We start from the raw sequence: 72,089 nt of genomic DNA on the forward strand, positions 1-72,089 counted from the left end.
TTCACTGTTCTTTTCAAGGGCTTATCAGAAAGAAGTGCTGGATCCGATGGGTTTGTCGTCTGTTCCTCTCCATCATGTACGGGATCTACAATGGCATCAACATGGACTACGGGTCAATCCTATGGCAACAACTTATCCAGAGTCTCTCTTCGACCTCCCGGCACTCAGAGATCTCATATGCCCGGTTCTGGACTATTGTCACGAAATGGGTGATGGACAAGTACAACGTCCCCATTGTCGCTGGTGCTCCAATGTCTTCAATTGGTACTTTCCATACCACGAAGATCATTGTGTCGGATGCTTCGAAATTTCCCTTCAACGGGTCTATCCCGGAAACGATGTATGGTGATGTTCCGGTTGACAGCAGGATTATCAGAACGTACAAGGAACTCAGACGTTCTGGTCCAAGGGATCTTACTCCAGAGATGCTGAAATCAATTCATGACGCCGAAAAGCCTGCTCCTAGAGGCAAGAAGGCTGATAAGGGAAAATAGGTGGCAAAGGGAGCAAAAGGCCCTTCTCCCAAGAAAAGGAAACCCACCAAGGTTGCTCAGTCTCCACCGCAAAAGAGGAGAAAAACCCAACTGAGACGAAAGTTGATTATCGCCTCATCCTCAAGCGAATCTGAGGACGAGGGTTCTGATTCGGATGGATCTCAACGTGGCAACACTCCACCACGTTCGCCTACCCCAGAAATACATCTTTCTACTTCTCCTATCTCTTCTCCTCCCGTTACAATTCCTATTTCTATTCCCCCATAACCTCCACCACTCAAATACCACCCACTTCCATCCCAATACCACCACCAATCTTTACCGAAGCAACAACCACCACCACTGCAGATGTTAGAACCAACGTATCTGATACGGGGGTTCATACTGACGCACCCAAATCCACCTCAGTACCCGAACCCACACCAACAACCGAACACACCACCCAACCCGAAACTACTACTACTACCGAGCCTACAGTTTCACCACCACCATCTTCTCTTGCTCATGCTTCAGAGGATGAAGAACCACTCCTTGGCAGGGAGAATATGACTTTTGATTCGGTCTACTATAGTCCGTTTCAAGTTCAAAGTGACGACGATGACGATGCTCCTGTCACAAAGAGGCATCTCAAGGAGCTACATGACAAAATCGATTCGCTCATCGCTTCGTCTTCCACATCTCAGTCCTCCATATCTGAAGCTGCAATTCAGAAAATTGTTGAGGCTTTTTCCAAAGCTCATCAAGTTTCCATTGATTCCGCCACTGTAGCCATAGATGCCTCAACCAAAGCTTGTGAGGCAGCGACCAAAAAAGTCGATAAGCTATTCACTGATGCTTCTTTCTTGTTGAAATCTTTACAGGAAAGTGCTGAAGCCACCAAGACTACGCTGGAACCCATTATCAACCAGCTGGCTACATCAGTTGCTTCTGAGCTGAAGTCGTTCGCTTCGCTTCGTCAAACCATCTCTGACGACAACTCAGCTTTCAGAACCACCATTGAGGAGCGTCTCTCAAAGTTTTAAGAAGACTTAGCTGCCGAGAACTCTCTCATGGATGCTCTTGCAAGGAAGACTACCGCTCTGAAGGTCAAGAGTACTCAACTCTCCAACTGTCAACAGGAGATTGATTCTCTTCGATCTGAAAGAGAGGTGGTTAAATCGTGTGTTTCGGATGTCCACTCTGCTATCTCAAACATCCTTGAAGCACATGACCCAATAATCAATTATTCAGTACGCCGTACCCTTGCAGAGAAGCTCGCTCCCGACCTTTCTCTACTCAGCAAAATCGAAGGGCTACTTGATTTCGTGTCCATTCCGAAACAAGGGGAGAAAAAAGAACAAGTGTCTCAACCACCTCCTACTTCAGCAACTTACACAACCGAACCTCCTCCAGTAGGCCAAGCCTCAGGTTCCGGTGTGAAAGACAAAGGCAAAAACATTGCTGAGGAGAGTGATGATGATGATAAAGAAACAATTGCCGACCTTCTGAAGCGTCAAGGTCGAGATAAAGAGGCTGACATCAGTGCTCGTGTGGCTAGAGAGGCTGAAGAAGCCGAAAGAAGACAGAAAGAAGCCCACGACCTTCTTGAGAGAAGGAAAACTCTTTTTCCTCCGTGGACTCTTGAGAGGCTGGTTAAAGAAGCCATTGACACACCGAGTATCTTGTGGCTAGAACCTGTGATCTCTTTAGATCGTTCTAACACTGTCGACTCATAGTTCGACATGCCACTGACCCGAAAGGCGTTTGTTTTTCATGCCTTTGACAACATTGCAGAGTTCCCTCATCCTCATCCACAGGTTGATCGGGACTTAATCGAATTTTATCTGAAGGCTGCTCAACCCCAATATCAGAGTTGGAGCGCTCAGAAAATTGTCAATGTTCGGGTTCTGAAGCCGTACAGGGAAGGCAACTTCACCAACGTTCGGTTCAAGGTACTAAGGGGATCTGCCAAAGCCGAACATGCCATCTCACTTGCAGATCTTCCCAACCTTAATCCCCATGATTGGATTATCTTGCACAACATCCTTCTTACAAACGAAGCTGAATATGGTCCGAGCATCGACCATTTTAAGAGGATGCTTGTATGCTATATCATGGAAGTTTCTTTGATGGATCAGGAGATTGCGAGCGTATTTAAGAAGAAACCTACCATATCTCCTGTTGGCTCTGCCAGTGACCTCAACATGATGCAGATGGGGAAGATTGACCCAAAGAGAAACTCTGTCATGTTTACCAGGAACGAAGGACAGAAATGCCTTTTTGCCTTGGCAGACAAACATCTCTACACCACTGCATGTTTGGAACACGTTTTGGGGATCATCCATCGATGCAAGCAGAACACAGCGGATGATATCAAGTACTTTGATGATATGATTCAATGGTACATTTGGTTCAGACAGACTATCCTTGCTCTTATCACACGTCTATTTGATACTGTAAAGAAGGCTCCCGCTGCTGGCCCAAGCAAGAAGAAGAAGTAGTCTCGCTCCAATTTGACGCAAAGGGGGAGATTGTTGAGTCGTATTATGTGTTGCGTCTATTGGGCTCGTTAGTTAGTCTAATATGTATCTCCGGTATGGGCCTGTCCATCCGTGAGTTTTGTAGGGTTTAGTATAAATAGATGCTTGCATGCATCCTAGAAGAAAAGAACGATCAGTAACGTTTAGAGGTTTATTTGTTCAGCAAAGTTATCGTTCTTGTTTTTGTAACCCTAAGTATCCTCTATAGTGGAAGTTTTTAGTCGAGCTCTGCTGAGGATTGAGTAATCTAATCATTCGACACATCTTGGGTTATTTACTGTTTTTGTATTCATCGCTTACCTGTTACATAGATCTAATCGATCATCAAGTTAATTAATAACTTATCAGTGTTATATATGGTATTTTGGGGAACTCACTAAGCTTCGTGCTTACAGTGTTTTGTGTTATTTGTTTCAGGTACTAGTGAGGATCGCGGGAAGGCGCCGGCCTGATCAGTACACACACGGGCTTTTTATGCTATGAGATCTTGGGATTGTTATATGCTATGAATTGAGTTTTAAACAACGATCTTTTAATGAGTAATAAATGAATTATGTTTTTATAAAATGCGAAAAATAGTTTTGAAATTTACGGTGTTACATCTTCACTTAGAGTCCAACGCAAAGTTCAATGCCAAAACCGATGATTGTTACTTCGTAGGGTATGCTGCTCGCACCGCCTATCGGGTCTTTAACAAGAAGACAAACCAAGTTGTAGAATCGTATGACGTGCGCTGGTTGGAAGAAAATGAGACGGATGCTTGAGTAGGTCCTGATTGGTTGTTTGATTACACATCTCTGTTCAAATCTATAAATGTGTCTTCAGGTAGCTCATTTGGATTTATCTCCGGTTCGAAGAATGTTTCTGAAGACGAAGACGAAGATGTTGTATACAGACCTCCAACGGTATCCTCTCAACAACCTGAGGAGGAGACTCCTACTTTGCCTGAGGGAGAGTCGTTCGCTTCACCTAAGGGGGAGTCATCTGTACATCTTGATAGTCCGAAATCTCCAGTTCAGAATACTTCTCCTGATGCTGAAACAACACCACTTACTCCTATAGAAAGAGAGTTCATGTCCAAAGACTCTTTCGCTGCTACTTCAACATTTATGGAGCTACTCTTTCCTGAAGACTTTTCAAATGAGTTTGTGGCAGAGTCATCTGGCGCGGCTCAATCAGCAAATGAGGGAGGTGTAAATATTCACAATCTTCGTGTCTCTCTTAATGACATCAGCCAGGAAATACCCTCAAGGATTCAACGTGATCATCCAATTGACAACATCATTGGTTAGCTGGGCGACAACGTTAAAACCAGAAGTCAGAGTGGAGATGTCAATACCTGTCTTTACTCTTGCTTTATCTTTCAAATAGAGCCCAATAATGTTGAAATGGCTCTGAATGAGCCCAGCTGGGTAGATGCAATGCATGAAGAGTTACATCAATTTGAAAAACTTGGGGTTTGGAAGCTAGTTGAGTTGCCAAAGGGCAAAAAGTCTCTTGACACATGATGGGTCTATCGAAACAAGCAGGATGATTCATGGGTTATAGTGCGAAACAAAGCTAGATTGGTGGTTCGCGGGTTTCGACAGGTCGAGGATCTTGATTACACTGAAGTTTATGCTCCAGTAGCTCGCTTGGAGGCTATTCGTGTCTTCCTAGCATATGCTTCCTACATGAACTTTACCGTTTACCAAATGGATCTCAAGACCGCCTTCTTGTATGGCAAGGTGAAGGAAGAAATTTACGTTGATCAACCTCCTGGGTTCATTGACTCAAAGTCTCCTAATCATGTCTACAAGTTGGACAAAGCATTGTATGGGTTACATCAAGCTCCTCGAGCATGGTATGCAACTCTGAAAAAGCATTTGCTCGAGCATGGTTACTCTCGTTGCACCAACGATCAGACTTTGTGTATCAAGCATGTCGGTAATGATTAGCTACTGGTGCAAATCTATGCTGACGACATTATCTTTGGTTCGACCAGTCCGCAGCTATGCAAAGAATTCGAAGGTGTTATGAAAAAGAGGTTTGAAATGAGTTCGTTGGGGGAAATGACAATGTTTTTGGCGCTTCAGGTAAAACAAAATTCAACCGGGATCCTGTTACATCAAGCCAAGTATGTGGAAGATATTCTTGAGAAGTTCGGGTTTCACGACGTCAAATATGCATCGACGCCAATGGCTGAAAGACCTATCCTAACTCCAGATCCTAATGGTGAATCCGTAGATCAGACGCTCTATAGATCGATGATCGGATCGCTGATGTATCTTACTGCAAGTCGTCCTGACATCATGTTTGCAGTTTGTCAATGCGCACGTTATCAAGCTAATCCTAAATTTTCACATCTTATTGTTCTCAAAAGAATTATTCGGTATATCAAAGGTAGCCCAAAATTGGGTCTTTGGTATCCTAAGAATTATGAATTTAACTTATATGCTTTTGCTGACAGTAATCATGGAGGCTGTGAACTTGACAGGAAATCTACTTCCGGAGGGTGTCAATACCTTGGTGACAGATTAGTATTGTGGCAGTGCAAGAAACAACACATTGTTTCAACCTCAACAGCGGAGGCGAAATATGTTGTTCCATCTGCTTGCTACTCTCAAGTTATCTAGATCCAACATCAGATGTTGGACTACGGTTTGAATTATTTAGAAACCCTCATTTACTGTGATAATGAGGCCGCAATCCAAATTGCCAAAAATCTAGTCCAACACTCTAAAACCAAGCACATCGATATTAAAATTCATTTTATCAGAGACTGTTATGAATGTTTTGCTAATCTGGCTCGAACAGGTTCCCACTTTAAATAATGTGGCGGATCTGTTCACTAAGCCCTTTAATAAAGCTCGCTTTTGATGTGCTTGTGGGATTTTTGAAAATGATTCATTTTGAGGATTAAGTTTTTTTTATTTTTCTATTTTTCTTTTCTTAATTCTTCTATTTTTTTTTAATTTTTTTTTATTTCTGTAGGTAGGTTAATTTAAATTTGCACATTTCATTTTATTTTTGTTTTCTCTCTTATGCACAAATTTAGGGGGAGAAAAATCCAAAAAATCCAAAAACAATAAAAAAATCCAATAAAATCCAAAAACAATAAAGAAAATTCAGACAATTAAAAATATTGTTGAAAGTCTTGTTTGTAGGTGTTGTACTGGGAAATGAAATTACCAAGTGATAACGGGCAATCTGAATCTGCATAACGTACCTAATTTGAATCGTCTACGCTCTGTGCTCGATGCACTAGTAGGCATGAAAGATTTTAAATGGACTTGACTAGGGAGAGTTGAACTTAATGAATTCAAGGAGTTGACAAACATTGACCTAGTTAGATCCGTTTAGCCTGAAAATACGACTCTCGGATAGGTTGATCAGGGAGATATACACGGGAATTTACTGGTCACATTAATGAACCCGTATCTAGAACTGTGGATTAACTTTTCCTCGATGTGCGGATTTTATCCTTAATTTCGGTTGGATGGGGTGACTGGGGAATTCAGATAAATTAGGTATGTAGAAGGTTATTTTCTTTCTTTCTGTCTGTTAGTCATATGTTGCCTCCTCTGCGTGATTAAGAGATCCGACTTAGACTGTAACATATGCAACTCTATCTCTCTGCATCGTCTATCTATGCAATTTTTTCTATCTGTTAGCCATATACTGTCTCATATGCGTGACTCAAAATCCAACCTGGTACACAGTATATGCACCATTATCTTCTCAATCCCTCTAAAAACTTCAGTTAGTCATACGTTTCATCCTTTGCGTGATTGGAAGAGATCCGACCTGGATGTACAGCATATGCATTCTAAATCTATCTTCTCTCTTAATAATTGTTTGCTCACCCGGTGTAAGGATTATTCTAGAAGTCCTTGATGGCTGGGGCATATCAGGAAGCGGGAAACACGTTCTAGTACAATTAAAATTGAACACATATAGATTGTCTGTAGATCTCGCTGCTCAATTTAGGTGGACAACAATATCCCTAGATGTCGTCAGCTAAATGGTCCCTAAGAAATTTACTTAAGAATAAGGGCTAAAAATGTCATATTATTGGTAAACTGTCCAAAACTATGTCACTAATGTTTCGTGTTTAAGTGGACCACAATATTGACAATCGATCAGACGAAGATGTGAAAATAAGCGTACCGACAAGTGGAATAAGGTTGTCCAACAACTTTGATCACAACGTCACAAACTCATTCTCAATAATTAAATTTTTAAGTTGTATATTTTAGTTGGAGTTAATTTAATTTTAGTTTTAATTTTAATTTTAATTTTATTTTTATTTTTTAATTTTTATTTTGTTAACTGCTAAAAACAAAAAAAATTGTTATTATTTTGTAATTTTGCAAAGTTAATTTTATTTTATTTTATTTTAGTTTATTTTTAATTTTAGTTTTAATATTAATTCTCAAAAGATTTGTTTTAAAATTTTTGAAAAATATATTGGACTGTGTTGGAGACTGCCTTATACTGTGTAGTTAGCAGGTAAATGAAAAGTGGGTATATAAGGAGGTTTACAACCATAATCTCCATCATTTTCTTGATTCCGGCCGCAAACTCTCTCATCCTCTCTCTCCTCCAAAAAAAAATTCATCAATTTTTGCGAAATTAATCTGATAGTCTTGAAAGTACTGCATTTTTGACCAGGAATATGCATCTCGTTGTGTGATTCACCGTGTTTTTGAGGCTGAAATCGACAAAAAAGGGTTTTCGGAGTTTATAGTCGAAGCTTACAGCCGTAAGGTGTTTGCGGCCGTAAACTCCCCAAATGGTCATTAACATACGGTCAAGGGTTTACGGCCGTCAAGCATCCTTGACCGCAAACCTTGATGTTGACCGCAAACTTTGACTTTGACCTAATTTTAATTAAAAATTATTATTAATTCATTTTGAGGTCAAAAAATAAATCATTTAAAATTTCATTGCACATTTTTCTTTTTTGTCTCACTTGGTATGGTTTAGTGCAGATAAAATGGCAACCTTGAAATTTGCAGATATGCACAACCTGGCGATGATTCTTGCTGACCCTCGGGTGGCACATCAGGATTTCAAGTCGATGATTCACGGACTTCGAGAATGTTGCTTGGCCTCTGCCATTACGATGAACAATGCGGTGTACCAGAAAATGATTCGTGAGTTCATGCAGACTGCCAAGATGACAAGGGACGACTATGGAGCTGTCACTGTAGATGCGATCGTTCAGGGATGCAAGATTGTCATTGATGAGACCTTTGTGAGAGAGACTCTGGTGATTAACGACCTTCCAACCTTTCCCACAGAAATTGCTATTAGTGATGCTCAAAAGATTCTAAGGAGGATGGGATACGAGGGTGATACTCCACCAACAATAAAGAAACTTCTGCCGCCTTAGTGGAGATTTCCCTGAGAAACACTGGCGCTATTGTTTCTCTCACGGAAGGGATCGGCTTCAACTTTTCTAGATTTATTCTAGACGAGTTTGTGGTCAACATTAATGCCACTACTCGGGATACTTTCTTAATGTACCCTCGATTTATTCAGCTCTTCATCAACAAGCAATTTCCTAATTTGGAGAAGGATGGAGACACATTGGATATGAAGTCTTTGGGTTCTCATACTATTGGGCTCATTAAGCAAAACCGAAAGGGAAAGGTGATCTTTCAAGGGTTGCATCCTCTGGTCAATTTTGGACGATTTGCCGAACCAAACGAAGCAACCGAGTCTCATGGATCGTCAGACAAAATTTCTTCAGAGCATACTTCATTGGAAAGGGTTATTTCAGAAGGAGATGTGGTCACAATATCTGATCAAGAGGGAGAAGAGGCTGAAGCTCATGATGTATCAGTTGCAGAGGAACATAATCTACAAAATGTTCAGATCAAAGGAGATTACAATGACGGGTCATCTTAGAACACAGCCCAGCCTAACCAATTTAAAGACCTTGATCTTACCGGATTTGATTAAGATGACATTCCTGAAACTTTTGGAAGAAATGATGACTTCCTAACAAGCGTAAATCTCAACTCTTTGCTAGATAATGTCAGTGATGTTACTATCCCAGTAACGGAGACAAGGGAGAAGGAAGACGTTTTTTATTCAACCCCCGTTTCTCAAGAGCAAGTGGTTGGTTCTTCAATTCCTACGGTGACAGTGTCAGGGATTCCTCCCCTTGACAATGCTTTGCCCATATTTGAGCCACTTCAAGATGATCAACAATAAGACCAGACAGTGCATCCTCCATAAAAAAGGAGAAGAAGAGATCCTAGGTTCGGGGTTTTGGACTCTGGCCTTTCTCAAGGCGTGCCTACTACTCCAATTACTTCTCCAGCTATCGTAACTGCAGAACCATTCAGTGAAGGACCTAGTACCTTTTTTGAAACCGGTGGTCCCTCTATACCACCAGGGTTCTCTCCTCCAGGGGCAGATCATGAAGAAGCTTATATTCGTTTGGCTCAGTTTTTGGCTCAATAGTAAACTGGTGCAACTGCTTTTAAGGCAAAATGGATCATTTTTAATGAAGGCCAATCTAGAGATGAAGATTCTATGATCAATGAACTTCAAAAAAGAGTAAGTGTGCTTGATCAGAAGAACATTAAGCTTAGCATCCAAGTTGAAAATCTTCTAAGTGAAAATATAAATTTAAAGATTCAATTCTCTGATCTCAAAGAAGATAGGGCAACAAATACCAAACAGATTTCTGAGCTCCAAGCTCTTTTTAATCTCTTGACCTCCAGCTACTTTGATCTAAAGAAGAAGCTTGAAGAAGATTTGGGTGTTAGGTACAAGACTACTGTTGATGACTATAGAATTAATCTTCACTCTCAGGCTCATCCCATTACTGTTCCAACTACTAATACCTCACGGGTCATGAATCGCTTCGAAGAAGAGCCCATCCATGCTCCTCATATTTCAGAGATCATTCGGGATAAACAAGAGAAGGCTGCCAAGAAGGGACAAATCTTATTCAAGTGGAGTTCTGATAAGAATGCACCAGGAAATCAGTCCAAAAACACTGTTACGGATCTCGAAACCATAAGGTTTAGAGACACGTATGGTGATAGGTCAGGTATCATCTCTTGGGGTTTTCATGATCCACTGAAAATGTGGATTGTTTTCCGAAAGAGCAGCAATACAGAGCTCTACAAGGACTGTCACGATTTTAATTCATGGACCAGAGTGGATCTTTCGGAGCGATCTCAATCTCCGTTCTCAAACCTGACTGATAACCAGCAAGCAACAAGCTTCAAGCACTTTCTGGAAGACCAAGTTAAGAAGGGGTTTCCAGCTATGAAGATTGTTGAGTTTGTGATAATTGATCATCCTGATGTTATTGATCCCAAGACTGGCAATCCGCTTCAGGTGGTGATGTGGTCTGCTACAAATCAAGTCAACCAAATTCCAGTGCTTCAAGATTACTCGGATGGATCTCTAAGCACTATACTTTATTGGGTGTTTGATGAAACCACAACATCTGTTGTCATCAAACTGAAGGAGGGGTGCATTCGTTTATATGACAGAAGGGATTTGTACCAGTTTGGAAAATGGGACATTCACCATTTGAGTCATTTCCAGATTCAAGTTGCTAAGGAGATTTTTGAGACTGCTGCGAAAGAATATACCACAATGGTTGCTGAAATTATCAACAAGCAGATGTGGAATGGAGCGATGGGGCTGGATGATGTAATGATCATAGACAAAGATTGATTTAAAGCTAGCACCAAACCAAGGGGGAGATTGAAGGGTCCAATTAGTGGTTTGGTCTAGGCTTTCCATGTAATAGGTTATTTTGGTCATTTGATAGATTATAGTATCGTGCTTGGAGTTTACGACCACTGTAATGAATTTACGGCCGTAAACCCAAGGCCGGCCCATGATATTATATATAGAGGTATGTTAGGTCTTTTTTGGTTGTTGATGCCTCGGTATTCTCAGCTCTTGTAAACTGCAAGTTGTACCAGACATGATTCTAATAGAAAAGCGTGTGCAAGCTTATTTGATTCTTTATTCTACTCGTTCTTATTTTTTTATTTGATTGTTATTGCTACTTGATCGCTGGTAAGATCCTTTTAGGACCTTACACCGAATTCACTACAAACATATGGTACTCAAACATTTTTTTCGTTGGAAACATTACAAAAGTCCTAATAGGCTTCCGCTGGTTCAGTTGTCACACTCCTCCTGCTCCTCTGTCATTCTTCTCGGTTGGAGAGTCTCTCTTGAAGTGTCCCATTTCACCAAATAGGGAGCATACTGGACTTACACCAGTTATGGTGGTTAAAGCGTTGCACTGGGTCGGGGTCCTACAGAAGCGGGCGGTATGCCCTTTCTTTTTGCAGTTGATACAACGTGGAATCCGAAAAGCTCCTGTGTGTTGGTAGTTACACTTGTTACACTTTGGAAGTGTTCCCATATATTGCATGTCTGATGCTTGAGCGATAGATGTTGTGGCTAATGTCGAGGCATGTGTTGTGACTGTTGTCGTAATTGTAGGGGGTGGTCATGGGTTGTTGTCTTTTAGCAAGTCTTTAAGATTGGTTGCGCTCCTTTTTGTTCCAAAAATTTTGCTTCTTGTTCGTAGGTTTGTGGCATGAGGCATTTTCATTGGTAGACGCCCGCTGGTGTTCTTGATTGTTAATGCGGTTAGTATTTCTAACACCATCTTCGTGCCTGCTGGCGTGGTTAGCATTGAGCTGCGCCATGACGGTTATCGTGACTGCAGCTTGAAAAGTAGCAGAGTCTATCTGCAGGGTTGGCGCCTTGCTAGTTGGTTGGTTGCCTCTTGGTGAAAACATAGCTCTATTTCACGATGAAAAACGACTTCGTGAGTAGGGATAATTATCTCAAGTGCATTCTTATGATTTATATTCACATATATAAATTTTTGCACATTGATGTACTATTCTTAGTGTTTCTGCTAACGTTCCTAAGACGGAGTTATGGTAGTGGGTAAAAGTAGGTTTCGTACAGGCTTTAAGTTTTACTCATCTTAGGATCATGTTTGTCCAAACACACTTAGCTGAGGAGTTTTGATGGGATCCGTGTATTAGTGCTCATATGATAGCACCCTATAGGTCTATGAAGAAGGCACCTTTCCACCAAAATGTTTAAAATTGAGACGATAATGAGTTTTTAGAATGGCTATACGTCGCGAGTTTTCTAACTAAGTTTATCTTAGTTCAATTTGTAACGTATTTCGATTGTTTATGGTGTTCTCAAAACAGTTCATATCGAGAGTCTATATATGATAAACTCATGTATTTTAGTAGTTCTGTATCCAAGTGAAACCTTATAATTTGATCCAAGCTAGGTCCTTTTTATGACTAAATGATGTATGCTTAGTTATATAATTAAGACTAAATAGACCTTCGAGTCTGTTAGGTATGTCCTAAGCCCATCTTGTTAATGTGATTCTAATACTTATGGTTTCTGAGAAATTTTTTGACCTCGATGCAGGTCTAATCCACATCTATGTAAGGAAAAGTTTTGATAGCAAATAGATCTCCTGATTAGTACTATCACCGCTTAAATCGCAGTGTCGTGGTTACACCTAGAATAGAGTAGCACCAACACATACTTATGAACCTAATTTACAAGGCCTTGTGAGCGGTATGAACTCTACTCACGACGATCCGTCCCTTGCGATGCCTGAGGCAAATTCGATGCACATTGCAGCTCTTCCAATCGATGCTTGGCTACAATCATCCTCTCTTTGAATGCCGTGTGCCTACCTTGCTACTCTTTTGCCTCTGTCCGAGCGGCGATAAGGTCTTAAAAAGAAAGTTGGTCTCTGAAATAGTAGTCTCTTTCTAAGTCTCGGGTACGTGAGACGGTAGGGTCTGTAGTAGCGTGCAGTTTTCGAACTCGGTTTGCAGTCTCCCTGTTTTAATCCCCGATGTTCGCGATCTGCCGGGTTTTTGCCGGGAGGGATCTGTCAGTCGGTCCCCCGTGGTTGAGGTCATAGCACTCTCGTTGGTTTCCACATGGTGATTGTTGTCATTGCCGTCGACTCCAACCCTCGATCACGGTTGCCCAACGGAGCACAAGTCTGATGTAGTCAAAATGGTTCGTGGGAACCCTGGCTATGCATGGACGGTTGATTACCTTCGGTTCCACTTTTGATTCTTCTCATAACCATCCACCATTTCCCTAGTTGGGAAAGTAGGGGTCGCCTGGTAAGTAGGATCTTGTTATGTTATACGTGCGAGAATAGGAGTGGAAGAGATAATTAATAGGCGTCTAACTCCATAATTAATTACTTATAGGGGTGATCCATATCAGTTACGTCTATAATCACATAGTGCATACCAGTTATACATAGTCTGAGATAGAATAGACCTTCGAATAAATGACTCTACTCTAAGTCCACAACCAAACAAGGAACAGGAAGTAGAGCAATAGTCAATTAGTCATAGATTCTAAGTCTATAATATCTTTAATTATGTATAACTTTGGCGTATGCACTTAGTCGTTAAAGACCTACTAATAGGGGTCTTTAGTTTTCACATAAGCTGGTTATAGTATTACAAAATACTCCTATAGTATTTTAATGTTTGACTTATGCTTTTCAATGTTTGTTTGTAGATAGAACTGGTAAGTTTTAGACTTGTTGCAATGCCATAACCATTCCCGGGCATATGCTAATCACCTCTGGGTTAGACATAGTTGATCAGGCTATGTCCTTCCCAGACCTGACTATACATCCCCAAGCCTACTTGTGCCAGTCAACAATCATTACTTTTGTTTTGTTCTAGAATGATGTTGACCTTAGTATGTATGCATGCATGTATACTTTTAATAAGAACTATTTATTTCTAAAAGTATAGTTGTTTGGAAATGTTTAATCAGAGACTTTAGTCCCAATGTATTTATAGTTTGTATATCTTATATGGTTCGATATACTTAGTTCACTATAAACAATGCTCTGATACCAATCTGTCACACCCCCAAACCAAGGATGGCGGAAACGTCTGGGGGTGGAGGACTTCATGTATAGTATCACAACAACGAGTATAATAGTGCTCAAAGTAAATACAACTATCATAAATATAATTGAAAAAGTTACACTAGAGTATATGTTTACATGATTCAAATCAATTACATTATGACGACAAAATGTATTGTTTGACGATTTATCGTCCCATCCTCAAAATGCTGTTGGTTTTCCTGTTTCACTGAATTCCTGATAATACAAGTAGTTTTGAAAAATTGTCAACAATTAAGTTGGTGAGTTCATAAGAGTTTTGGTTGAGGAAGAAACCGTTTTCCTTGTAAAAGCGATAGAGTAAGATTTCCAGAAAATCCAATATTTTCTTAGTTAAGTGTGGATTGAATGCTCCTATATTATACGATAATGTACTCTAGAAGGACCCATAGATTCCTTCTATGACCACTCAACGTATATAAGTTATATATAATTTGAGTTAAATAAACCGTTGAAATCTAACAATTCCAGATGTGATGTAGTGTTAAAAGAAATATGTTTCCAAAGAAAATCCAATATTTTCCTTATAAAAGTTTTGTAGTCCTAAATCCCAGGACCGAGAGTGAACAAGTATTTTTTCCATACTTAAAGTAATTCAGGCAAGTTTAAATCGACATAAACTCGTTTAGTTTAAAAGTAAAACCCCTTTTCAAAGAAGAATTTTCCATGTAAACTTGAAGGATTGTTAACTACCTATGTGAGTCGCTATAACCATACTATGACGAGAAATAACCTGCACAACATTTTTCAGACGTTTAGATACTATGACTCTTGTCACCCGTAGACCTGCAGGTCCCACTGTAGCTAGCAGCAAGGTTTGGGGTGTCAAACCCAATATAGATAGATCTATACACAATTATCACACTCTCCCTACAAGAGACTTTGGTTATAACTTATAGGAATTGGGATCCCGTACTCGAACGTACGGGGAGAGAATTGCCTCACAACCTAAGTTAACTAGTTTACACATAGTTTGATATTAAAACCTCTTCCGTGAAGGAAGTAAAGTCACATTTTCTGAATAAATTAGTGATATGAAATCCTCAAACTATTACTATTATAGTTTATCACGTAGGATACGAAAAACCCATTTGTTTTTAGAGTAAAATCCTTTTTCATGTAGTAAAAATCCATAAACTATGCTCATTGAAGTTTATTATATGTGTTCGAAATGAATGAGTAAACCTTATAATGAATGTCTAAATTTCATTTTATAATGATAAAATAACAATAAGATACATTCAATATTTAGAAATTATGGTTTTACACTTTGCTCAACATACTACAAAGTGTTATGGAAGTTATAAGTTGTTAACTAGTTTTTAACCGTTCTGCACTATTTTATTAAAATCATAGAAAAATCATACGAAGTCGAAAACTGAATTCGTAAATTTCGAGAGTTCATAAAATGTGTCTAGTATGATCATAATTTTTATTATGATTTTTGGAAGTCTTTAACTTGTGTTAAAATGTTCGTATTCATAGATTGGTCCGGATTTGTTCTTGAAATGATAGGCTGTATTGTAAAAATCACCAGAAATTGTAGAAAAATCGTATGGAGATGTGCAAGTATTCATTTTAAACGTATGAACCTAAACTATTTGCATCTAATACAGTTTTCAAAACTAAAATGTTTAGGTTGACCAAATCAGTCTATGAATGGAGTTAAACTTTCTTGATGAAAGCTGTTGGAAAAGTTTAGTTGTGTTCTTGGTGTTTTAACTTGTATTCCCCCCCCCCCCCCCCCCCTCTTAAAACTTAAGAAAACCTGAAGAGATAAGGGTATGAACTCACCTTGAGTGATTTCAATAGATGGATGATGGAGAAAAGAAGTGTTTAGACTCTATATGGGATGTTCTTTCTATAGAGTGATAAACGGAGGGATCTTTCCTCCACCGAGAAAGGCTCATTCCGAGTCACAAGAACAATCTCTCATCTACGTATTATTGTAACATCTGCTAATCTACTTCATAGTTGGGCTGTACCTTCCCCAGGTGTAAAATGTTTAAGGAAAGAAGTTCGTTCAGGATGTTAAACTTTTTTCAATCGGGCCTAATTCATGAATCAAATGGTTTTATTTTAAAGAGTCACGCTCTTTCACTTTAAAGGCCCTAAGCGTTCAACTCAAGAACACTTGGGAGGTGCTTGAAGATTTGAAGGTCTAACACAATTATGACGATATTTGTGTAAGCAATCTATGATTTGGATGAAAGATAGTAGAATATCTAAGTGTAGGAGGAAGATACTTACCAAATGTAGAAGGAAAGCTTGGAAACAAGCCTTGAATCTCGAAATCTAGAGAGAGGAAGTGAGAGAGAATGAAGTTGTCACTTGGTGGAAAAATGGAGTAATGTGAGGAGAGAGGAGAGTTTTCCAGCTCTTGACCAAGTGTGTGGCTGCAAAATGGTGGGAAAAGTACTATGGAATGACTAGATATAGTCTAATAGTGACTGGGGGTTGTACTATGAAGGTATGGGGAGGTTGCTTGTGTCCTTGTCCAAAGGATAAGTCAACACTCCACCTAAATATCTCACAAATTAGATTTTATTCTTAGGCAAGGATTTTCCCCAAAATATAGTTAAAATATGAATATTTAGGGTTTATTATGTTAAAATACGAGTTTGGGCGAAAATCCCGCGTTAAAATAATTAAAAACGGGCTAAAAATGGAGTCGTGGTTGAAAACCGGGCAAAAATGTGAAATTCCGAAATTCAGGCCGGAGGTGCGAAGGTTCGGCTCCTTAGGAGCATAGGACCGAAGGTGAGGCTTGATTGTGCATGGGAACCGAGAGTAGAAGAGGAACCGAGAGTAGACGGGTTCGGCTGCGTAGGCTCGCTCCTCGGACAGAAGGTGGAGTCCTTTGGGACCGAAGGTAGGAAGGGATGAGCCGAAAGTCAGGTCTCGGTTCAGCATGATTAGATGACCGAAATAGACCGAGTGCTCGGTCCATTTCGGTTGAGAGGGTTTCGGTTCTCAGGAGGTTCGCCTCTAAGAGGTTCGGTTCCTAAGAGGAGTTTCGGCTCCTTAAGGCAGTTTTTCGCGTAGACTTCCGTTTTCGAGCTTTTTTTTCGTCAAATTCGAGGGTCGGGATGCCCCGAGTGATTTTAAGAAGTTGAGAGAGATTTTGAGAGAGATTTGGGAGAGATTTGACATACTTGGAGAGATTTGGGAGAGATTTCACATACTTGGAGAGATTTCTCATTCAGAGAGATGTTTGGGAGGGATTTCACATACTTGGAGAGATTTGGGAGAGATTTGACATTCTTGGAGAGATTTCTCATACAGAGAGATATTTAGGAGAGATTTCACATACTTGGAGAGATTTGGGAGAGATTTTACATACTTGGAGAGATTTCTCATAAAGAGAGAGATTTGGGAGAGATTTTACATACTTACAGAGATTTGGGAGAGATTTGACATTCTTGGAGAGATTTCTCATACAGAGAGAGATTTGGGAGAGATTTGACATTCTTGGAGAGATTTCTCATACAGAGAGAGATTTGGGAGAGATTTCACATTCTTGGAGAGATTTCTCATACAGAGAGAGATTTGGGAGAGCTAGAGTGAAAGAGATTGGGTGAGACTTCTTTTGTGACCTATTTGAGTGTTTGGTTTCACAACGCAAGGTTCGTAATCCCCGTTAAGCCATGTTTAAGGATCTTACACACACCCGATGAGTATGCAACATTGTTTTATCGGTTTGGTTCATTACTTACCACAGTTTTAGGTTAAGGAAATCTAGATATACAAACTTTTCAATTAATGATTTCTCATTAGAATAGCGAGTTGCATAGTAATTACCTAACGTAAGCCCTAGTACACAAGGGTTAATTGAGTCGACCGGTTCGACTTGTTGACTTTAGTTGACTTTGAATTGATTGGAAATAGATGGTTGTCACCGATGCTACCATGGGCTAGTTTGTTGGTACATATGCTGCCATGTACCATGATATGGAGTCAGAAGAAACCCTTCATAGAACTGAGGTCGCTGCATAGGAATCGAAATAGGAAAAGGAATCAATCCTCCCCACCCGCTGGAAATAACACCACCAATGGAGTACCTACATGCAATCACCAGCATAGATCGAGGAAGACCACGACCACCATAATTGTTGTTGTCACGTCTATTGTTGTTGCTGCGTTAGTGGTGGCGACTGCCACCTCTGTTACCATTTCTCATCCCTATATTGTTTTGAGACCCAAGATGAGAATTGCGAGATCTAACGCCCGCGAATTCGGGCTAGACTGTTTAGGGATTTAGTTATGATTATTCATTTTATTGCATAACTAAAATCCTCTAATAGTAAAATTGTAAATAAATGAGATCTTTCGTACGTAATACGGTTTATATACGTTCTAACTATATTTATTTATTGCGTACATATTTTATGTACAAATATTATTGACTTATAATATTTGTATAAAACTTATTATAAACTTAACGAATTACGTTAAATAAACATTTATAACTAAAATATTATTTAGGCAAAATAATCTTGACAAAAAGTTATAGTAGTTGTGATTACGAACCCATGAGTATAAAGAATGCCAAAATCTAAATTAGTGTGAAGAAGTTATGATTTTTCGAAATTTCGCGTTCGACGCAACTGGTTTTTAATTGATCAAGTATGTCATTAATAACTTAATGTCATTCATAACTTTGATATCTTTTGATTTGAATTATTATTATTTTGTAGGCGGCTTATACAAAAAAAACGGGAAGAGTTAGAAGCTGAAGGTGCTGAATTTGAGGATGACAAAATTTTAACATCCTGACTCCCAGGTATAATATTTATAATATCTAATTATGAGTTAACTTAGCAACTCGACGATTGGGTGCCCCAACTCGTCGAATAGAGATGATTTGACGACGTGGGTTTTTCAACCAACTCGGCGAGTTGGCACTGTGAGTGCAAACCCTAATCTTTCGGGTTTATGTCCTATTTAAAGGGCCTTAAGCCCTCATTTCCGCCTCAGCAGCCATCCAACTCCCCTGTGTGAAACCTTAATCGATCAGATTGATTTGGGGGAGAGAGAGAGAGAGAGAGAGAGAGAGAGAGACTAAATTGAGTGGTTTTGTGCATCCTTGGAAGGAGATTTGGAGAGCTTGGCGTGTTTGATCAATGAAGGTATGTAGATCCAGAGTTCTTCAGTGATTTACTTTAGTGCAAAGGTAAAAAGCTCCTATCTTGACCTTTCCTTTGTGAGATCGTAGTTTTGGTAGGTTTTTAGGGTTTTCACCCATCCATATTTTGACAATGAGTTATTTGAGCATATCATGAGGTTGAAACCTCAGATCTGGACTGTAGGAGGACTTGAGAGCCCAAATATACGAGCTTTATTGAGCTAGAGTCTAGCTTTTTTGCATCTTTTTGGGTTTTGAGAATTCTAACACTCCTAAGGTGTGCACGCAACTCTAAATACCTTGGATCTATGTTTTCTCTATTATACATGCAATCTTGAACTTTCCAAGGTATTACCCTAAACTAGTATACAAAAGTTTATACATGGATAATAAAACAATTTAGATAAAATACTGTTTCTTGTAGTTTGAAGCCTTGGAGCTTTAAGAGCTTAGTGCCCCAAGTGTTGCACCTCAAATGGAATCACACAACACCACTATAAACTTGGAATAACTTGAGAGAAGATTATATTATAGCAAAATTGGCTAGCCCTCACTTGTGTATCCACTAGTGCCAATTTCATGAGCTATAAGGCTTCTTATATACTGTGCACATTAAGGTTACACCATGTAACTCATGACTCTCCACATTCCTCATGATCCATAGGTTTTAACCTCCATGGAGTATCCATGGGTCACCACATGGGTTTAGCCCAACATGAAGAACTGTGGATCATAATCCCACTTTATAAGAATGAATAATTTACCAAATCAATCCCCATTTATTTAATTAGTCTCTTTTCATCACAAAATTAATTCCAAACTAATTCTTGATCATTACTAATTAAATAATATGATTTCATATTAATATATTAGACATTATAATATATTAATAAATCATAAATATCCTCTTCTCACAAAAGCCTATCCAAATTGTTCCGATGCCTGTTGGAACCTAAAAGTGAACCTCTAAAAATCCTATCTACTCATTCTGAAGTGTGCATGTACCGAAGTAGGGAGTGGTCTGGAACCTGTCCGGACCAGGGAAGAAACGAAGTGAAGACTAAAGAGAATCCGGAATGACTCTCATGTCCGGAATCGATGCTGATCCGGAACAACCTAATTTTGTCTTAGTGCATTTATTGTATCTGTCATTATATTGATGTAACATTTCTTAGGACTTAGTCTTTTGTTTTATTTGGACAATCAGAATGTCAGAATCATTTCTTTTGTCCGGTCCTATGTAAATATTCTAGTTAATTCGATGTAACTCTCACTCCTATTTAAAGGAGCATTCAATACAAGTCAACTACGGATCTTTTACTCAACCTCTAGCTCTTTACTAAGTTATTTAAAACTTCCCTCCTTCAAACATTCTTCTTATTCTTCATTTATTAACTTTATCTTGATCATTTACTCTTATTCTTCATTTAATGACTTGATCATATGTTGAATATATTATCTAAGACTTCACTGGTCTTTCCAGGCTTGACTTGCACATTTATTAGTAAGCAAACATTGATCTTAAGCTTTCACTTAAGGTTTGAGTTTTTAAACCTTGTCCCTGCACATCATTATTGTTATCTTAATTGGTATCAGAGCTTAAGTGGTTGTCCTTTGATTCCATAAGATCAAATTGTAGTTGGTTTGAAATTACCTTCGTATTTCAACCATTTCTATGTTAAGGATAAAAGGTCTTCTATATACCACTTTAGCTTGAAGATATCTTAACTTCAATGGCTTCTTCTAATCCTCAACAAATGATTTCAACGCAAATTGCAAATAGTGTGGATGGCCCTACAGGTTCCCCATTACTAATTGTGGAAGAATATGATCACTGGAAAGTTAGAATGGAAAGGTTTTTACTGGCCAGAGATAAAGGTAAAGAAATCTGGAGATCCGTCACAAAAGGTCCATGTGTTCCTGTAAGAACTGTTGTAAGGGATGCAGCTGCTCAGCTCATGCGTGAAGATGAAACTCACCCAGCTCCTCTAACTACAGATGATATCGAGAAGCTTCATGTTGATCAATTTGATTTCTCTGAAATGGTGTTTGGGGTTCATCCTTGACTCTTTGAGCACATCAAGCTCTACAAATCAGCCAAAGAGATTTGGGACACTCTTCAGGACCAGATTGAAGGTTCAGAAAATATGAAATACAAGCGCCTCACCTCAGTTGTCAATGACTTTAACACCTTCAACACCACTCCTGGTGAATCATTGGCCTCAGCCTCCAACGTTATCGTATTGTGGTGAACAACATGACTGCTCATGGGATTGTCAGAACTCTTTTGGAGTACAATCTCAAATTCATAAACAGTCTCGGCAAAGGATAGGGAAATGTAAAATCTTGTCTTCAAAGCAATGGTTCTTTGAAAAAGTTGAAGCTTTATCAACTATTTGATGAACTTCAAGGACATGAGTCAAATGTTGCTCAAACCATAAGGGAACTCTCTGGAGGTCCTCTTGCCCTTGTCACTTCTTTTGAATCAACCATTCCAAACTCAACTACTTCGGATCCCTTCAAGCCCATTGTTCCATGTGTTCAAACATCCGCACCTACCTTATCTCCACAAACTTATCCCGTTGATGATTCCGAAGCCAGGCACTCTAAACTCTGTTTCCAGCAAGTGATTGCCTTACTATTAATGAAGTACAAACACCCTTTCAATTCCTCCTACAAACCATACCAAAACTGATTCCATGCTCCTCACCAGAACAATCCTCAACAATACTCAGCTCCGGAACCTAAACCCTCTTCAGAAAATCCTCTTGCATACAAATTGAACCTCTCTAAGCCAAACTCTACTTCGGAACCCTCTTAGAGTTCCAAATCAGACAAAAAAAATTATGTGTCATAAGTGTGGACATGCAAACCATTTTGCTAAATATTGCTTGGATGATGCTCCACAAAAACCAAAAATCAAGGATTCAGCCTACTACATCCAAAAGGCAGAAGAAATAGCTGAAAGCGAAAAAGCCTTTGTAATAACGGTTTCAAGAGATGTTGAAGGATAGTGGTCATCCGGGGATGATGATGCCATGGTAACAGGAAGAAATATGTGTCTGATGGCAAGAAAAACTATTGAATACGATGAAGGGTATTGGTCTTCAGGGTCAGAAGATGAAGATAATGTTGCTGAACCTCACTATTGCTACATGGCGACCAATGATCCACCAGGTCGAAGCATCGTTCAGCTGGTAAAATCTATGATCTCTGATAATAACTTTGACTTGTCTCTTTGTGAACCTTATCTAACCCAAATTCAAACAGATATGAACACCATCTATAAAGCCTATAAGTCTGCCATAGATGCGAGTGAGAAGAAGGAGTGTGAGTTAAATCGTCTTAGGTTACGTTTTGAGGATAAAAAGTTGAAAATCGAGTCTTTAGAACATAAACTTGTAATGTTAAGGGATGAATGTCTCATTTTGAAAGATAAATGTGAAATCACCTATTCCGAACGAAATGTTTTGATCTCTGATAATAGACGTCTTAATGCCAAGATAGATGTTTTGCGTAATTCTTTAGACATGCTTGAAGCTAATCTTCGGATGAAGCATAATTTTCGTCATCCATGGTCTAAAGCACCTGGTCTCGGAAGCGAGTTTCCGAAACCAATTTCTAGTCCCCTGAAGGAATTAAAAAATCTGACATTCATAGGAGAGGTTCCAAACATTAAACATTCGGACACCCCTGTTTCTCCTTTGTCACCTCTTCCTAAGACTACATACCACTTTGAGTCCTTAATTCTTGAGTTCAAACCAATTGTTGTCAGGTGTCCTGATTCCACGCTACCTTCGCCTCTGACAAACCTGGGCCTGAATCGGACAACATAATTTCATTATAATCTTCCAAATTGTGTAGATTATTTTCCTAGGAGTAATTCCACAAAGAAATGTGTAGTTGAAGAAATTCCTTCCCTGACAACTGAAACTAATACCTCTGAGTTTGTATGGGCATCCTTAAATGATAAAGTTGAAAAATCAAGTTGTGTCTCCTCTGATTCTTGCAAATTGGATTCCTTAGTTGTCTCAAAAACTAAATCGGTTACAATTACTCCTAAGTTTAGCAATCCATCCACAGGACAAACCTCAAATTCCTTACCTCAAACTAAAAGAAACCTAATGTTGAATAGGAAGGATATTGTAGATCCCACAGAAGATGCTCGAAATGCATATAAGAAGGAAGTTAAGACTAGACTAAACTCCAGATTCATTGAGAACTCCAAACCAAATGTATCCAGGAGTTCTCGTGCATCAACTCATAGTTAAAACTCCTTTGCTCACTCTATGATCCTCAAAAGACCTTCCAAATCTCCTAGTGGTGTAGAACCCAAGAAAGTAGATAATTCTACTCGGCCTAAATCTCATGTGAATGTCACAACAGTCCAAAACACCTCTCCTCGAACTGTTTCATTTGTTTTTATTGCAAAATCTGATGGCACAATTTTTAAACAAAATCCTTCGATAACCAATGTGTCATCAAGCAAATTCACAAATTTAGGGAAAACATCTTTTTTCAAAATCCCCAAAGAAAAATCTTGTGTGGAAAGTCAAAACTCCTATTGATGAAAAACCAATTTCGGAGGTTACAAATGTTACCAATCCTCCGGAAGCCAATGGTCCAAAGAATACTGTTCGGAACCCTCAAGTCATTGAATATGTCACATCCGGAAAACCAAAGGCGGAAACATTTTCGGGGTTGACTCCATGTTGAGTATCAAATCCAATGCACATAGTAAAGCAGTAATCACAAAACATTACATTACATAATATTGTTTACATCTGTTTAAAAGAAAAGTTGTACAAGTATTTTACATATGTAATATAGACAAAAGCAAAGACGAGACTTCGGGATGCTCCGTCTTCTCCAAAAGATATCGTCGGGTACCTGTCTATCGCTGACCTGAGAATACAAGCAGTTTGAAAATCAGCATAAAGTTGGTGAGTTCATAAGTGGTTTAGTTTTGAAAGACGAGTTCCTTTACGTTCGGGAAAAGTTGTTGATGAAGAAAATCCCATATTTTCTTATGAAAACAGTTTGGTTATCCTTTGTTACAATTTCGAAAACGGTTGGTTATGACATTCCTGGAAAATCCCATATTTTCCTTATAGTTTTAGTTATTCGTTTGTTTCTTTATTCGCTTATGTGTTGTTGTGTTACCCAGGAAAATCCCATATTTTCCTATGTGTTGAGTTTTCTATTAGTATCTAGGTTCGTTACTGATTTCTAATGTTATCCCAGGAAAATCCCATATTTTCCTATGTGTGGTGTTTTGTTCTTTAAGTTTGATTTCGAAATACTAGTAATTACCATGTGAATAGGATTAGTTATGTGTTCTACTTCATTAGTTATTCTACTATCGGATGACTATAATCTACTAACTTAGTTGTAATTTCGAATATTTGGAATCACACAGAAGCGTACTTTATAGTATTTTCGAAGTTCTGCTGAGTTCCAAAGGAGTATATTAGTTGTGTATTCGAAGCTCTGTCGACATTCTGAGGCGGATATATTCGAAACTCAGTAGAGGTCCAGAGGTGTATTTTCATAATAAATTCGAAACTCGGGTGACACTCAAGGAGTACACTAACTGTATATTCGAAGTCTTAGTGTCAACCAAAGGCGTTATTTCGTATTCGTAGTCGTATTTGTATTCGTAGACGTATTCGTATTCGTAGACGTATTCGTATTCGTAGACGTATTCGTATTCATAGACGTATTCGTATTCGTAGACTTATTCGTATTCGTATTCGTTCTAAATTACATTCGTATTCGTATTCCTAATTACATTCGTATTCGTATTCCTAATTACATTCGTATTCGTATTAGTATTCGTATTCGTTATTCGTATTCGTACTTAGTTATATTCGTATTCGCATTCGTTCTATCCTATTAGTTATATTCGTTATAATTAGTATGATTTCTTTTACAAAAGACAATATAAAATTAAACACTTTTCAAAAGAAATCTATAATTAACCTGCGATTCGAAACATCAGTTATCATAATCTTTGGAAATCATGACATTTAGAAACTAAAATCATTAAGTTGTAAATCAGTTTAAGTACAAGATACACTTGTACTTTTGCTTGTATTCCCCCCCCCCCCCCCTGAAAACAGTTAAAAACAGTGAAAAAGGGTAGGGGTATGAACTCATCGGACAAGAAACGTGACGATTTCGGATGCTAAACGTTGGTCCGGGGCTTGCAAATGCACGAGGTTCCTAAGTATGATTTAAAGATACACATTTGTATCTAATTAGGACTTAGATTAATTATTTGTTAGCGACAAATACTTGTAGTCGCGGAAACACCCCATTATGAGTGTTTGGAGGGACCCGGGTGGCGTTTAAGGACGTGAAATGACACTAGGGACTTGGGACTTGAGTTTATTCCCCCATGAATAAACTTATACAAGGGTTTAAGGTCTAAAACACCCCTTCCCCATGAGTTTACGGCCGTAAACTCATGGTGGGGTAGTTTATGGTGCAAAATGACTTCAACCACTTAAGGGAATTTTTCTAGGCTTGGATCAAAGGCTTGGAATGGATTTTTAAACATCAAAATGACTTATTTATGGGAGTTTACGGCCTAGCATAGGCTCCTGGCCGTAAACTCCTAAATACCCAAGAAAAATGTGTTAAATGATGCCAAAACAAATCACATGTGATTGGTAAATTTATTCCTAAGCCTTACATGCATTTGCTTGAAGTTTTGAAGAGGTTTTTGGAGTTTACGGCCTATGAGACCCCTCTCATGGCCGTAAACTCTCTTAGAGGGTAAATCCATATGTTTTAAGGCTAAAAACTTGCATGTAAGGGCTTCTAAAATTCATTCCAAGGCTTTAGGGGTGTTATAGGGGCATTCTAACACCATGAATCAAGGAGTTTACGGCCCAAGCACAAGCCTTGGCCGTAAACTCATATAAATCCCTCAAATAATGTGTTTAAGGTCCTTAAACTATTTTTGGTTGGTCCTATGATTTATTCCAAGGCTTTTGGTGGTGTTGGATGGCTTTCTAACACCTTGAAATTGAATTTATACCATGTTTTAAGGAGTTTACGGCCCAAGCACATGCCTTGGCCATAAACTCACATAAGTCCCCCAAAAATTATGTTTAAAGTGTTTAAAGGCTAAAGCAATTATTCTAGAAGTCATATCTATGTCTTGTTGAGGTTTAGGAAGGGTTTAAGGGCTTAAAAACCCTATTATTATGAGTTTACGGCCTAAACACTATCCTTGGCCATAAACTCCTATTCAAGTCCCCAAATTATAGTTTAAGGCATTCTAAGTCCATTCCATAAAGCCTTCTAGCCATATCTAAGGTCCATTTGTGTTTTGGTAGGGTTTTATGGCGTAAAAACCCACTTATTATGAGTTTACGGCCTAAGCTCCTTCCATGGCTGTAAACTCACATTCAAGGTCTTAAATCATGATTAAATCCCTAATTTGGAAGCCAAATATGCTATACATTAAGGTTAGGAAGGTACCTTAGGGATTTGAGGCCTTAAAATTGAGTTTTGGACCCTTAAAGTTGGATTTTAGGAGAGAGGTTAGAGAGAGAGTAGAGAGAGAAGGAAAAAGGTTCAAATGAAAGGTTTAACACGTTTATATAGTTCCCAAAACTTGGACACGGTGGAATTCTACCCGATACCGGCCTTAAACGGGGCTTTAGGTCGCACCCGATTAAGTTTCCGTCACCTGGCGGGGACGTTTCTAACTTTTTGAAATAAACATTTTTGGGCTAGATTCATGAGTTCCTAAAGGGTTTGGACACTCATTGGATTATAATAAACGTATAAATATATTTACTTTAACCCAAAACGGAAACGAAACGAATTGATTAACGGCGAATTTTACGGGTAGAACGGGTTTTTCGACGATGGAAAACTTTGGGTTGTTACAGAATATGACTAGTAGATAGATGAAAAGTCATTAACCTTCTGTCTGTTTCCAAAAAATTCAAAGAATACCACCATAAAAAACAAAGTTGTTCCAAATTCACCATCAAAGACCAAAGCCCGTGCCTACGTCCTAAAGTCTAATTTAGAGCCTAAAAACTCCATTACTCACTAATTTTGTAGGCACTTTGTGCTTCGGAGTAGGATACAATATGCTACATTGATAGTTCTTGCTCTATGCACATGAAGGGATAGAAAGATTTTCTGCGAGACTTAAAGCTTTCTCCAAATGTTGGTTACGTGACATATGGAAACAACTCCAAGTCTCAAATTTGTGGTTATGGAATTCTCACCAATGAAAACTTCTCTATCTCAAATGTGGCTTATGTAGCTGATCTGAAACATAATTTGATAAGTGTTGCTCAGCTCACTGATTCAAATCGACGTGTGGAATTTTGCAAAAAGTACAAGTATGTAATGACCGAAGACCGGAAAGAGTGCTTAATCAAGTCGCTTCGCAACAATAATATTTACCCACTTGACATGAACATGATTATTGGCAAACCGCAACTCTGCCTTCTCACCAAAGTTGTTCCTGACATCAGTTGGTTATGGCACCAAAGGCTCGCTCATCTAAACTTTCGATACATAAATGATAAAGTCGCAGGCAAAATGGTGAGAGGTTTACCTCTCCTCAAAGTCGAAAATAATCATTTATGTGCTGCTTGTGAGTGTGGTAAGCACTCGAAAAAGGTCATCTTGTTATCATAAAAAAATCCATTTGGAACCTCTGGAGCTTCTACACATTGATCTTTGTGAACCATCCACTGTAGAAAGTGTTCATCATAAGAAATACATTCTTGTGATTGTTGATGATTTTACATGGTTCACTTGGGTCTTCTTGCTAAGGCTGAAATCCAAAACAGCTTCTGAACTCATCAATTTTATTAAAGGAATAGAAGTTCTTTTTAAACTCCCGGTTAGGAGAATACGAAGTGATAATGGATCAGAATTCACTAATTCCACCATTGATAAGTTTCTCACAGAAAAAGGAATTGACCACAACTTCTCAACTCCATATTCTCCACAACAAAACGGTGTAGTTGAAAGATGCAATAGAACTCTCATTGAAGCCGCTCAATCCATGCTAAACTTCGCAAATCTACAACTCTACTTTTGGGTTGAAGCCGTGTCTATTGTCTGCTTAAAATCAAAGTATCATCAATCTACGCCTCAACAAGACACCGTACAAAGCAATGAATGGTCGAAAGCCAACAATATCGTTTTTGCATGTTTTTGGATGCAGGTGCTTTTTATCAAGAAGAATCGTGATCAGCTTGCCAAGTTTCAACCTAAAGCTGATGAAGCCATCTTCCTTGGATACTCCTCAAAATTGAAAGCTTACAGAGTTCTTAACCAGAGAACTCGTGTTCTGGAAGAAAGCTTTGATGTTACTTTCGATGACAACTTCGTTCGGAATTCTGGCCCAACTCACATTACGACTCACATTATGGAGTCGGATGCTCCTCCGCCTGGATGTCCAAACCCCCAAACAATTCTTGAAGTTGTTTTTGAAAAACTCTTTGGCCCTTCCGAAACCGCTCTTGATTCGGAATCTCGATCTAGACCAGCTCTCATTCCAATCTCTACTTCGAAAGCTCCCGTCTCTCTTAATGTCTCCGGTCTGATCCCAAGCCTTCCTCCATTTGATTCTGAACCATTTCAACCTTCTCATGTTGAGGGGGAGAATGCTCATCCTTCTCTTGAATCAAATGTGGATGGTTTCCAAAATGCAGCTGCTGATTTCGATGATTCCAATCCTCTCAACAATGATGAAAATGAAAACATTTTTGAATTCCCTTCTGATGATGATGTCAATTTCTCTGGTTCAGAAGTTCATGGGGAGCATCATCCTCACATTCAAACTATTCAGGGGGAGTAAATCAATTCCACTATTGATATAGGATCAACGGCTGCACAAGAACTACCACGGTTACATGTTTGGACAAAGGATCATCCTCCGAACCAAGTAATCGGTAACCCCAATGCTGGTGTATAGACTCGTTCTGCTGCAAATATCCAAAATGAATGCCATTTTTCAACATTTATATCCATGGTTTAACCCAAATCCATCAATGAAGCATTGGTGCATGCTGACTAGATTACATCCATGCAAGAAGAACTGGCAGAATTTGACCGAAATGAAGTTTGGACCCTCGTGCCTCCTTCTCAGAATCATCCCATTGTCGATACAAGATGGGTATTTCGCAACAAGCTAGATGAAGCTGGAGTTATTATTCGAAATAAAGCAAGGTTGGTGACAAAAGGATTTACTCAGATCGAAGGGCTCGATTACGATAAGACCTTTGCTCCTGTTGCACGTCTTGAAGCCATCAGAATCATTCTTGCTTATGCTGCTCATAAAGGCTTCAAAGTTTACCAAATGGATGTTAAGAGTGCCTTTCTTAACGGTGAACTTGATACTGAAGTATATCTTCAACAGACCCCCGGTTTTGTTAATCTCTCTTTTTTTTCAAACCATTGTTAGAAACTCCGGAAGGCTGTCTACGGACTTAAGCAGGCTCCTCAGGCATGGTACGAGAGCCTCATTGATTTTCTCAAGCGCTCCGGTTTTCAAAGAGGAATTCTAGATCCCACTCTATTCCTAAGATCAAATGGAAATCATCTCATGATGGTACAAATTTATGTGGACGATTCCAAATGAGCATGAATCTGGAGTTAAGCTTCTTTCTTGGCCTTCAAGTCGAACAGACTAACAGAGGACTCTTTATTCACCAAGAAAAGTACATTTCAGAACTCCTCAAGAAATACTCAATGGACACCTGCGCCTCAGCCAAAGTACCAATGGGCTTCAAACACAAGATTTTTGCCGACCCTTCAGGTGTTTTAGTTGATGAAAAGAAATATCGCGGAATGATTGGATCCCTACTCTATCTCACATCAAGTCATCTGGATATCATGTTCTCAACATGTTTATGTGCCAGATTTCAATGCAACCTAAAGATGTCACATCTCTAGGCTGTGAAACAAATCTTCCGATACCTCAAAGGCACAAAGAGTCTCAGAATCTGGTACCCAACAAATAAAAGATTCCTCCTCCAAGCATATTCAGATTCAAACTATGGTGGTCTCCAACTTGATAGAAAAAGCACTTCAGGTGGCTGTCAATTCTTAAGTGGTCGTTTGGTCAGTTGGTCATCCAAGAAAAAGAAATGCATTGCACTCTCTACAACCGAAGCCGAATACATTGCTGTTTCCAGCTGTACATCTCATGTTCTATGGATGAAATCTCAACTCTTGGTCTATGGTTACCGTTTTCAACGTATTCCTATCTATTGTGATTCTCAAAGTGCTATTGTGATTTCCCACAATCCAATTCAGCACTCAATGACTAAGCACATCGATATAAGGTACCATTTCATAAAAGATCATGTACTTAATGGTAACATTGAACTCATTTTTGTTCCATCTGACGATGAGATTGCTGATGTCTTTACCAAGGCATTAGAAGAAACGAAATTCACTGGTTTTATGAACAAGATAGGTATCATGATACCAGATCCTCAGTTATTTCAAGAGACTTGTTCTCTTTGATAGACGTATTTGAAAGAAATCTAGTTCTGATCTCAAAATATTTTCATCTCGGAACTACTTTCTCTCGAGATACATAAGATCATTTTTCTTAGCTTTATTTTTGACCATCACTTTAGTTTTTTAAGCTGTACAGCTCATCCTTATTGATTATTATTTTACGACCACTTTGTCATTGTATTTGATTGTCATCTTGGAATATACTTCATAATGGCATCCCAGAATTCCACTTTGGAAAGGTATTATGATCTACACTCCGGAATTTCAAAATCGACTCCGAAATTTCAAAATTGTAAAATCCGGATTTCCAGGTACATTATTTATTCATTTATTTTGGAGATTTTGGAGGGACGCGGCGAGTTGATGCTTAGACTCGCCGAGTAGAGTCACGAATTCCATCCGGGTTAATGACCGGACTCGGCGAGTCCGTGCTGTTTAATGAAACCCTAATCCCCGAGGTTTGAGGCCTATTTAAAGGGGCTTATAGCCACCAATTGCGGCTACCAGACCCGTGATTGAAACCCTAAGCAATCTAGAGCATTTGTGAGGAAGGAGAGGCCATTTTTGATCCTTATATGGGTGTTTTGCAAGAAGAAGGTGACCAAGGCAAGAGGGAGCTGAAGAAGGCGCTATTCTGTGGATTTTAGAGCCTAAGAACTTCATATTGAGGTATATATCCGATCCCTCTTCAGTTTTGGGTGTTAATCCTTGAGAGTTAGGGTTTCTAGCCCATTTAGAGTGTGAATGATGGTGCAATTGGTCCCTTCTTGTGTTGAGGCTGCGGATCTGGATCCAAAGAGGTCCAGAGACATTAACTCCCTGGTCTTTATGGGGTGGCATTGGGTAATATGAGCTTAGGGTGACATTTTGAGGCCATTTCTTCAAATAGAGTCATTGGATCTTTGCATGGGCATCAAGATCCAGACTTTACATGTTTATATTGCTTAAGGAGGCCAGATCTATGGAGTAGAGTAACAGATCAGACCTCAGGAGGTCATTTGAGCTTGAGCATGGCGTAGACTCGCCGAGTCCCAAGATCAGACCCGGCGAGTAGGGCTAGGGTTTCCCATAGTTCACTCAGTGAGTACTTGCTGAGTTGGGGGAATGACTCGGTGAGTCAGAGGGAATTAGAGGACTGGAGTTCAAGGCGGAACTCGTCGAGTTCATAATGGGACTCGGCGAGTTGAGTCGGGGTGGCCCCGCGATTCATGTCAGGTGTAACCCGTCGAGCAGGGGAAAGACTCGACGTATCATGCGAGACTAGAGGGATAGTGGACACGCGTAGACTGGCCGAGTCACGCAAGTGCACTCGGCGAGTCGGGTCAAAGTTTTACCGTTGACTTTGTTGACTTTGAGGGTTTGGTCAACAATGGGGTCTTTGTGTCAAGAGAAGGGTAAAATGGTCTTCTTCCCTTATGAGGATGCCAATAGAGGGTTGAGTCTAGTCTCGAGAGTCATATTTATGAGAGTATTTACTTTATGTGATTAGGCGGAGGCTAGACCATATTTCTACCGAGTCATAGATTTACCGAGACATCTGAGGTGAGTCTTCTCACTATAAATTACCTAGTGTGGTAACAGAGTTATGTACTAGTGTATTGTATGCTATTTATGTGTTATTGTGGTATGTGATATGCATGATTCATAGTTTCCAGAGTTAGGACCAGTAGGTCCATAGAGTTAGGTCTAGAGGGCCCACAGAGAGGGTTGGGATTGGAGGGTCCCACTGAGACATATTGGCCAGAGGGTCAGCAGAGTTATAGCCTTGAGTGGCTATGTATGTTAGAGCGGTATTTTGGGGAACTCACTAAGCTTCTTGCTTATAGTGTTTTGTGTTATGTGTTTCAGGTACTAGTGAGGATCATGGGAAGGCGCCGGCATGATTCGTACACACACACATGGAGTTTTATGTATTTCGATTTTGGGAAATGTTTTTTGGAACCGAGTTATGATGCAATGAGATTTTATTAATAATTGTGAACGAACAATGTGTTTTGAAAATGTGAAAAATTGCTTTAATTTTTACGGTGTTACAAAAATCGTCTCCAGAATTTCAAAGTCGCCTCCGGAATTTCAAAATCGACTCCGGAATTTCAAGATCGACTCCGGAATTTCAAGATCGATTCCGGAATTTGAAAATTTACTCTGGAAGCTTTTCTAAAATCTCATTCCGGAATATTTTATTAACCATGTTCCGGAAACTTGTTCGAAATCAATATTCCAAATTTCTGCTTCGAAATCACTAACCTTTTCGAATCAAAGTGAATCTGTGTTTCGAAATCACAAACCTTTTTCAGAACACTAAATTTTGACTCCGGAACTGAAACTCACTCTAGATTATTTCTCGTTCTGGACCCCTTTTCAAAACACGTATGTTCAGGAATACAACTCTTTACCCTCTGGATCACACTTTGTCTGGAACAACTTATCCGGAAGTCTAAAGGATAATAAGGTGAATCGTTTTTCTCTCAACGGTTACTTTCTAGGAATATTCCTATCCTATCTTCCTCGTTTCTCGTGACACGATTGCACGCCCCCATAAAATTAGTCATCAACTCGACGGTTGAATTTTCCATTCATAGCCACAAACAACCTTACATTTCACCTCCCAGGTCAACTCAGACCCCTTAAACCTCTTTTCCATTTAATGCGACCCATTTTCTATTCGGATCGTCATCATTACTTTACCGACCCGACCCACTAACCTTACCTATATAAACCGATCAAAACCCTCTTTTATCTCTTTACGCGCCCAATACTCTCAAACCCTTGAATTCTCTTTGTTTTCTTCAAGCTTTCATCTTCTGCAACAATTCGTCTCCATAGATATCATCTGAAACCGCCTCCACCATCAAGAAATCCATTGCAAGAAAGAAATCAACCAAGGGTTCATCATCATCTGCCAGTCAAGAACGCGTTCTAAGAGACACCACTCAACTATTATCTCTTAATCCCATGGATTACGATGAATACATTAGGGTAATGATCGAGTTTATCGCAAATCATCTCATCTCCATTCCCCTCACCAAAATCCCTGAACTGATGGGTTTTAGTCCTAAGAACATCCTATGTGCTCATACAAACCCTAATGCTTAGATCTAGGTTTCTCTATTGTACATGCAAGTTATCCAAGACTATAAACCCTAATTCTAACATTCAAGTAATCATATTAACATGAGAATAGGTTTAAGATGTTACCTTGATTGTTATGTAGCAATAACAATCCCAAACCTCCTTGTATTGACTTTGGAAGGCTTAGAGTCACAAGTGTCACTCCTCTAATGGTTCACAAACACCATAAGCAAGAGGATGAAAAGGAGAGAGGATGGAGGCTGCCCAAAAACGTCTACAAACCCTAGAGAAGTCTTATCCACGTTTTTGGTCATAAGGGATCTCTTTATATAGGAGGCAATTAGGGTTATCTAACAAGGAAACCCTAATTTGGATGCTTAATCCCTAAGCAACCCATGGAGCCCTTTCCTTAAGGCCTTGGACGATTTCATATGGGCTTCCCCCATAGAATTCGTCCACCTTATAATAAAAGGCAATCTATGGCCCAAATTGCAATTATCTTATAATTACAATTCCAGCCCCTTAAGTTTAATTAATCTCTTTTAGTCACAAAACTAATTACCAATTAATTATTGACTAATATTAATTAAACAATATGATTTCTCCTTTAATATATTAATCCCATAATATATTAATAAATCATATTTAATCCTTTCTCTCCATAATTCATCATATCAAGTTGCTTTGGTGAAGGCAACCCAAAAGGACCATGCACCATCGGGTCAAGTACATACCAAAATAGTTATGGACTTAGACACCAATCCAACAGTCTCCCACTTGGATAAGTCTAATAACTATTTTGCGTATGACTTCAGATCCTTATCTACAATCGTAGCTTTCCAAAGCCGTTGTCAACTGTCAACTCTGATCCTATCAGATACGCGTGTCCTTAGATAAGGGATCATATATTCCTCCATTCTAGATATCATATGAGATATGATTTCAAATCATTCTCTTTGTACTATAAAACTCCTTTTATTTATCACCATATCGACTCCTCATTATTTGTCGTTTAGGGTAATCAACTTCTTACTTGAACTATTACACTTGTCCCATGCTCCTAGCATGCACACAATGTTTACCTATGGTTCTTACTTTGTGAAATAGATCAAATTGAACACATTTCCAATCATTCTCATTTCACAACTATAAATCCTTTTTTCATAAGTGTAAGAATATCAAATTCTTTCCACTTATAGAATATGTTAGATTCTAACATTTTATGCAATGATCCTTTCGTAATGTCACTGCACCAAAGTCACAAAGACTATTGCCAATGATATTACAAAGTTCTCTATTGGAGATTGTTACAAGACAATTCCTTAGATATGATGTCTCTCAGTTAAAGTACATTCCTTTGAACATCCTTTGCATAAAACTTTCTAATCTAGTCATAGATTTTCAATATCCAAATTTCAATATGGACACGTTTCCATATTTTCCATATGACAACTCATTCTTAATAAAATCTTATCTATTCATAATAATGTCGATATGGTCCATCCAATATGGAAGCATTTCCATATTTTCCAATACTATACTTCCAACTACTCATAAGCGACCAATCATAAACGAACTTTGGATTGTCCTTTGATAGTTGTTTAATTATTTTAGTCAAAACCGATTCTAGTCCCTTTTCCCTCTAAATGCGCTCGACATTTAGAAAATTTTAGAATGGTCAAACATTAAAGCATTTGCAATCGATCCTATACCCGAAGCGTATGGGACACGACGCATAATGTTTTATTTGCTATGTTCTCAAAATTCGAATTGTGAAGACGAATGCCGTAATCATAATCGAAATTCTAAGAACACACTATGTACCCTTGACTAAATTTATTAACATTTCTCAACCTAATCCTTTAGATTTGAAATGAAGCATTATATTCTCTCCCTTAATTATAGCAAAACAACTTTACAACCCTTACGAATTTGCAAGGTATAACTCTTGTTTTCTATAATTAATATTGCCAACTTGCAATACGTGCCTTAATAATCATACAATCATAACTTTTATGCTCCCACTATCATGATGATTATTATAAAACATAACACTTATGCTCCCACTAGCTTCGACATGTATTCATAAACATCTTAACTTCCAGAAAAACAATGCTTATTGAATTTCTTAAGTTCATGTTTCTAATACTTAATGCTTTGATAATCTTTTATCAAGGCCTTTTAAACTTATACAACTTTGCCTTAGATAGTTCATATGTGTGTGTAAACAATTTCCAAACCTCACAATTCAAATTATGGAAAGGGATACCGTAACCATAATCGAATTCGAGAATGCAATTTTACAATCACTATCTTCTTAAAATCTTTCTTAGTGAAAGCATTTCCTCACAATCATTTTCATGGAGGGGGAAATCTTATGACACTTAGATTTAAATGGTGTATTTGTTCCTATCCATGTGAATTTGTCAAAACCAAAGTTTACAACAAATCCAAACTCATATGGATCGAACTTTCTTAATCTCGATTTCTTGCCTTATGGTAGCACAGCTGCCCACCATGTCTTCCAAGTAGTTAAGCAGCTCACCCTTTCCTATCAATGTACTCTTCATTGATCAAGGTCCTTGCCTTTTATGCATTCGAACGAGAACTCATAGAACTCATATGCATAATTAACTCAATTGGAACGGCATAGAAACAAAATAATGTCAACACGATAGATTGTAAACCTCAACTCGTGTGCTAGTGATGATCGATAAGGTTTATTTGATTTGTTCTTGAAACCTTTCAAGACCATTAAGACTCCCACTGACTCCTTGACATATAAGATTCTCTTGTCAATAAACATTTCTTGACAACCAAATATTCAAGAGTTAGTGTAGTTTTTATCAAAACATTTCATAAATTGGTCCTAGTTGGTCTTTGTCTTATCCAAGACATCACAACTTTCCACATTTGATGAATGTTACAAACCTTCTTAATACTTTTCACTCAATGTCACAATCTTAACTTTTAATACTTGATTTCGGAACGAAGTATGATTGACTTCTTGATTTAACCATTTCTTCAATTCTTGATTTCTCTTCTTAGACATGCAATTGTACTAAGACTTACTTAGAGGATCAATCGAGATATGGTTCTTAATCATTAAGACCTATCATAAAGCATAAAAGGTACTCTCCCTTCTTCTTAGAATGGAGAAACTTTTATCTTTCTGCCTACTTGATTCTTCTTATTCGTTCTGCTATTGAGTTAAACTATTTTAATCAATTCAGAACTACACTTAATCCTATAAGTATAATCATATTTACTAAACCTTTAGTAAATCATGACGAATATCTTGTTACTCTTATGGTGGACTTGATCAACACGCAACTTTGTGTATTCGATCTCTAAGTCCTTCACTTGACACTTTGTCAATGAATTTGTCTAATTTCCAAATATGAAATTTCTCATTCATCGTGCAACCAAGTTGCATGATTCTAAGTTTCTGTCCAATTGAAACTTGGGCGATGAGAAACTCTCCCTATTTGGTAAACTTTCTACTTTCCATAAATAACATAATAAGAACCAAATCCATTATTGTTAATAATAGAAACATTTTAACAGCAATTTTTCATACACGCCATTGTAAGGATAATATAAATAATATAAAAATCAAAATTTATTTTATTGCGGAAAAATTTGTCCTTACAATGCAACTCATTCAAAAACTTATGCTAATACATCTTTCTTAGCAATCTAATTCTAACTCTAAGTAGTAGCTCAAGAATCTAATCTTCGAGAAATGCGATCGAAATCGATTCCTTCACGGTTAGATTCTACTCACTTCTTCCCTTAAGCTTCCTTTCTTTTCTTCGATCCTACAATAACATCAATTGTAATCTTATCACATTATGTATTAAGAATCTAGAATAGAAGCTTAAAAAAGTTAGTTAATGGATTTTACCTATATTAGAGCCATACGTTTCGACTCTCCCATCTCTTAGATCTCTTAGGTAAATAGGGCAGCTTCGTCTCCAATGCCCTTTCTCTTGGCAATAAAAGCAAATTGACTCTTTTGGAACATGACATGGAACTACTTCAGACATTGCCTTTCTCTTATGATCAAACTTTTTGATCATAGCATGTCTTTCGTTTCCATTGTCTATATCCATAGAGGTCTTGAAGGCAGATTCACCAATCAACTTTGCTTTTCTATTGCGCCAAACCATTGCTGACTCAACAGCAATAAGCATATAGGTGAGATCTATAAGGGTCATGTCGCGGTTCATCATATAGTACTCTCTTACGAACTCACTATATGAGTTAGGAAGTGACTGAAGAACCCAATCAACAACTATTTCCTCACAGAAAACGGATCCCAACATTCTTAACCTATCAATGTGTGACTTCATCCCTAGGACGTGTGCACACACTAACTTTCCTTCTTTATGTTTACTTGCCAAAAGGGATTGAGTGATCTTGAACTTTTCAAGCCTTCGAACTTGTGGGTTAGGGAGAATAATCGGAGGAGGGGGAGGAAGTGAAGTATGATCTCTTGTTCCTCAATCGAATTGTGGAATATCATCTTCATGTGGAATGCTTGTTCCACGGGATTTGAGAAGACCATAGTTGTCAAACTTTGACATCTACAAAATGGGAGAAAATAAATTCAAGTTAGTTGATTGATTGATTCCTTAGTAAATCACCCAAATGAGATACTAAGGCTAGGACCCAACACAATGTTCTACAACACGGGAGAGGGATGCCGTAACCCAAATTGCAGAACATTTGAAGGTAAGTGAATGACGATTCACTAATTTCCACCAAAACTTGAGGGCAAGTTTTGAAACCTTTTTCAAAACATTAGGGTTTCAACTATTTAAATTTCAAAACAACAAAACTTTTGGGTTTAAATTTAAACTATAAAACCTAAAGGGATTTAATTTGAAACTATTCCAAACTTTGTCAAGAATATTCTAGATCACATAATTCAAATAAGGCAATTAACTATAATTGGTGGTTATCTAATTAGATCTAGTTCAAATTCTTGCAAGATAATGATCAAATAATTTCCATAACTTAACATATATCAAATAAGGTAACAATTATCTAATTAGATGACCAAAATCTTTTATTTTGACAAGGATAATCATAAGATTAACAAAATTCGAATTTTATTAAGTTTAAACAATTATGGCAATTATCCTAAGTCAAAATAGGTAAAAATCCCGAAAATCCGCATGTCTGACAGCTAAACTCGCCGGGTCCCCTTATGGACTCGCCGAGTAGGGGCCTACTCGCCGAGTCCACAATGGGACTCGCTGAGTACATCAGGCAAGAGGTAAAAAACGATTTTTTCAAGCATGAACAAATTAACAAGGCATCAATACAATATAAACCAATCAAGGCTCTGATACCACTGATGGGTTTTAGTCCTAAGAACATCCTATGTGCTCATACAAACCCTAATGTTTGGATCTAGGTTTCTCTATTGTACATGCAAGTTATCCAAGACTATAAACCCTAATTCTAACATTCAAGTAATCATATTAACATGAGAATAGGTTTAAGATGTTACCTTGATTTTTATGTAGCAATAACAATCCCAAATCTCCTTGTATTGACTTTGGAAGGCTTAGAGTCACAAGTGTCACTCCTCTAATGGTTCACAAACACCATAAGCAAGAGGATGAAAAGGAGAGAGGATGGAGGCTTCCCAAAAACATCTACAAACCCTAGAGAAGTCTTAGCCACGTTTTTGGTCATAAGGGATCTCTTTATATAGGAGGCAATTAGGGTTATCTAACAAGGAAACCCTAATTTGGATGCTTAAGCCCTAAGCAACCCATGGAGCCCTTTCCTTAAGGCCTTGGACGATTTCATATGGGCTTCCCCCATAGAGTTCGTCCACCTTATAATAAAAGGCAATCCATGGCCCAAATTGCAATTATCTTATAATTACAATTCCAGTCCCTTAAGTTTAATTAATCTCTTTTAGTCACAAAACTAATTACCAATTAATTATTGACTAATATTAATTAAACAATATGATTTCTCCTTTAATATATTATTCCCATAATATATTAATAAATCATATTTAATCCTTTCTCTCCATAATTCATCCTATCAAGTTGCTTTGGTGAAGGCAACCCAAAAGGACCATGCACCATCGGGTCAAGTACATACCAAAATAGTTATGGACTTAGACACTAATCCAACATGAACCTCCACTACTACTTCACCATCTTCATCGTGCATTTACTAGTATCAAAATCAAAAATGGTGCATTGGAAACTATAATCATCGGTGACAGAATAGTTCCCATCTGCAAATCGACCTTCCTTAAGGCGATTGGTGTGAAAGCAAACCCAAGGGGTTTCGTGTTACAAGAACCAACGATTGAAGAGTTTCAGACGTTCTTGAATTACATCAGGTACACTCAAGACTACAGGGAAAAAGATTTCAAGAAATCTACCGTCTTCGGACTCTGGACCGTGTTCATGCACTACATCATCAGAGGAATGTCCGGAAAGCATGGAAGAACTGATACGCCGAGCAAGGACAGGCTCAACGTCGTTTACAACATTTACTCCGGACGCAACAATCCAGTAGATCTTCCAGAAGTCTTATGGAAAGACTTCTGCAAATTCGCTACCAAGATAAAGGAGAACGAGATTACGAGCCCTAGGTTCTGGGCACTAACGCTCCAACAAATCTTCCAAGAGCTGTCTGAACCACTTCCGGTTAACACCATTCCTCCGGTGGTATGTGTCTCATTCAAAGTAATTAAGGCATATAGGATTCCAGACCAATCCTCTTTTAGTCTGGTTCGAAGACTTCTGGACCACATGTTGGCCCTTATTCCTTCTGAGTCCATTTATCTTAAAAATCACCTCGAGACTTTGGTTGTGTTCGACCCAACACAACCTTCCCTAGTCTCAGTTGAGCTCATCTCGGAAGAGGCCAAGCCTACTACGTTCGGACCAAAGGTTAGGAAACCTGCCAAGCGAAAAGCTTCGCCCTCTAAGTCAAAGCCTAAAAAGAGAACCAAAGTCAGCTCTTCCTCTCCAAAGGAAGATGCTCATGACATTCCGGCTGACTCTGGCCATCCGAACACCCCTACTGCCCACTCATCTGAGGTACTCCTCAATGTTTCAAAATCACCTGCACACACTCACAGGGAGTCTCCACATAATCCAGCCTCACCTTCTCAAAAAGGTGATGCCGGTGTTGAACATAGTTCTTTGCAGCCCCTAGAACAAACCCACGAGTCACTTTTGATGATCCCATTGTTTCTTCCACGCGCACACACTCCAGAACTCCTGTTCCGGACCCCAATATTTCCGGAGATGGAGCAGTCTCTCCAACTCTAGAAGCCTCAATTGGTCTGATACCCGGAAGGCATAATGGACGACCAGATGCTAATGATCCCCAATGGGAAGATTTTGTCAACAGTGCCATATCTAAACGTCTGAATCTCACCAGAGCTCAAGTGGAGTCTACGATTATCTCCATGAGGAACAGGGCCATTCAAAGCAACATGCCTTATGTTCCTCCCACTGATTCTGATTCCGCAAATGAATTTACTTCCGAACTACCTCCTATTACCACTCATCAAAGCGTTTTCCACACTAATCTGGATGAAGAGATTTCCGAGGAAGTCATGCTAGATGATGAAGCAAAAAGTGTTCCAGACACAAACTTCATGAATTCAACACACTTTCAATCAAAGGCATCTGTATCCAAGTCTGCTTATGACTTCGGGTCCTCCTCATCAACCACTCCGGATAATGCACTCACATCCAGAATGCCTAAAGATGATGCTACAACCAAACCCGGCCTCCAATACTTCTTCACGCCAAGCTCCTCCGCAACCCTCCAATTCTGATTCGGAATCCTCCGTTGGTGACTACATTGACCCTTCGTTCTCCTTGATATCCGGATCAAATTCTCGGATACTATGAAGAACGTTTCATCCCTCGAAACTTTTGTCACAGAGCTCAACACGAAGATGGATCAAAAAGTCTTCAGACTTTATTCCAAACTTGATGCCATTCTTCAATCTCTATCTCAGCAGTCCGAACCATCTGTTGCTGAAAGAGAAGATCAATTGGATTAGATAATCTCTCATCGGCTCAAGCACACAATGGAAGAAGTTGACACCAAGTACGATACTGTGGTTGATCACTATCTTAACACCATTACTTCCATGCTCAAAGTCCATGACGACTTGGTGGCTGCTATCAATGACCTGATTAAGCAGACCAACATTCGCTAAGAGAAACAAATCCAAAGAATGGAGAAAGGGATCAAGAAAAAAGATGAATGAACATGATCCTTTAACAAGTCCTCATCAAGCTTCTCCGCTCAACTTGGAACATTGTTGATGTTCCGAACCGGAAGTTTGATGAGACGCTAGCCATCTTAGGGCATTTGTTCGATCACCTTGCTGCGCAAGGTCCTATGTCTGAAGCCTATGATTCCCTCACTCTCCAACTCAAAATAGGGCTTCAGAAGGTCTTCACCAAATTCGATAATCTCCAGAACACTTTGGTACTTGCAACGGTTCCGCAGTCTACTGATGCAAGAGGGGGAAAAGGCCCAAGCAAACCTTGGAAACCCGCCTCGAAAATTACACTCCGAGATGAAGACCTAGATTCCGAAGATGAAGTTCAAATCGTCTCAGGAATGCAAGGGAACTCTGGAAAATAAGAAAGTGAAGAAGAAGACGATTACATTTCGGATAAGGCTCCTAAGGGAGTTTTTGGTCTTCAAGCTCCTAAGTTGACCATTCCAAAGGAAATGACAGCAGAACAAAATAAAATATGGTTTGCTAGTTCCTGGCCTTCCTCTCTCCCTGATGCTTTCTGGATGGGCATTCAAATGGCTAAGGCAAAATCTTTTTTAACTGCTCAAGCCTTCCGATCCATGCCTTCCATGCAGCCTCCCATTCCGGAGCCAAAGATTGCTCCAATTGATCAGGATTTCCTCTCCGAATCCCTGATGAAATTCCGGAAGAACCTCTTCCATATCCTACTCCGGAATTTGTGATTGATAAATATATGAAGCTTGTCATAACTGTACTTCAGAGAGACAAAGGGAAGTAGCCTATGACTGCCGAGCAAAAAGCCCTTCATTCCGGACCTCCTCTCAAGCAAAAACTTGGATGGTCGCAGGAAGAAATCAACCAGGCATTAAAGGATAGCATTCAGATCCAAGCCCTAAAGGATAATCCTGATCCAATGCGAGGCATCTCTCCTATTTTCCGTGAAGGCATTCTCAAGGCTAAAGAAATAATCCCGTGCATGTACTATGACGTTTCTCCAAGTGACTCCAATCAGCTGGATCTTCCTCTCTCTCTCCCTTCAGCAAATTTTACACTAAGTTTGCTCCTCTTCACCCATCTGAGGATCCGCAGATGATTATCTGGACCGAGCGAGAGAGACTCAAAACCTTCTACTCCAAACACGCTCAACCTCTCAAGGAAGTATGGTCAAGGAAAAGGATTACCAAGTAGAAGGTTTCGGAAGAAAAATACTTATAAAATTTGAGATCAACTGTCCTCTCTTCCGTTTCCACATCCTCTGAAACACGCCTACACCCCGGACTGTTAGTGATGCGGACTTTCCCTCCATGAATCCCGATGACATCCTCACCTTGGTTGCCTACTTCAGAGAAAATCAGAAGGATGACATAAGTATGGGAGCTTACCATGCTACTCTAAGCTTTCTGAAGGATTACGTTGCAGAATTTTCCCGACGTGATTATGAGCTTGCACACCTCTACGGAACTAAACAATTTGTTGCCAAGATTGACTTTGTTCTTCCCGAAGCTGAAGTTCTTGCAGATGGTCCCATTGAAGAACTGGTTCTAGGGTTTGTCTACACCACAAGGAAAACAAACAAGAAGGACTGTTTCCGAGTCCTTGACAAACATCTAGTTCCGACCAAAGCTCTGAAGAAGTTCATATCCCGGGCATCCAAGTCTGATGCTCCGGGATAGGTCAAGGCAAAGGTTGTAAGTCATTTGGCATGGTACATAGAAGTGCGAGAGTGGTTGTTAATAACATACACCTTCATCAAGGAAGAAATGAACTAAGCTTGCTGGATTGCTAAGTTCACTTAGGGGAAATTGTTGGAACATGAAAGTGAACCTCTAGCAATCCTATCTACTCATTCCAAAGTGTGCATGTTCCGAAGTGGGGAGTGGTCTGGAACCTGTCCGGACCAGGGAAGAAAACGAAGTGAAGACTAAAGACATTCCAGAATGACTCTCATGTCCGGAATGGATGTTGATCCGGAACAACTTAATTTTGTCTTAGTGCATTTATTGTATCTGTCCTTGTATTGATATAACGTTTCATAGGACTTAGTCTTTTGTTTTATTTGGAAAATTAGAATGTTAGAATTATTTATTTTTTCCGGTGGTATGTAAATATTCTAGTTAATTCGCTGTAACTCTCACTCCTATTTAATGGAGCATTCAGTACAAGTCAATTACGGATCTTTTACTCAACCTCTGTCTCTTTACTAAGTTATTTAAAACTTCCTTCCTTCAAACATTCTTCTTGTTCTGCATTTATTAACTTTACCTTGATCATTTACTCTTATTCTTCATTTAATGACTTGATCATATGTTGAATATATTATCTAAGACTTGACTGGTCTTTCCAGGCTTGACTTGCACATTTATTAGTAAGCAGAAATTGATCTTAAGGATTTACTCAAGGTTTGAGTTTTCAAACCTTGTCCCTGCGCATCGATCTTGTTCTCTCAATGCCATGCAACCCAAATGGACCATGCTACTCTCGAGTAAAGTACATACCAATAATAGTAATGGGCTTAGACACCTAATCCAACAGTCTTCCAATTGGATAAGTCCAATAACTATTATTGCAAGCATGACTCCAACCTGACTAACAATCGTAGCTCTTAAAAGTCGTTGTCGAACTCTGATCTAGTTAATGATGTGTCCATTAGATATGGGATCATATATTCCTCTATTCTAGATATCATATGGACTGAGACATGGATTATATTCATTCTCTCTCTATCCATCTGTTTTTTCCTGGTTTCCGATTTATGACGACTGACTAATTGGACAAATCAAATCAGTCTAGGCCTGATGTCATCAGTAAATCATCGAGGGGCCAACAAATATCACTTTTATCCACATGGGGTAAAAGGAACAAATAAACTTCGACCCAAATGCTCGTGCGTACTTACTCATCAAATTACACACAACAATATGTTTTATAACATCCAAGTTACTGCTGCATTTACATATTTCAATGTGCAACCGACTCGCAACTACAACTCACACATCTCCGTTTGAAGAATATAAGATATTATCGTCTCATGATCACTCGTGATAAAACCCATGAAGTGATTCAAATGAGCGTGGGTTGAATCCAACACCCGAATCTTATTCCAGGAGTACTCATGAACACTGCAGCCACCTTGTCCTAGACAAACTACAGACCCATTAATGACAGTCTTGCCTCAATACCTATTTCCAAAGTATGATCGACTGTGGAGGGTTTGAATAACCTAGTTATTCAAGAAGTCAAAACATGCAAAGTGAAACACAAGAATAATAATAATCCTATATGGCCCCAATACTTTTGAGTCATATTGATTACTCATTATGCATTGTATGATGCTTCGAATAACCAACTTAATACTTGAATTAAAACAATAGTTATGTGACAACCCAAAATTTTTTATCTTGTAAGTCCAGCCAATCAACCAAAAGTCAGACTTAACTATATTGCCTTCTAGCCCTGTTAAGGGTCATTCTAATGAGTTCTAAGCCTAGTACACTCAAGGATTAGGTGTTAGGAAGTATCTACAAAAGTTCAATGTGCAACATTCAATCCGAAAAACTCCAACACTTGGAGTTTACGGCCGTAAACTAGAGATTACGGTCGTAATCTCTTGGCTGGCCATAAACACCTCCCATATATAGGATATTCTTTCATTTTTCTTCGCTTCTCACACTTCCAAGTCAAGAAACTCGATTCTCTCTCAACTATCATCAAGATTTTTCATCTTGATCTTCAAATATGTAAGTGTTTCTTCCATTTCTTAGTTGGTACCTTCCTTAATCTAGTGAAACCCTATGATTTCATCCACGAAATTACCTCTTTTGGTTACATCTTCAAGATCATCATCTTTGACCAAGAACACCAAGAACACAAACTAGTTCTTGCTGACCGTGAACACCCCTTCAAGCTTCAAAAACGTAAGTATCATTTCCATATAATAGTTTCCCATTAGAAGCTTGAATTACACCCTTGAAATCAACCACTTTAGATGGATAATCAAGAGTTTATAGCCATGAGCATCTCCCTTGGCCGTAAAGCCTTGCATGGCCGTGAACTTCTTCAAGTCTTGGCCGTAAACTCATGCCATTTCATGCATTGGTCGTAAACACCATTGGCCATAAACACACCCTTGTGTGTGGCCATAAACTCCCTTTGATCAATCACATGTGATTTATACACTTCAATTCAAGTGTTTCCTAGGCCCTTAGCTAGTTTCCTTGCATGCTAGTTGCTTTAAGCACTAATCACATGCCTATATATGCCATTATATGTCATTTAGGACTCGTTTGTGTCTCGAGAATTCATTCGTGGAACTTCTCATCCTTACACGAACCTTCAATTGAATCAACCACATAAGGTGAGTTCATACCCCTATAATCAATATTTTAAATGTTTTAAATGCTTTTAAGGGCGATACAAGTTGAACACAATGATAACTGTGTAAATGTTATTTGTGATAACTATCACATTCAAAGGATTTCTTATGCTTTATAAGTGATCAAAACCATTTCAAAAACTTTTATGAAGTTATGTTACTTTATTGTTTGTAAAACATCGTTTTTAAAGTACAATCATAAATCAGTAGATAAATGATGCTTTTAATTCAAGTCAGTATCAGTTCAAGTAAACATACTAGTAAACTATCATAGGTATAGTTTAGGGGTTTAGTACATACTATAAGGAGAAACAGGGAGGAATATCCTATAAAGAGAAACAGGGAGGAGCATACTATACACTAGAACAAAAGGAACATACTATAACAAGAACGAGATAAAAATAATGTGATACCATTACTTTACGTCTTAGCAATACACTTGTTAGGCCATGTTTTGTAACTAGAGCCTCCTAAAGGGAGAGCATGAATTTGTGTATAGATCTACACGGGATTGACACCCCACATCTTGTTGCTAGCTACAGCGGGACTTGCAAGTCTATGGGTGACAAATGTCACAACAGTTTCGACGCCATTAGGTCGTCATGTTAAACACATGTCATATCAGTATGGTTACAATCATCTCACATTTTAAACCTTAATTAACAAACTAGTTTTAAGGTAATTAGTGATTCAGTAATTACTTATACAATATTACTGAATACTTTCATTTTCCCATTACATTCATATGGTGATCTTCTCCCATAAAAAGTAATGCAAACTATTTTCTAGTAAAGATAGTCTAAAACTTGGGAAAACTTACAAAATACAAACAGTATAGTCGACTCTTAGCCTATAATGCTAACTTTATGATTCCGTAGTTTATACATCATTGGTATATATTAATCGAGTCTGATAGACAGTAGAGTGTGTGCTTTCCACTTCATTTCATGTTCCTTGTTTGGTTGTGGGCTTAGAGTAGATGCACCCAGTCTACTAACTATCCGATCTTACTCTATATATATATATATATATATATATATATATATATATATATATATATATATATATATATATATATATATATATATTCCGTATACACGAAGTAATCATAAGGAGTACCATGTATGGGCCAGGTCATAGAATACAAATTCAATACACCGTTTTCTAGTACAAAAACATACTTTTCAGATAGAACATGTAGCAGACTAAACTAGAAACTTATCAAAAAAAGGGTTTAATCCATTTTATTAAACCAGTATAACTTAAAGGACCTTTAGTGGTTAATTCTATAATACCTTAGTTTATACATCAGAGTTATATATAATTAATATCCGATAGGCAGTTGGATGTGTGTTTTCCGCCTTACTTCCTGCTCCTTGTTTGGTTGTGGGCTTAGGGCAGATTCACACAATTAACTATCCATTCGATATTAGATTATATATAGCTTGTATAAAGTAAGTGGTTATAGAAGGAACTATTATGGTTACCATTTTTACTAAAGGAAATAAGGGTTTTCTTAAAGAATGTTTTCATCAAATATAAATGAACTATTATAGTTAACTCTGTGAGTACCAAATGAATACACCAGGGTTATATACAGTAAAGATCTAACAAACAACGGGATGTGTGACTTCCGCCTCATTTCATGTTCCTTGTTTGGTTGTGGGCTTAGGGCAGATTTACACAATCGATTGTTTATTTGATCTAGATTCTATATATAACTTGTATCCATTTAGCACTCATAGAAAGGATTGTAGAGTCATTTTTACTTTCAATCATTACATCAAAAGATGTAGGATCTTCTGGGGGAACAGGTAAACTTTTCTAAAAAGAACTTACAACATACTTTACATCACTAAAATACTTATGAACTCACTAGCTTAAATGTTGATATACTCTTTCAAAATAACTTGTATTCTCAGGAAACTAGTAGACATGTACGTGCACTGGGATTCAGAAGATGAAGTATAGTAGCTTCATGTCTTGTTTTGTTATTTACTTTTGGATTCAAACTTTTGTGAATCACTACTTTGTAAACACTTTAATATTAATATAATGGTTGTTTGTTACTATGATTACTATGATACATATGTTGTGATACTAAATATGACGTCCTCCACCCCCAAACATTTTCGTCGTTCCGGTTTGGGGGTATAAGAAGTTATGTCATGCTCCAAGCATGCACACTATGTTTGTCTATGGTCCTGACTTTGTGAAATATATCAATCGAAACATTCAAAATTCTTGTCACTGCTAAACTATCATGCAATACAGTCTTTTGTAATGTCATGGTACCAATAGTCACAGAGACTTGACCAACGATATTACAAAAACATTCCAATGGAATTTGATAACAAAACAATTCCAAGGAGGCGAAGTCTCAAATTCAAAGTAGATTCCTTTGAACATCCTTCTTGAATAAAAGTTTCTAACTTTTATCATCTCCCAATATGGAAGCATTTCATATTTTCCATACGACAACCCATTATTAATAGACTCATGTCTATTCATAATAATGTCAATATGGTCCATCCATTACTATACTTCTAACTATCCTTAAGCGACCAATCTTTGGCGAACCTTATATTGTCCTTAACAGTTGCTCAACCACTTGAGTCATTACCGGTTCTAGTCCTTTTTCTCTCTTAATGCCCTAGGCATTTGGAAAATTTTAGAACAAGAGAATATTATAGCATATGCAATCGATCGTATACCCGAAGCATATGGGATACAATTCATAATGTCTAACATAAAGACATGATACTTAATCAATTTCCGCCGTTCCGGTTTGGGGGTATAACAAGTTACGTCATAATTTTGATTATGAAGAAGGATGTTGTAATCATAATCAAATTTTGAGAACGCAATTAACATTTCCATATATAGAATTTTCTTATGTTGAACCATTCCAACATAACATTCATAAATATTTGACTAAAATTGATTAAAATATCAATCTAAGCTTATAGACTTGAAATGAAGTATGAATTTCTCTCCCTTAATTATAGCAAAACAACTTTTCAAACCCTACATCTTTGCAAATTAAAACTTTTGTTTTATATAATTAACATTGCCAATTTGCAACACTTTCCATTATAATTATGCTCCCACTAGCATAATAATTATTATCTTTATTATCATAACTTTTATGCTTCCATTAGCTTTGACATGTACCCAGAAATCAGTTGCACTTCTAGAAATCAATAATTTGTTGACTTTCTTACCAAAGTTCAGATTTCTGATACGAGATGCTTTGATAAGACTGTATCTAGGCGTCTCAAACTTATACACTTTTCCTCAGATATCTCACATGTGTGTCTAAACAATTTAAGAGCTTACATCAATAAGTCTCAAATGTTTAGACCTTTTGCCACTATTCACAATTTGAATTATGAAAAGGGATGTCGTAATCATAATCGAATTTGAGAATGCAAATATCACAATTGCTATCTCCTTAAAATCTACTTAGTGAAAGCGTTTCCTCACCATCATTTTGATGAATTGAAGAGAAACCTTACGACACTTAGATTTTATGGGGTGTGTGTTCCTATCCATGTGAATTTGTCAAAACCATAACCACAAGACAAGGTTAGTGAAAAATCCAAACTCATATGGACTAATCTTAATTTCTTGTTACCTGGCAACACAAGGGCCTACTATTGCTTCCAGGTAGTTATGCAAACAACTGATGCAAATAACTGAGAACTCATAGAACTCAAATGCATAGTCAACTTTAACTCAAATGGGCACAGAAATAAGATTATGTCAACACGATAGGTTATAAACCTCAATTCGTGTGCTTGTGATAAACAATAGGTTTTATTCTTGATTAGTTCTTGAAGCTTTTCCAAGATCTTTAAGACTCCCACTGCCCTCTTGACATATAAGATTCTTTTTTCATGAATCATCCTTTGACAAATCAAATATTCAAGAGTTAGTGCGGATTCTTATCAAAACAAACACTTCACACAATTGGCCTTGGTTGGTCTTTGTTTTATGCAAAACTTCACAACTTACCAATTTCAAATGTACAAGAGTAGAAAAACTTTTACTATACATTTGATAAGTGTTTTTAAACCTTTCTTAAGATTATGTCACTCAAGGTTACAATCTTAGAGTATGACTCTAAGACTTGTTTTGGGCGTGAAGTATGACTCATCTTCTTGATTTAAACTATTTCAACAATTCACGATTCCTCTTCTTAGCCATACAAATGCACTAAGATGTCTTTAGAGGATCAATTATGATATGGTTTTCCATAGTCATTAATATGATCATAAAACATGATACTAAAGTACTCTCCCATCTTTTCAGATTTGAGAAATTTTTTTCTTTCTGCCTAATTTGATTCTTCTCATTCGTTCTGCCATACATTGAACCTTTTCCAATGTTTCAAAATTATACTTAAACTTGTAAGCATAACCATGTTTACTAAACTTTAGTAAATCATGACGAATAGTCTTATCGATCTTTGTGGTGGATCTTGACCAACGCACACCCAGTGTACCCAATCCCCTAGTCCTTCACTTTACTCACATATACATGTGAACAAGGAATTAGTCTTAAATTACCAAAGATGAAAATTCTCATTCATCATATAATACAACTTGCATGATTCTAAGTTTCTGTCCAACTGAAACTTGTGTGATGAGAATCTTTCCTTATTTGGCAATATACTCGACACCACCACAAACGAAAGAATCAAATTCATATTGCTAACATAGAAACATACAAACATCAATTTTCATTAATTCCATTGGAAGGAGATATAATAAAAATAAAAACAAAAATTTATTTATTTATAAAATCTGAAAAAAAAACTTTTCCTTACAATGCAATTACAAATGAAAACTATGTTATTACGTATTTCATAGCAATCTATCATAACTCCTAAACAACAGCTCAAAAAAACGATCTTCGAACCATGCGATTGAAATCCATCTTCGTGATCAGATTCAACATACTCTTCCTTTAAGCTTCCTTCCCTTTGCATGATCCTACAAAACATCAAAATGCAACCTTGTCACGTCATGTATTAAGAATCAACAATTAGGAACTTAATAGAGTTAGACAATAGACTTACCTGAAGTAGAGTCAAACTTTTCAATGTTGTCTTTTCTCAGATCTTTCAGGTAGTCAGGGAAGCTTCGCAACCAATGCCCCTTCTCATGGCAATAGAAACATATAGACTCTTTGGGAATGGTACACATGACAATCTCAGACTTAGCCTTTCTCTTTCCCTTGGAAAGAGAAATCTTTTTTGGACTTCAAATGTTTCCATTGTTAATGTCCATGGAAGTTTGGAGAGTAGATCTTCCCATCAAATTTGCTTTTCTGGTGTGCCACATTATTGCTGATTCAGCAACAACAAGCAAATAGTTCAAATCAATAAGGGTCATGTCGTGATCTATCTGTCACACCCCAAAACCGGAACAACGGAAACGTTCTGTGGTGGAGGATGTCATGTTTAGTATCACAAGACATGCATCATAGTAATCAAAGTAATAAACAACCATTTCATTAGAAAGAAAGTGTTTACTAAGTATGTGTTCACAAAACATAGAGTACATAAGCAAATAACAATACAAGACTTGAAGCTATACTACTCCATCTTCTGAATTCCCAGAGCAAGTACCTGTCTACTAGTTTCCTGAGAATACAAGTTATTTTGAAAGAGTTGATCAACAATTAAGCTGGTGAGTTCATAATATTTTAGAGATGTGAGTAAGTTGTAAGAAAGCTTAGTAAGTTGTAGTAAATTGTAAGTTTTGTTTAGAAAAGTTCGCATGTTCCTTCAAAAAATCCTATATTTCCTACTTTGATGAAAGATAAGTAAAAATGACTATACAATCCTTTCTATGAGTACTAAGTGGATACAAGTTATATAGAACTTAGAATAAACAAACAATCGATTGTGTGTATTTGCCCTAAGCCCACAACCAAACAAGGAACAGGGAATGAAGTGGCAGGCACACATCCCATTGGTTGTTAGATCATCATTGTATATAACCCTGGCGTAATCACTTGGTACTCACGGAGTTAATTGTAATAGTTCCTTTATATTTAATTAAAAGATTCTTTAAGAAAACCCTTATTTATTATAATAAAAATGGTAACCACAGTGGTTACTTCTATAATCACTTAGTTTATACTAGTTATATATAATCTAATATCGAATAGATAGTTAATTGTATGAATCTGCCCTAAGCCCACAAGCTAACAAGGAACAGGAATTAAGGCGGAAAACACACATCCAACTACCTATCAGGTATTCATTATATATAACCCTGATGTAAAAACTAAGGTATTATAGAGTTGATCAACTAAGGTCCTTTAAGTTATATTGGTTTAATAAATTGGATTAAACCCTTTACTGGTACGTTTCTAGTTTTGTCTACCAAATGTTCTATTTGAAAAGTATGCTTTGTACTAGAAAAATGTGCATTGAATTTGTGTCCTATGACCTGACCTATACCTGGTACCCCGTATGATGACTTAATGTATACGAAACATATATATTACTAAGATCGAATGGATAATAGGCTGGGTGAATCCGCTCTAGGCTCACAACCAAACAAGGAACATGAAATGAAGTGGAAAGCACACATCCTATTACTTGTCGGATCCTATTAGTATATAACCCTTGATGTATACATTAAGGAATCATAAGGTTAGCATTTGGTCCCTTTCTACTAAATGTACTAGACTCGACTGTTCTGATTGTCGTTTGTAAAATGTAAGTTTTTCCTAGTTTCTAACTATCTTAACTCGAAAATAGTTTGCATTAACTTTCAAGTGGAACTATCACAATATGAAAGTAATGGGAAAATGTAAGTACCCAGTTGTCTTTTGAATTGACATCCTGATGAACTAATTACCTTAAAACATGTTTGTTTTATAAAGGTCATAATGTGAAGGCTAGTTCCCGTACTAAACGCTCTCCCTGTCAAAAGATTATGGGAGCCAAACGCAACTTCAGCAAACGAATTGCTAGGCCGTGTAATCCGCATTAAAGTTATAAGATCATGTATACCCAATTTATTATCACCTTTTGTTTAGAACAATGCGTTAGTGATCATTGGTATAGTTAGATCCTGTAGTTGTTCTCATGCTATAGAACCTTAGTAAGTTCGTTCTGTCATAGTATCTTAGTATGTTCCTTCTGTTATCATGTATAGTGTATAGTATGACTCTCTAATGTATTGTATATACCTCCCTGTTTCTCTTTATAGTGTGCTCTAGTATCTAGTATGAACTGAACCTCTAAACTATACTGTAACAACGGAAATTTTAACACAAAATTTTCATTTCTAAAAATGTATTTTCATCCAAAACAAGGCATAAATATCCAACGTATCATGTCATAATACAATCACATAAATCCCAAGATCATAAATCATCCATCAGTGTGTACAGATCACGTCGGCGCCTTCCCACGGTCCTCGCTAGTACCTGAAACACATACGAAACAACTGTAAGCATAAATGCTTAGTGAGTTCCCCAAAATACAACCTACGCACATACGCCTTTCCAGGCCCTGACCTTCCGGTCCATGTGTCTCAGGGGACTTCCGTCCCGACTAGGTAAACCTTCCGGTCCTACCCACGCCAACCTTACGGTTCACATTACAATGCCTTCCGGCCCATATCAAGCATATCATACATAGCACATATAACAATTAAGTTATCACATATAGCACATATGTCTCATACCATATCCGACCTTCCGGTCACACAGTCAAACCCTTCCGGGTATAGTATAGTGAGAAGACTCACCACGTGAATATCGATAGCTAGCAAATCCCGAAATCACACGTGCTCGATCCTCCGAGCTACAATCTCCCTATATCATCATACGTCTCTTATTAACATTTTTACCACTAAGGTTGACTACCCTTTAAGTCAACACTAGTCAACTCTCGGTCAACGGTCAACTTTGACCGGACTCGGCGAGTCTAGACGTTTTCACCAACCTCTCTAGGATTCCCTTTTGACACGTCGAGTACTCCCCCTGATCATCGGACTCGGCGAGTCCATGCCATGCAATCACTCAAACTTGCTTCTAAGATCAGATCTGCTCCAACAATTCATAGATCTGGCCTTCCTAGACTGATTCAACACGTAAAGTCCTTATCTTGGTGTTTAAAACACACCCCATGGCTCATAAATGGCATTTTGAACTAAGGCATAAGGATTCCAATCCAAAACCTCCATTGATTCACAAAAAGCTTGGGCAAAGGGACACTCTGGACCTCCAAGGGTCCAGATCTATGGTCTAAATTGCTTAAGGGACCAAGGGAGCACTAGATCTAGCCACAAAAGGGCTCAACAAGCCCTAAATCAATGAAAACATCAACATAGCAGAGGATAGCTCGAAGATATTACCTCAAATGCGATGCTTTGGACCCCAAACTCTCAGGAAGTGGCTCCTCTTGCCTTTCCTTAGCTGATCCTCCCTTTTCCTTGCAAGATGACACCTCCAAGATCAATAATGGCCTCCTACCATGCTCCAAACGCTCACACTCAATTAGGGTTTCACTCAAGGGACTGGTGAGCACAAATGACGGCCATAAGGCCCTTTAAATAGGTCCCAAACCCGAGAAATTAGGGTTTCATTAAACAGCGCAGACTCGCCGAGTCCATACCTTGGACTCGCCGAGTCCAGGCGCGAACCCGCGTCCAGATCCGCGATCCTACTCGGCGAGTCTGAGCTCCAACTCGCCGAGTCCCCTCTCAAAACACCAAAAACATAAACATAAAAGATACCTGGAAATCCGGGTTGTTACAACTCTCCCCCACTAGAACTAGACTTCGCCCTCGAAGTCTCGCTCTGAAAATAGCTCTGGATGCTGCTCACGCATCTCACGCTCCGGCTCCCAGGTCATCTCCGATCCCTTCCGATGTTGCCACTGAACCAACACTAGAGGTACCTCCTTGTTCCTTAGAACCTTGATCTTCCGATCTCTGATGGTCACTGGTCTCTCGGCATAATTCAGGCTCGCATCCACCTGAATATCCTCTAATGGAACCACTGCCGACTCATCGGCTATACACTTCCTCAACTGCGACACATGAAAAGTGTCGTGAATCTGCCCCAACTCTGCTGGCAACTCCAAACGATAGGCTACCCGGCCTACCCTCGCAATCACACAAAATGGTCCAATATACCGGGGCCCCAACTTGCCCCACTTCCTGAACCGGATCACTCCTTTCCAAGGAGAGACCTTCAGGAGAACGAGATCGCCGACCTGAAACTCAAGCTCGGATCGACGTCTGTCCGCATAACTCTTCTGTCGGCTTTGGGCGGTTAACAACCTCTGTCTGACCTGCTGAATCTGCTCTGTCGTCTGAAGCACGATCTCTGTACTGCCCATCACCCTCTGCCCAACCTCTCCCCAACAAATGGGGGTCCGACACCTCCTCCCGTACAACAGCTCAAAGGGCGGCATACCAATGCTCGAATGATGGCTATTGTTGTAGGAAAACTCTGCTAAGGGTAAATACGCATCCCAGCTACCCCCAAAATCTAACACACATGCTTGGAGCATGTCCTCAAGCGTCTGAATCGTCCGCTCACTCTCGCCGTCTGTCTGGGGATGATATGCGGTACTAAAATGCAGTCTAGTACCCAACTCCTCATGAAATTTCTTCCAGAATCTGGAAGTGAAACGCACATCACGGTCCGAAACAATCGAGATCGGCACCCCATGCCAAGATACCACTTCCCTCACATACATCTCTGCCAACTTTTCCGCTGAAGAACTCTCACTGATGGCAAGGAAGTGAGCGCTCTTCGTCAACCTGTCCACAATCACCCAAATTGCATTAACTCCTCTGGCAGTCCTCGGCAATTTGGTGATAAAATCCATGGTGATTTGTTCCCACTTCCACTCGGGAACCTCCAATGGCTGCAACTTGCCATGCGGTCTCTGGTGCTCGGCCTTAACCCTACGGCAGGTCAAGCACCTCTCAACAAACCATGCGACGTCCCTCTTCATGCAGGGCCACCAATATTCTTTCCTCAAATCCAAATACATCTTCGTAGCCCCCGGATGGATCGAAAATTTTGACCGATGAGCCTCTTCCATCAAAGTAATATGCGTACTGCCCACAAACGACACCCAAATCCGACCCTGAAAAGTCATAAACCCTCGCCCATCCGTAACGAACTCCGAAACCAACCCAACGACTCGCTCCTTCTTCTGCATCTCCGATTGCACAGCCTCGGCCTGTGCCCCACGAATGGCATCCAGTACCGGAGCTATCACGGTCAATCTCAAACATATATCCCGCAGAGGAGTGCTCTCCGCCCTGCGGCTCAACGCATCGGCTACAACATTAGCCTTGCCTGGGTGGTACAAGATCTCACAATCATAATCCTTGACCACATCCAACCACCTCCTCTGCCGCATATTTAGGTTGGGTTGATCCATCAAGTACCTCAAACTCTTATGGTCCGTGTATATCGTACACCGAACGCCATACAAGTAGTGACGCCAAATCTTGATGGCGAACACTACTGCCCCCAACTCTAGATCATGAGTGGGATATCTCGTCTCATGAGGCTTCAGCTGCCTTGATGCATATGCTATCACATTCCCCCTCTGCATCAGTACCGCTCCCAGCCCCAAAATCGATGCATCACAATATACTACAAAATCCTCCATCCCTTCCGGGAGAGCTAATACCGGGGCTTCGCACAACCTTTGGCGAAGTGTCTCAAAGGAGGTCTGCTGCTCGGGACCCCATGAAAAAGCAACACCCTTCCGGGTCAACCTGGTGAGTGGCACTGCGATCTTGGAGAAATCCTTGATAAATCTCCGATAATACCCAGCCAACCCAAGGAAGCTCATGATCTCAGAGGGTGACTTCGGCACCTCCCAATTCATCACCGCCTCAATCTTGGCCGGATCGACCAGTATCCCTTCCTGGTTAACAAGATGTCCTAAGAACTGGACCTCCCGTAACCAGAAATCACACTTGGAGAACTTTGCATAAAGCTTCTCCGATCTCAGGACCTCAAGGACCTCCCTCAAATGCTCCTCATGCTGCTCTCTAGATCTTGAATATACCAGAATATCATCGATAAATACAATCACCGATCGATCCAACATCGGCCTGCATACTCTGTTCATGAGATCCATGAACACCGTCGGGGCATTGGTGAGCCCAAAAGGCATCACCACAAACTCATAATGTCCATAACGCGTCCTGAATGCTGTCTTCTGGACGTCCTCATCCCGCACTCTCACCTGATGATATCCAGACCTCAAATCGATCTTGGAGAACCAAGATGCTCCCTGCAACTGATCGAACAAATCGTCGATCCTCGGTAATGGGTAACGGTTCTTGACCGTCAACTTGTTCAACTCCCGGTAATCAATGCACATCCGGTGTGAACCATCCTTCTTCCTGACGAACAAAATAGGTGCTCCCCACGATGAGCTGCTCGGCCTAATAAATCCCTTCCCCAGCAGCTCCTGGAGCTACGAGGATAACTCTTGCATCTCTGGAGGTGCAAGACGATAAGGCGCCTTAGCGATAGGCGCGGCCCCCGGGACCAAGTCGATACTGAACTCCACTTGCCTCACAGGAGGCACACCCGACAACTCGTCGGGAAAGACATCAGGAAACTCACGCACCACCGGAACCTCCTCAACTGAACTCGGCCTCTCGGAAGTCACTCGCATATCCATCACATACGCCACAAAACCTTACAGCCCTGCTGTAGACACTGCCTCGCCCTAGCGGCCGAACAAAAAGCTGATCCCGAACGTGTACCCTCATCGTACACCGAAAGAACTCCCCCACTAGGGTCTCGTATAGTCACCAACTGACGCTCGCAGTCGATAACCGCGCCGAATCTGCTCAACCAGTCCATGCCCACAATGACACAGACATCACCCATCGCAATAGGAACCAGATCAATCGGAAACTCAACCCCGAAAATCTCTAACACACATCCACGGAGAACCTCCGTGGCACAAATCACTCTCTCGTCAGCTATAGAAACTCTCAGAGGCCGACTCAACGGCTCACGGCTAACACTGATATGCTGACTAAAGGCCAAAGATACAAAAGACCGACTCGCACCTGAGTCAAATAACACTAAAGCAGGTACAGAGTTCACGAGGAAAGTACCTACACATAACATAACATAAGCATAGTATCTCAACATCAAAATAAATACATGAAATAAAGCATACCTGCCACAACATCAGGCGCAGCGCGAACCTCCTCCGCAGTCAACTGGAAAGCTCTCCCATGAGCCCTCGGGGCCTCGGCCTTCACTGGTCAAATCTCAGTAGCCCTGGCAGCAGGTGCAGATGCCTGATGAAGCTGAGGGCACTCGGCCTTCCGATGGCCGGTCTGGTTGTAATGAAAGCAAACCATAAACCCCTTGGGGCAATCCCTAACGATGTGCCCCTCCTTGCCACACCTGTAGCAAGCACCTGCTCGACATGTCCCCTCATGACCCTTGCCGCACTTTCCGCAAGTGCGGCCCTTCAGACCTCCCGTCCTTGAATCGGCGGACTTAGTCCGCTTGGCTGCCGGCTGAGACTGAGCTGGCCGCCGATCCACCCGTTGAGACTCGGCCTCCTCCCTGGCCTGGGTCTCCAACTCGATCTCGCGCTTCCTAGCATTCGCATGAAGCTCAGCAAAGGTATGATACGTTGAGTTCGACACGAACTCCCGGATATCCCTTCTCAACACCCCCAAATACCGGCTCATCCGAGCCTGCTCTGTGGACACCTGCTTAGGGCAGAACACCGCCCTCTCATGAAACTTCCGCGTGGTCACCACAACTGAATCAGTACCCTGCTTGAGGGTCAAGAACTCCTGAACCAACCGTTCCCTCTCCACCGGGGGAACGTACTCGTCTCTGAACATAGAGGTAAACCTCTCCCACGTCACAGCTGAAATCTCTGCCAAAGTGAAGTTCGCCGTCACGAACTTCCACCAATCCTTCGCTCCCAGACGGAGTTGGTTCAAGGCGAACCGTACTCTCAGATGCTCCGGACATGAACAAGTGTAGAAGCATCCCTCGATATCAGCAATCCATCTCATCGCAGCGATCGGATCCTGCGTCCCGTCAAACTCAGGTGGCTTCATGTTGCTGAACTCCCGAAACAACAACGAGTCACCTCCCTGAGGTCTGGCAGCGGCCACAGCTGCGGTAGCTGCAGCGGCTGCAGCCTCAGTCAACGCGGCGTACCGCTCATCAAAGGTCTCCATCAAAGTGGTCTTAATAGACCCAAACATCTCCGGAATCTCAGCCCGGATCGCTGCAGCCACCTCCTCATGAATCATCTGACGAATCTCCTCGTCACTCACACTGCTCGTACTCGGTCTGTGGCGTGGTCCAACCATGATGCCTCTGAAATACAACATAGAACTATCAGAGACTCTATCGAGCATAATCGCACTCGATAACGCAACCCTACTCAGTCTCCGATACCCAGGGATTCTTACTTGGGTCGCCCACTGACCCGGTGTCTTCGGTAGTACGGGCCCAATACTACCGACCACACCACATCAGCATCCATCCCAAGTCCTCCTCCCCAAACCCCGGATCCTGAGTACTCTACTCTTGTTGTGCACTAACCACCCGCTCGCTCACAAAGCATCTCATAGCAACAGACTTCCCTAGACTAAGGCATCACAAATCAGGCCACTCTAGTCCTATCATGAATACCTAGTCTTCTAGCATGCATAACAATTCATATCATATCATATCTCTTAACACATCATTGTAAGGGTATTTAGGGGATCTTTACCGTTCGGGCGCTGGCTGATCGTACACACTGCTTCATTTTTGTTTACCACAAAATCCTTTATAAAAATTTTATGCCTTTGTTTTTAAAAGTTTTCCTCAAATCCTCGGTTTGAGTTCAGTTACGCCCGAAGGTGTACCCGAATCCCTCAAACCAAGGCTCTGATACCAAACTGTAACAACGGAAATTTTAACACAAAATTTTCATTTCTAAAAATGTATTTTCATCCAAAACAAGGCATAAATATCCAACGTATCATGTCATAATACAATCACATAAATCCCAAGATCATAAATCATCCATCAGTGTGTACAGATCACGCCGGCGCCTTCCCACGGTCCTCGCTAGTACCTGAAACACATACGAAACAACTGTAAGCATAAATGCTTAGTGAGTTCCCCAAAATACAACCTACGCACATACGCCTTTCCAGGCCCTGACCATCCGGTTCATGTGTCTCAGGGGACTTCCGTCCCGACTAGGTAAACCTTCCGGTCCTACCCACGCCAACCTTACGGTTCACATTACAATGCCTTCCGGCCCAAATCAAGCATATCATACATAGCACATATAACAATTAACTTATCACATATAGCACATATGTCTCATACCATATCCGACCTTCCGGTCACACAGTCAAACCCTTCCGGATATAGTATAGTGAGAAGACTCACCTCGTGAATATCGATAGCTAGCAAATCCCGAAATCACACGTGCTCGATCCTCCGAGCTACAATCTCCCTATATCATCATATGTCTCTTATTAACATTTTTACCACTAAGGTTGACTACCCTTTAAGTCAACACTAGTTAACTCTCGGTCAACGGTAAACGGTCAACTTTGACCGGACTCGGCGAGTGCACTATGGCGACTCGGCGAGTCTAGACGTTTTCACCAACCTCTCTAGGATTCCCTTTTGACACGTCGAGTACTCCCCCTGACTCAACGAGTTCCACCTGGAAGAATCGCGGGGCCACCCCGACTCAACTCGCCGAGTCTCAAGAACAACTCGGCGAGTCCCAGTTCAACTTAGACCACCTGCCAACCCTCTCTGACTCGCCCTGACTCACCGAGTCGACCTATGACTCGACTGGACCACTCACTGGGCGATCTGAGGGCAATCTTCAAGATACTCGTCGAGTCTGATCATCGGACTCGGCGAGTCCATGCCATGCAATCACTCAAACTTGCTTCTAAGATCAGATCTGCTCCAACAATTCATAGATCTTGCCTTCCTAGACTGATTCAACACGTAAAGTCCTTATCTTGGTGTTTAAAACACACCCCATGGCTCATAAATGGCATTTTGACCTAAGGCATAAGGATTCCAATCCAAAACCTCCATTGATTCACAAAAAGCTTGGGCAAAGGGACACTCTGGACCTCCAAGGGTCCAGATCTATGGTCTAAATTGCTTAAGGGACCAAGGGAGCACTAGATCTAGCCACAAAAGGGCTCAACAAGCCCTAAATCAATGAAAACATCAACATAGCAGAGGATAGCTCGAAGATATTACCTCAAATACGATGCTTTGGACCCCAAACTCTCAGGAAGTGGCTCCTCTTGCCTTTCCTTAGCTGATCCTCCCTTTTCCTTGCAAGATGACACCTCCAAGATCAATAATGGCCTCCTACTATGCTCCAAACGCTCACACTCGATTAGGGTTTCGCTCAAGGGACTGGTGAGCACAAATGACGGCCATAAGGCCCTTTAAATAGGTCCCAAACCCGAGAAATTAGGGTTTCATTAAACAGCGCGGACTCGCCGAGTCCATACCTTGGACTCGCCGAGTCCAGGCGCGAACCCGCGTCCAGATCCGCGATCCTACTCGGTGAGTCTGAGCTCCAACTCGCCGAGTCCCCTCTCAAAACACCAAAAACATAAACATAAAAGATACCTGGAAATCCGGGCTGTTACATATACCCCTTATAGTTTACTAGTATTTTACTTAAACTGTTATTGAAAAGACTCATGTTACTACTAAGTTATGCTTGTACTTTAAAACCGGAGTTTTGTTAAACAATAAAGTAACATAACTTTAAAAGAGTTTTTGAAATGTTTTGATCACTTATAAAAGACATAAGCAATCTTTTCAAATATGTTTATAACAAACATTTACACAATTATCATTGTGTTCATCTTGTATCCCCCCCCCCCTAAAAGCATTTAACACAGTTAAAATATTCATTACGGGGTATGAACTCACCTGATGTGGGTGATTCAAACGACTATGCACGTAAGGATGAGAAGTTCCACGAATGAAGTCCCGAGTCACAAACGAGTCCTAACTGACATATAATGGCATAAATTGGCATGAATTTAGTGTTTAAAAGCAACTAACATGCAAGGAAACAACCTTAGGGAGAAGGAAACACTTGAAATGAAGTGTTGAATCACATGTGATTGACAAAAAGGGAGTTTACGGCCACTGAGTTCACAGTCATAGAGTTTACGGTCCTAAAGGTTTACGGTCTAGGGTGTTTACGGTCTAGGATGTTTACGGTCAAGGAGTTTACAACCATAAACTCCTGGAAAATCATGCAAAACGGTTGTTTCTTGGTGCATATTCAGAGTTTCGAAGGTATATGGAAGGATACTAACAATTTGGAAGTTTGAAGAGGAGTTCACGGCCCAAGAACCACTATGTGTTCTTTGTGATCTTGAAGATCAAACCCAAAATCGAAGTTAGTGGATGAAATCAGAGGGTGAATCAAGAAGAAAAGATGTATAAAATCATAGAGTGGAAGGAATTACTTACATTTTCGAGGATTTGAGGGATGATCCTTTGATACTTGAGAGAGAAATTGAGTTTCTAGAGTTGTAAAGGGAAGAAATGATCAAAATGATCATAAATTATATATATATATATATATATATATATATATATATATATATATATATAAGAGGGAGTTTACGGTCACTCTGACCTTAAACTCATGGATCCTGACTGTAAACTCATTATGAAGAGGTTTACGGTTTGCTGGATGGCTTAGAACTTCTGCTGATACTTCCAAACACATATTCCATGAGTGTACTAGGCTAAACTCCTTAGAATGACCTTTAACAAGGCTATAACTCATTACAAGTGAGTCTGACATTCAGTTGAGTTGACATTAGAATTCATCCATTGGATGTATAAAGCTAGGATCGTGATCCGTGTGATATGTTCAACTTCAGAGAGTGGGATGAAGGAGTAAGGATTGGTGAACCGGGTATCTATTTTTTTATGCATCATTTACATGTAAACAATGCTTAATAAGTTGTTTCTAAGACAATTTTTTAAGAGATGCAACATTTTGTTGTACATCAAGCTTTAATAATTGTATTTAAGACATATAAGATATATGTATTATAATATAGTATATAAGTATATATATATATATATATATATATATATATACTTATATTGATGAGATTAAAACTTAATCTTGAAGATCGATTAGATCTTAAATAGGTAAATAAATATTAAACAGCAAGAACACGAAAATGAAGAACAAATCAAGAATGAATCAAACGAGTCGAATGATTAAAATTAAACCCTCAGAAGAGCTCGATCAAGAACATCAACTGTAGAGGGTTGGAAGGTTTACAAGAACGATAAAGAAAATCAAAGCTATCGTAATTCTCTATCTTGTAATCTAGATCGTTAACCTCATTATGCATGCAAGCATAAACTTATATAATAAACCTAACAGGCTCTCGGTTGGACAGGCCCAAACCGGAGTACAAAATAAATGGTCTAACAGTCGAGCCCAATGACGCAATCTTCAAACGAATCTTTAACCCAACAATCTCCCCCTTTGCGTCAATTGGAGCGAAATCTTCACTTGTTACTAGGGCCAACAGCAGCAGGTACCTTCTTCTTCACAGTCTGAAACAGACGAGAGATCAGAGCAAGTATCGTCTGCCTGAATATGATGTACCATTGGATCATGTCGTTGAAGTACTTGACATCGTCTGCTGCATTCTCTTTACACCTTTGAATGATCGACAACACGTGCTCTAGGCAAGCAGTGGTGTAAAGATGTTTGTCAGCTAAAGCAAAGAGACATTTATGTCCTTCTGCTCTAGTGAACATGACCGAATTGCGTCTCGGGTCGATCTTGCCCATTTTCATTTGATTGAGATCACTGGCCGATCCCACAGGAGCTATCTTTGGTTTCTTCTTGAAGGCTGTGGCTACCTCCTGATCCATTAGGGCTACCTCCATGATGTAACAGACTAACATCCTTTTGAGATGGTCTATAATCGGACCATATTCAGCTTCATTCGTCAAGAGGATGTTATGCAAAACGATCCAATCATGAGGATTTAGGTTCGGTAGATCTGCCAGGGATATAAGATGTTCAGTTCTTGCAGACCCTCGTATCACCTTGAACCGAACATTAATGAATCTTCCTTCGGTATAAGGCTTCAAAACCCGAACATTCACTATCTTCTGGGCGCTCCATGTTTGATACTGAGGATGAGCAGCCTTCAGATAGAATTCGATCAGCTCCCTATCAACCTCAGGATTAGGATGAGGGACTTCAAAAATATTGGAGAAGGCGTGGAAGATAAACGCCTTTCGAGTCAACGACATATCGAACTGCGAATCGACAGAATTATAGCAGTCGAAGGAGATCACCGGCTCGAGCCATAGGATGCTAGGAGTATCTATGGCCTCCTTAATCATTCGCTCCCGAGTCCAGGCAAGGAAGAGAGTCTTCCTGCTCTCAAGGAGATCGTGGGCTTCTTTCTTCTTGCGTTCGGCTTCTTCAGCCTCTCGCGCCACACGATTGATATCATCATCAACATTGCGACTGTTTTTATGTTTCAACATGTCCGCAATGGTTTCTGTATCTTCATCTTCATCTGCTTCCTCAGCTATGTTCTTCCCTTTATCCTTCACACCCGAACCCAAAGTTTGACCTGTCGGAGGTGGTTCGGTTGTGTGAGCAGCTTTGGAGGAAGGAGGTGGTTTCGATCCGGAGTTCTTCCCTTCTCCCCCTTGTTTCGGATCGGACACGAAACTAGGTAAGCCTTCGATTTTGCTGAGAAGGTCCATGGCAGGAGAAAGTTTTTCAGCAAGGGTTCGCCTCACCGAATGATTGAGAATCGGATCGTGTGCTTCTAGGATGTTAGATAGGGCAGCGTGTACATCCGAAACACATGTCTTTATAACCTCCCGTTCGGATCGAAGAGCTTCAAGCTGTTGCTGTGAGTTTGAAAGCTGAGTGCTCTTGACCTTGAGGGCGGTGGTTTTGCTTGCCATAACGTCCATTAATGAGTTTTCAGCTGCGAGATCCTCTTGAAGCTTAGCGAGGCGCTCATCAATGGAGACACGAAGGGCCGAGTTGTCATCGCTAATGGATTGGCAAAGGTAAGCGAATGACTGTAACTCCGTTGAGACGAACTTTGCCAATTGTTGAACGATTGGTTCCAAAGTTGTCTTGGTGGCATCAGCGCTCTCCTGTAAGGACTTCAACAGGGAAGAGGCGTCTGAGAATAGTTTATCGACTTTTGCGGTCGCTTCCTCACAGGATTTTGTGGAGGCGTTTATTGCTGCAGTGGCTGAAGCTACAGAATTATGCTGAGCCCTGGAGAAGGCATCAACAATCTTCTGAAGTGCGGCTTCAGAGAGAGAGGACTGAGAGTTGGTGGATGACGCAAAAAGTAAGTCAACCTTCTCGTTTAGCTCCTTTAGATGCTTCTTTGTTACTGGAGCATCATCCTTATCGTCAGTTTGAACCTGAAACGGACTAAAGTAGAACGAATCGAAGGTCATGTTTTCACCGCCAAGGAATGGGTTATCTCCATCAGAGGCATGATCTGGAGATGGTGGGGGTGGTGAAGCTGGGGGTGTGGTGGTTTTTGTAGGTTCAGGTTGAGTGTTGGTTGGGGTAGTTTCGGGTGGTGGTTGAGTGAGGGTAGGTTCGGTTGTATGCTGGGTTTTGGTTTGAGGTGGTTCGGTTATGGGTGGGGTTTCGGTTACAGGTGGTGTTTCGGTTTCAGCTGTGAAAATGGGTGGTGGTATAGGGAAAGATGTTGGAGGAATAGTGGTAGTGGGGGTTATGGTGGGAATGGAAGTAGGGATTGTTTGAGTGGGTGAAGGAATGGGTGAATTATAGATTTCCATGTCTGGGGTAGGAGATCGGGGTGGAGTGTTGCCTCTTGGAGGGGTTTCGCCTCGTTGAGAGCCGTCCGAATCCGAACTCTCGCCTTCTGAGTCACTCGAAGAGGAAGGGATGATAAGCTTTCGCTTCGGTTGAGTCTTCCTTCTCTTCGGCTGCGGGGATGTTGCAGGTTTGGTTGGTTTCCTCTTCCTAGGAGAAGGACCTTTAGCAGCTTTGGTCACTTGCTTCCCTTTATCCGCCTTTTTACCCCTATGAACAGGTTTGTCAGCATCATGGATGGACTTGAGCATTTCCTGTGTGAGTTCCCTCGGTCCTGACTGTTTGAACTCCTTAATCGTCCTGATGATCCTGCTGTCAGAAGGAACATCGCCGTACATTGTCTCCGGAATAGAGCCAATGAAAGAAAACTTGGATGCATCGGAGACGATGATCTTCGTGGTATGAAAAGTACCAACCGAAGACATCGATGCACCAGCAGCAGTGGGGACGTCGAACTTATCCATTGCCCACTTTGTGATGAGAGTCCAGAACCGGGCATACGACACCTCAGAATGTCGTGAAGAAGAAGAGAGGCTCTGGATGAGTTGTTGCCAGAGAACGAACCCATAGTCAAGATTGACTCCGTTGTAGACGCCATACATAATCGACAAGAACAGTCGACTAGAACCATCAGATCCTGAGCTCCGTTCAGATAAGCCCTTGAAGAGGACTGTGAACATGCCGTTCCACTGCGGCGGCAAGCAGGATTTCTTGAACTTTGCGACAGAGGTGAGCACCTCCGTGTACCCCATATTGTAAAACATGTTGTAAAGATGGCCCACCGGAATCGTCTTCGGATTGATTCTTGAAGGGTCAGCAGCATACCCTAGCAGTGTACCAAATCGTTGCCTTGGAATCGAGGTCTTGTGATCAGACACCTCGAAGAACACCCTGTCGACTGCTTTATCGTAATGAGCAGTCGCATACACCTACGATAGGAGCACCATGGGCACAGACTCAACCCGAGATAGTGTAGGAGCGATTTGCGAGTACTTCAGGCACTCGATGATTGGAAACATGTAAGAATCATACGCCTGAGGTGTTAGGTCAATCACCAAGCACTGTTGAGGACGAATGGGAAGGATGTATGAGGTGGCATGGACGGATGATGATTCTGCCATTGTTGAAGGTAGGAAGAAGAAGATGAACAGGAAAGCTTTAGGGAAATTTTTGCTCTCTTGGAAATCCGGATGCAGTAAAGAGGTAAATGGGAGTGGAGACTGCCTTTTATAGTGAATGTAAGGAGAGAGAAAAATCTGTCCAAATCTTCTATGGAAATACGAAAAGGTTTCCCGGAATGACAGATGCGTGACAGTTAAGGCAGGCGATGATCACGTAGGAGAGAGAGTGTTAGATTCCTAGGAACACGCCACCCAACAAGCGCCGTTTCAGAACAAACCGTTTCAAATCCTCACGCGCCTTTAAGTGCCAGAGAGGAATCGCTTGAAATTCGCACACGCGTCCATTATGTCAGTAAAAGAGTGGGTGTTTCAAATTCACACGCGCCCCTTTTACCAACGGTTGAAATTCAATCCTTTTATTTCCCGCCTGAGTCAGCAACCCTTCGTCTTATCTCTTGAATCGCATCTTTTGAATAAATTGCCCACGTGGATGATTGTTGAGCACGTCTTAATAATTAACCACCAATGCAATAAATCAGCCTGAAATTATTAGAACCAGATTTTTGGAAAATCAAGGATTTTCGTGCTTAGAGTGTAAAAGGAAAGGAAATAAAGCATCTCTTTGTAGGAAGAAATGTGATGTCAATAATGACACGAAACAAATGATCCCGGGCACGAATCTCTTCCTTCAAGGTCAAGAGAGACCTTAAAGTGTTAATGTGGATTCCCGTTGAATTACGATCAAACACTTATTAATAAATGTTGAAAGACTTCTTTTAATTAGGCTACTTCAGGGTGGCTTTCGTTTTGATGCAACAATTCTAATCTTGAAATAAGAAAGAAAGTGATCAAAGGACTTGTGAGACCGGTGTAGTCTGTTGAACAAGTAGGTAGGAATTAATTTTAAATTGGCTTGGAAAATATAAAATCTCGAGAAAAAAAAAATTAAAAACTGGATCCCAGGGGAAGAAACGTTATGGTGTTTAACAATTTCATAGGGATCACTCAAAAAATTAAAAAGTTGAGATTTCAGTAAGGTACATCCGTCGATTCTTTGGTGAAAACTTGAGCAAATTAATTGTTCACCGTCAATTTAGCTTTGGTGTTGAATTTTGGGTTTCACTCAGCTCGTATTAGCACGAAACTAAGATCATAAACACAGTTGTTGTGTAACCATAAACCTCAGTGGTAATTTCTGAGAGTCTCAAGGGTTACGTTGATGAAACGAATGTAATGGAGAAATGTAATGGAGATGGTGTAAGAAAATAAAGTACCTCAGTTGCAAAAAGAAGGACCAAGCAGAAAACTCTTAACTCATGTGAGAAGAGAGTGAGGTAGCTCACAATTAGAATCAATGTGGTAGCCTTATTGGGAAGACAAGGTTTGTTTATACCAGGTCATGAAGGCTATTATTCAAAATCTAATGAGGCTTGGGACATATACAGCAGCATGCTTCTAGGGACACTTAAGTGATCCAACAATTATATCCCCATAAACGAACGAGCACAAATAAAATTAAAAGAGAAAAATATTTTTGGAGTGTTTGAAATAGATAATAAAAAAATAAAAAAAATTAAAAGATAAAAAGTAAGCAAAGAAAATAAGACTTGGAAAGAGTAAAAAAACTTTGGAAAACTTTGAAAAACCGAACCCGAACGTTCGGTTGGTTTCGGTTGGGAAAAATTTAAAAAACCGAACCCGAGCGTTCGGTTGGTTTCGGTTCAAGAAAATTTTGAAAAATCGAACCCGAGCGTTCGGTTGGTTTCGGTTCAAGAAAATTTTGAAAAACCGAACCCGAGCGTTCGGTTGGTTTCGGTTCAAGAAAATTTTGAAAAAACGAACCCGAACCTTCGGTAGGTTTCGGTTTTGGAAAATTTTAGAAAACCAAGGAATTTAGACATGGAATCGGAAAATACTATTAACAATAAGATAAACAACTGTGTACAAGAAATATTCAACCAAGAAAACTACCTTTGTGGTGATGAGCGAGTCAGATGATTTAACCGAACCTGAACGTTCAGTCAATTTCGCTTCTTACGTTTGAGGTTGAGAGGTAGTGTGAGGTACTGACTCCGATTCCATCATACCTAGCCCTTGCAGTATTATGTTGAATGATGCTTCAGGAAGAGCTTTGGTAAAGACGTCAGCCAGTTGATCAGTGGTTCTGACAAAGTGTACTTCGACGTTTCCATCTTCTACATGATCTTTGATGAAGTGATACCTCAGTGCTATGTGTTTGGTTTTAGAGTGTTGCACTGGGTTATGACAGATCCTAATTGCACTTTCAGAGTCAAAATATAATGGGATCTTCTTCATATTGAGTCCATAGTCTCGAAGTTGACTCTGGATCCAAATCACTTGAGAGGTGTAGGATGCAGCGGCTATGTATTCTGCTTCGGCAGTAGACAACGACACGCACGTTTGTTTCTTGGATTGCCAGCTAACCAACTTCCCGTCAAGGAATTGACAGCCACCAGTGGTGCTTTTTCTGTCGAGTCCACATCCTCCAAGGTCAGCATCTGAATAGGCTTGAACGAAGAAGCCTGAGTTGGAAGGATACCATAGACCTAAGGAGGTGGTTCGCTTGAGATAGCGTAAAATGTTCTTCACTGCAAGCATGTGAGGTTCGCGTGGGTTTGCCTGAAATCGAGCACAATAACATACATAAAACATGATGTCAGGCCTGCTAGCAGTAAGATACATTAGTGAGCCTATCATTTGACGATAGAGCGTCATATCAACAGCCGGTTTGTCTAGAGATGGAGTTAGCTTGGTGTCGAATGCCATTGGGACTTTGATTTTGGAGTCTCCCATCATACCAAACTTTGCTAGGAGAGTCTTCGTGTAAGCTTCCTGATTGATAAAGATGTCTTCGGGTCCCTGTCTAATATTTAAACCAAGGAAAAAGTTAATAGGACCCATTGAGCTCATTTCAAATTTAGTCTCCATCAGCTTTCTGAATTCAGCTGTTAGGCTGGGATTCGTAGAGCCAAAGATGATGTCATCGACATAAATTTGAACTATCATAAGGTGGTTACCTTCCTTTTTGCGAAAGAAGGTTGGGTCAACCGAACTTTGTTTGAATTTAGACATCTTTAAGAATTTAGTTAGCGTTTCATACCAGGCTCTCGGAGCTTGTTTGAGGCCATACACAGCTTTATCCAGAATGTAGCAATGATTTGGATACTTTTCGTTCACAAACCCAGGAGGTTGCTCCACATACACGATTTCTTCGAGTTCTCCATTAAGAAATGCACACTTGACGTCCATTTGGAAAACTTCAAAGTTTTTGTGGGCAGCGTAAGCAAGAAATATTGTAACAGATTCCAGCCTAGCTACGGGAGCGAAAGTCTCTTCATAATCAATCCCTTCCTCCTGACAATATCCCTTTACTACCATACGAGCTTTGTTCCTTATAACATTCCCTTCCTTGTCCATTTTATTCCTAAAGACCCATTTGAGACCAACAACCGAGGCATCTGGAGGAGTTGGAATGAGGCGCCAGACTTTGTTCCTTTCAAATTCGTTCAGTTCGTCTTGCATCGCTTGAACACAATCGGAGTGATCGAGAGCAGTATTAACTGTCTTCGGTTCAACTTTTGATACGAATGAGTTAAACATACAAAACTTAACTTTTGAAAATAAGGATGTCTGTTTTGCCTTCAGTTGTGATCGGGTCAGAACCTTTTCGGAGACATCACCAACCACTTGAGAGATAGGATGATCTCTGGTCCATTTGGTAAGAGGAGGATAGTTTGGATCAAAGGTTGGGTCTAGTTCAACATTGATCATTTCTTCTGGCTCGGATTGGCTTTCGTAGTCAAGTGACATATCACCATGCTCCCCCTCGATTGATGAGCTATGAGAAACTTGAGGTTCAGAGGTTTCTTGTGGTGCTGGACTTTCAGGCGTTGATGCACCTTCGGTTGGAGAAGCACTTTCGGTTGCAGTTGGACTTTCGGTAGCAGTTGTAGAGCTTGGCTCCCCCTCAACATGTGAGCTTGGCTCCCCCTCGACTGAAGCATCGTTGGATGGAGGTTCATCAGAATTCGATCCTCCTTCATTCATTCTCTTGGCAGCTTCTTCGACAATTTGCTTCATGTGGTCTACCTTGTTGTCTGCTGCGCCTGCTTCTGAGAGAGTAGCTTTCTCTGGTTTGTCAAAGAGCTCCATAAATTTCTCGTATAGATTAGCGATCGAGACTGTGACTTGGCCAGTTTGAGGAAAGATTTCCCCAGCTGTGTCTTCTTTGGCCTGTAACTTTTTGACATAGCTATCGTCAAAAGTCACGTAATAGGTCTCTTCGATTTTTCTCGAATGCTTGTTTAGGACTCTGTGTGCTTTGGAAGTGAGAGAGTAACCCAGAAAGATTCCCTCATCGGCTTTGACATCGAACTTGTTGCGGTGTTCTTTAGAGTTAAAGATGAAACACCGTGAGCCGAACACATGAAAAAATTTCACATTGGGCTTTCTGTTGTCGAGAATCTCGTATGGTGTGAGCGTGAATCGTTTGTTGAGATAAGACTTGTTCTGTGTAAAACAAGCAGCAGAAATTGCATCAGCCCAAAAATAAAGAGGTAAGGAAGCGAAACTTAGCATAGTTCGGGCAGCTTCACACAAATATCGGTTTCGTCTTTCGACAATTCCGTTCTGTTGAGGTGTGTAGGGAGCTGAGAAGTTGTGACTTATTCCCTTTTCTGCTAG

The sequence above is a fragment of the Lactuca sativa genome, chromosome 3 (assembly GCF_002870075.4).
Source record: "Lactuca sativa cultivar Salinas chromosome 3, Lsat_Salinas_v11, whole genome shotgun sequence".
In the NCBI taxonomy this organism is placed as follows: Eukaryota; Viridiplantae; Streptophyta; class Magnoliopsida; order Asterales; family Asteraceae; genus Lactuca; species Lactuca sativa.